The sequence below is a fragment of the Macaca fascicularis genome, chromosome 2 (genome assembly GCF_037993035.2).
Source record: "Macaca fascicularis isolate 582-1 chromosome 2, T2T-MFA8v1.1".
Lineage (NCBI taxonomy): Eukaryota > Metazoa > Chordata > Mammalia > Primates > Cercopithecidae > Macaca > Macaca fascicularis.
In genome coordinates this window covers 109,346,703-109,405,583 of record NC_088376.1, presented here as the reverse complement: position 1 = coordinate 109,405,583, position 58,881 = coordinate 109,346,703, and the positions used below count along the sequence as shown (strand labels likewise).

Below are 58,881 nucleotides of genomic sequence, written 5' to 3'. Positions count from 1 at the left end.
CCATCATATTCCCCCTCACCTGGCGAAGGTCCACTGCTGGTATTGCATCCAGCCTGGCTTCAGGACGTTGGGAAGAAGGCCCTTGTCTGGTCTCAGGGTCCATCTGTGCCATGGCTTCACCTCCTGCATTAACTCCTGAAACATTTGCTTCCACACTTCTGTGTCCCGAGTCATCTCTGCTGTTACGGTGTGCCAGGGTGGGTTGAGCTCTCCTGGGCCCTGGCAGGTCTGTAGTGGGAGATGAGGTTTCTCACTTCACAGGGCAAGGGCTCAGACCTGCCCTCCCTTTGAGGACCTGGATTGGGCCCATGGATCATGTCTCTGCCCCAGGGACAAAGGTCAGTTGGCTCCAAGTTCAGAGGATGGCACTAGGCTCCACAAGGAATTTCAAAAGGCACAGAACTTGTGATTTTATTCATCAAAATGTTGCCAAGGGAGAGCTCTAAACTCCAAATCAGGAGGAGTGCACTTCACTTCAGTGTGGCTCTGCTGTCTACCTGCCTGTGACCAGGAACACATCTTTTCACTTCCAGCACCCCTGTACACGGTGGAGAGAGGCTGCAGGTGTTCTCTCCAGCTCTAACACTGGAAAATCCTTCTCCGTCAGGCTGCTGTGCTCATGCTGGGGAGGAGAGGCACAGGGAAGAAGGATGCAGTGGTCCTGGGACCTCAACGGGATTCGGATTCCCGTGTCCTTGCTCCAGGCTCTTTACATTCCGGCAGACACCCAAGGCTGCCCACCCATGAGAAACCAAAGCTGACGCAATCACTGTTTGCCCAGGTGACAGGTACAAGGGCGCAGGTCGGTGAGAGGCCACTAGCCCTAGGCAAACCCAGAGTCACTGCCCTCCTCCCTGAGGCGGTTCCCCATCCTCTACTTCCTGCAAGAGAGGATGAGGAGGAGGAAGAGGGGAGATTAGGGAGTGGGTACCGGAGTGGGCAACACCCCAGGAAGGTACACAAGACTCTGGTGTCCGCATCCCAAGACCTGTCCACAAACTGCGTGTGTCTTCCTCGGAGCCAGGCACTGGCCTATGTCCCTGGCCACCTCCCAAGAGGAGGAGAGGAAGGAAGGGAGCAGACCAGGGAGGAAAAAGGAAAGGAGGCTGGGGATGCAGGGGGACGAGGGGATCTTCTGGGGCACTTGGAAACAAAGCCACCTCCTTCCTCCTCTCCAGCCCAGCTGCCCGCAGCTCTTGCCCTTGGGTTCAGCTCCTTGGCAGGTCCAAGTCCTGGGCCTCCCCTCTTTCCAAGACAGTTTTGTTTCTCAGCATTAAAGCTATCCCTCAGTTCCAGGGGGATTGGTTCCATGGCCCCCCACAGGTCCCTTGGATGCTCAGGTCCCTTATATAAAATTACATAGTATTTGCATATAATCTATGTACATCCTTCCGTATCCTTTAATTGATCTCTAGATTGCTTATAATACCTAATATAATGTAAATGCTATGTAAATAGCTGTTATACTGTATTGATTTTAAACTGCGAACTAAAAATAAGATCCTAAGCCCCCAAACCAACTGAATGGACTCGCTTTTGGCCAAGGGGACCCCTGAGAAACCTGAAAAACTAAATTCCCAGCTAGATAGGAGGGGGAGTTGGAAACACCTTATCATACTCCCTCCCTTTGAGCTTAGGGACAACTGACCAGCATTGAGGTTAAAACAGAGATCATAAGACTGACAAACTAGACTGCTTGTCGCAATAAGATAACCACTTTATAAACAAGACCTAAGGCCATGCACGGTAAAAGTTATGCCCTACAAACCATAATATCTCATTAAAGGGAGTTTTATTAACCTGGTGTAATGGGGCTACTTTCCAACCTGACTGTGGTATACATCACATGACAGAGAGCAGACTCCCTTGACTTCAGCATTCCTTTTGCTGACTTCATCTGCACACAACGCTTAAGTCATTGCTACACCCCGAAAGAGATGTCCAACTTTGAATGTGACTATATTTGGAAAAAGGGTTTCTGCAGATGTAATTAAGTGAAGGATCTAGAGATGAGGTCAGTTTCATGAAATTTAAAGTTTCTTTTCATGGCAGGACATAACACAATGACAGGAAGATAGATACAAGGCAGAACTTTTTGTTAGTTATAACTCCAGACAAGAGAAGGCTGCCAGCCAGGCCCACACAGGGTGCCTGGGGACAGGGTAAGAGCCAGCTGGAGCTGTGAGGGGCAGTTTGTGGGTGGGAAGTTGGGTAGTTGCGTGGGGCTAGCTAGGTTTCATGGGCTCCCTGTGGATTGGCTCATTTAAATAATTCTGAGCGCTCCAGGGCATAGGGATTGCCCCTAGTTGTCTAGTACTATTACGGACAAAATTGGTTCCCCCTAAATGGGGTCTTTTCCTGTTTAGTGCTGCAAAGCCAATATGCAAAATCAAAAGTGAATCTTAAGCAGCACAAGTTTTATTCAATGGCCATGGAATTGAGAAGTGGGAGCTTGGCTCACAAATCAACTTCTCAACTAGTGAGGGAAGAAGGATTTCTCTAATGAAGGGGTTAAACATTAGAAACGAGGGGAGGAATAGTCATGTCTTTTCTGGAGATGGGTGGCGAACTTCTTGGAACTGGAGTGCTGCTTTCCTTTTTGTCCTTTTATGGCCTCTTTTGATCATGGTCATGGTGATTGTCAACCATCATGGTGCTTGTAGGAGGGTCTTTTAGCATGGAAATGAGATTATAATAAAGCCTGAGATCTTTCTGAAGTCATTTGGTTGTCTATCTTCGTTCTAACCAGTCTTAGCTGGTCTGGTTACAAAGGGACATTTGTATCACAGGTGTCCTCTTTTTCAAAGATAAGCAGAGATAAAATGGGGTAGAAATTCAGCTGTGTCACAGAGGCATTACACTAAGTAACAGTTCTTGGCCTTGGGATTATTAGGGCAGGTGCACAGTGATCAGGAGTGGCCAGATAAAAAAAGTGGTTGGAGTGTGGACTGACTCCTCTTTAGCCAGGGCCTCAAACATCATTAAAAAACAAAACTAAGCTATATTACAAGACTGTCCTGGATTTGGGGTAGGCCCTAAACCCAGTGACAGGTATCTCTATAAGGGAAAGGCAGAGTGACATTTGAGACACAGAGACCTAGGAGAAGGTCATACGGAGACAGAGCAGAGAATAGAGTTAAGCTGGCACAAGCCCAGGAACACCTGAAGCCCACAGAAGCTGGAAGAGGCAAAAAAGGATTCTCCCTAGACCAGCCTTTATAGGAGGCACGGCCCTGCTCATGCTTTGATTTTGGTCTTCTAGCCTCCAGAATTATGAGAGAATTCATTTGTATTGTTTTTAAGGTGTCCAACTTGTGATATTATGCGTGGAAGCCTTAAGAAATGATACACTGGTGTTTAACCCCCCTTGACTTCCCAGCTGTCCCGAGGGTTGGAGCCACCTGCCTGCTCTCTACAACAGGTAGAAGAATAGAAAGCAACTTCAGCACATACTTGCACTAGTGTGGGCCTTCCTTTTCCTACCTGCCACCACTTCCTTGGGTTCAGGTCCTCACTATCTGACTGGACAATTTTTATTTATATCCTCGAGTATTGTCTGTCAAAAATCATCCTTTACAGAGCTGCCAAAGAGCTTTTAAAAATTCAAATGCCACCCCCTGGCCAAGCTGGCCTCCTTGCTCTTCCTTGCACAGAATAAGCTGGAGCATGGCTCATTCTGTCAGTTCCTCTGGGCTTCCTCTTGAATTATTAGGGAGGCCTTCCTTAAATTCCCTCAATAAAGCAGCAAACCTCTCCCTCTCCTCCCACACTCTCTTTCCTTCTCACTATTCTATTTTTCCACATTCGCTTATTTTTTAATCATCTCCTGACATAGTCTTGCTTTCTAGGAAACTGCCAGTCCTGAGATAGAAAAGCAGGGAATTTTTGTTCATCTGAGCAGTGCCTGGATATTCAGTAATTATTTGAATGAATGTTGAATGAATTCTGTCCCAAATTCTGTTAACTCTATAGAACTATCCCAGTCTGGGGTTCCAGGGGTGGGAGGAGGGAGAATGGGGATGGTCTTGCAATTGCTCTTATTACAGTTTTTATGAGGGCAAGTACAGTTTTCTGGATCTATGCATTCTCTGGGGAATCATCCATTTCCTCTCTGATAACTTACTTCTTTTTCTGTTGAAGCTTTCTGCTGTGTCATCATCTAAGACCTAATGACACTTAAATAATCCCCTTTTAGTTTCCCAACTGTAGGAGCCTTTGGATCAAGGTAAGCCTCTTTTCCCTTTCAAATGTGGCCAGCCTACCCTCTGTGATCTTATTCTCCAAGGAAATTGCTCTCTCAGTCAAGTTTAATGAAAATGCTTTCCGCTATTTTTCTTTCCTTTTACACTGTCCCTGTGCTGAATGCAAGATCAAAAGTTTTACAAGCCAGTTTAGTTCTTCCTTGAAGCTGAGATGCGATTCCTAAGAACAGATTTTTCCAGGGCTGGGACTTTTAAATGTTTCCTTTGAATGACTGGTTTTATGATTCAACTGAGAATTTTTAACTGCAACCCAATGAGATGATTTGCCCTCCATATTCTAAAAGTTCTCATTTCTGATGATCTGTTCATTGGCTGAAATACACCACTCCCCTGAGATAAAATTCACAGCCTGCGCCAGGACTTACGTAAATGAACAATCCAGAATCAATATGAGACCATGTGACTTTGGAAGTCTGTGGATGGCCACAGGAAATCCCTCCTTGCTCAGCAGTCAGGGCAGCTCAGGCAGTGGCACCTACTGAACCTAGACCAGATATCCAGGTGTGCTCCCAGGCTGCAGAGGTTCCTGACTCGCAGAGCTCCTGGGGCCTGCTCTTGCCACGGAAATGGAAAACCTCCAAAGTGGGCAGTGGCCCTCGCTGCTCCTGGTCTTTCTGTCTTCTGGAACTTTTTTGTCACTTGTGTGCTTCAAATTTGTTTTTTTTTTCATAATTCTATTGTCAATGCCATAAAAAGGCATACATATAAATGATGATTATTTTTATTAAACAGTTTTGGTCTACACAGCCTCCTCCCAGCCCTGTGGCAGGAAACATGAAGCGCCTTCAAAGGGGTGTTAGAAGAGCCTGCTGACCAAATACCAAATGTTTATAAGCATGTGGGGCAACAGGGACAAATATAGCTGCCGCTCTTAGAAATTAGTACAGCCACTTTGGGAAAGAGTTTAGGATTAAAGATACACATGCCCTGTTCAGCAATTCTACTTGTATGTATACTATCCAGATAAACACTTGCACATATAATATACTGATATGTATTAGAATACTTATAGAAATACAATTTTAAAATTGAAACAACTGGAACACCCCTCTCTCCTCTCAGTGAACAGATAAAAACTTTTGTTAGAGTCATCCAGTGGAATTCTATGCAGCAGTGAAAATGAATGAACTAGAGTAGGGTTTGGTGAATTTTGGCCCACAAACAAATCTGGCCCATCACCAGTTTCTGTGTGGCTCGAGAACTAAGAATAACTTATAAAGATGGATATTTGCAGTAGATAAGAAATCGTCACTTTGATGTTATTTTCCCCAAAAGAACTTCATTATTCTAGGTCTGTATTACAAAAAATTGATTTAATTATGATTATATGTAATAATATTATAATATTACATTTTGAATTTCATCAACAAAGTTTTGTAGAAATTTGTCTTCCTTCTTATACCTAGATGAGTACCTACATAATATCTTTGATTTGCCTCTTGGTCCACAAAGCCTAAAATATTTATTATCTGGCTCTTTACAGAAAGAGGTTTGCCATTCCTTATACTAGAGCTACATATATCAACATGGGCTTATCTCACAGTCACGGCATTGAGTAAAGAATTCAAGCTGCTGGAGCTTCTACACAGCAAAATACCTCTTATATGAGGAACAAAACCACAACGCCATCGCTTAGGAAGTCATGCACTTGTAGTTAAGAACATAAGGAAATTTATAAACATAAAGGCGGGTGGATGAGAGGTCCTATGGCTGTGCTGGGGTTGTGAGCCACCCTGGCTATGGCAGTATTTCCAGTTCAGGCTTGAGAGAGCGAGTGCTACCTACCCTTCTAAATGCCGCAAAGAGTATCACTGAGCAAAGGATGCCATGATCAGCACAGGGAACAGAGAACACACTGGACTCAAAGGAGAGAAAGTGAATTTGTAACTTTGGGTTCCTTTAAACCTGGTTTTCTTGTGATCCCCGCTCTCTTACTGTTGAAGCTGTGGCCAACCTGTTCCTGAGACCAGCCTGCCTGAGTAACTCTGCCTGGCCTTCCTGTGGGGCAGAAGAGAGTATGTCTCATGTCCTTGGACCAGGTGACCCATGATCAGTGGCTCCCAGGCCAAGTTCCAGGTGTACGTTCAAGGCTGGGGTTTGAGAGCGGGATGCTAACCAGCCTCGCTGCTCCTGCCACCAGCCCAGGGACACAGGGCACCAACCAGAACCTCCATTTCTCATCCCACTGGCCTTGGTCCCCAAGGTGCTGCAGTAATTGAGCTGCTCTTTAAATTAGGACACATTCCTCTGGGGCCAAGGCTGTTCTTCTTTCCCAGAGGGAGTGCTCCTAGGACAGGAGAGGAGTTAATGAAGAAACTCTGCATTGTATCCTCGTGCTGAGGGAGTGCAACCGGGAAGGACAAGCTTGGAAGGGTTCAGACTGTTTGGAGCTGCAGTCAGCACACCTGTTAGCAGAGGGCTCTCACGGGTTTGGTAAGGCTGGCGCTGGCCAGGAATTTGCTGGGCAGGCAACAGGCCACTGTCTGTAAGCCGACAAAGGAGCAGCGGATCGGGAACCAATGGCATGGGCATACAGTGGGGACAGGAGGCCTTCTGAGCGCCTGAGCCACTGGAGGCGTGCCGGAAGTGCTACAGCTCAGCACGGGACCCTCGGGGCCACAGGGCAGGCGGGAGCTTGGAGAGGAAGTCTGGGCGCCAGCACGGACAGCAGGCCTGCAGCATACACAGGCTGCTCGGAGACTCCGAGGTCTGTGTTGAGAGGGCTGCAGAAAAGGTCATCACCACACCCAGGCTGCAGGGGCAGCGGACCGCAGTCCTCACATCCTGACCGCCCTCCCGCGGCCCTCACTGGAAATGGCAGGAGCGCCCCTTCCTCCTGCAATGTCCCTCCGGCGCCCTCTAACGAGCAAGCTTGCTGAGCTCACTGAAGGAGAGAGATGCTTGGAGAAGTCCACGTCAGCGCATGTACTATATTGAAGGGTGATTCGGAGCTGGGAGACAATGCATACAAAGCATACAAACTTTATTACAAATTCATGATATAACCGCACCAATGGGGGCTTGGGAAGAGAAGGAACTGGCCTAAATAACTTTGGAAGATAATGTTTTGCCTGGAAATTATTAGGCTAAAGATGAAAGGCACTGTGAACAATGTACTCTAATTGATTATTTATTTATTTATTTATTTATTTATTTATTTATTTATTTATTTATTTTTGAGACAGTGTCTTGCTCTGTCTCCTAGGCTGGAGTGCAATGGCGCGATCTTGGCTCACTGCAACCTCTGACTTCCTGGTTCAAGCGATTCTCCTGCCTCAGCCTCCCAAGTAGCTGGGATTACAGGCACATGCCACCATGACCAGCTAATTTTTATATTTTTAGTAGAGATGGGGTTTCACCATGTTGGCCAGGATGGTTTCGATCTCCTGACCTCATGATCTGCCCGCCTTGGCCTCCCAAAATGCTGGGATTACAGGCGTGAGGCACTGTGCCTGGCCGATAAATTTATTTTATATAAGGGTACGCAGGTAAAAGATTCTGAAACAGCTTCACAGGTGTACTGGGAATGAGCAAATAAGTAAATGCATGATAGAAGGTGGGCCAGGTTGTTCACACTATGGGAGAGGAAAGTTACAGATTAACAAGAAAGGAAGGCTGGAATGATTCCTGGAGACTGGATTAGAGTTGGAAACATCAGTACGAAGCTCAGTATATACACAGATGGATAGGTACAGAAATAATGTGTATATGTGTATATATAATAATTTAGTATGTATGCATATATTACCTGGCTCAGTCTGCTGAGAGGGCCTAGAGGCAATGACACCCCAGTGCTCACGTCTTGGTTTCTAAATACCATTCTGCAATAAAAGGAACAAAGGATCCTTGGAGAAATGACTGATAAAATACAAGAGCCTGGAGCATCTTGTAGTACCAGAAAGGAAGGAAGTACTCAAAAACAAAAAGGATGGGAATACATCAGAGGGACACAGGAACCAACCTGAAGGAGCTCCCAATGGCCAATGCTGGAATGATGTGAACAACAAAATAACTAACATAGTATTATATTGTACTATAACCCAAAGTATTAAATATAAGTGAGACTCTTCTGATATAAATGATTTAGTAAATCGTTTATATCAAATGATATACAAATGAGTACAAAGACAAATCTTTTTTAAACAGAATTTCAAATAGCATGTTAGACAGTCCTCCCTCCAGGGAATGAGGCTTAGTTCAGCCTCTGCCACCCTCTTTCTGGGCAGGCTAGAATCACTTCCAAAGAACTGAGTATGGAAAGGGGAAAAGAGTAACTAGTAGAGAAACCTGGTAGATACCACCTTTAACCCAGTAATGAAGGTGAGCATCAGCAGTGTGGATGTAAGGCACCCTCTAATAGGATGTGATAAGAAGGGTGCTCGTCATCTGTCGTATGCTTCCCCCAAACCTATAATCCCAGTCTGATAATGAGAAAAACATCAGACAGACTTAGACTGGGGGACATTCTACAGGATTCCTGACCAGTACTCCTCAAAACTGTTGAGGTCCTTAAAATTAAGGGGAAACTCAAAAACTGTCACAGCAGAGGAGGCCGGGACAAATGACAAGTAAATGCAATGTGGTGTCCTGGATGGGATCCTGGAACAGAAAAGAGGACATTAATAGAAAAGTTGATGGAATCCAAATAAGGTCTGGCATTTAGTTAATAGTAACATACCAATGTCAGTTTCTTAGTTTTGACAAATGTACCATAGTAATGTAAGATGGTAACAATGGGGGAAACTGGATGAGAAGTGGATGGGAAATCTCTGAACAATCTTTGCAACTTTACTATAAAACTATACCAAAATAAAAAGTTTATTTTAAAACATGGGTGTATTGGGCAGGTAAGTTCTCCTTTGTGAGCCCCAGTTTTCTTACTTGTAAAATGAGGTAAATACTCTGGGTCCTGCCAGGCCAGGATGAAGAAATGTCTTTGTGGTCAACAGATGCACGGTGCATGTTGAGGTACAGGGGCTGGATAGTGCAGAGGCCAAGCTTGCACCTTTACAAGGTACCTTGGTCTACTTATGTGGCTGAGCTGGACTTCTCTTGGCCCCACAGTTTTCTTTACCCCTCTCTGTGGAGAGTGGTAGTTCTGGTGTCTATCTTACCAAAGTCTTCCCAGTTGCAATTCATTCTACCGCTTTTGTTCCCTCCTCTGGGAAGATATGAGTTCCCTAATGCAGCCTGGAGCCCACCTCATCCTCACGGATGGACAAGAGACTTCTGAGAAACAAACTCGCCCATTCAAACCCGAAGAATGGACTCAGAGACACGGAGAATAGTGAAAGTGTGACTTTTAATGGCGGTCTTGCAAGATCGGATGTGTGGCATGCAGGCACACCCAGCAAAGTTTCAACAAGCAACTTATCCCCTAGTGGCAGGTCCGTCCCCTGGTTCCCAATAGGCTGAGTACTATGGGGCTACAATCTTCCTGGATGTTGCCTATTGATTGTTAGTCAGGGGCTTTAGGTGTTTTGTTTTTTGGTTGGTTTGTTTTTATGGTTGTCTTGCTGCATTTTATTGCAACCCACAATGCATTACAATCCTTGTTAGCTTAGGGGCTCTTTAAGTATTTGACTTATGACCTAAGTAGTGGGGCAGGCTGATAAGAACAGACAAAGCAAGCTATTTTGCAGACTAGTAAACTTTTACCTTAGACTAAACTTCTTTGGTTCGGGTGAGGACAACTAAGGGTGGGGGAAGGGAGAGGAAGGCGGAGGCCAACAAGCAGAAGCCGGCTATCCAAGCAGGAGCCTAGTACATCCTGTTCCTTCTGTAGTTTGCTGACCTAAGGTGATTCAAGGCACTTTATCTTGGAAATGGACCACTGTATGCATTATTTCCTTCAGACCTGTCTGGGCCTTGGTCTCCAAAACCAGAAAATGGCAGCAACAATGAATGCACCACAAACTGCTGCACTTTGGCGGTGAACACTGACCCCAAAGCTTTGAGTACAGTCTGTCTCACCCCACACCCCTACCCACCTATAGGGCTTCCTCTTTCCCAGGCAGGAGCTGTTGGCACTCCCAGAGGGAGGGAAGGTGGGGAGCTCTTCTCAGGGGCCAGGAAGTTCTGGAAAACTTCCCCTCAGCAGAGCTCCCCACCTTCCCTACCCCTGGGAGTGCCAGCAGTACCTGCATTCCCGCCTATTCTGGCTCTCCAGCAGGGAGCTCTGCCTCACTTCCCAGTGGACGGTGTCATGGCCTTCACAGCTGGCCTGAGTGAGCACAGCGGGCACTGAGGGGAACAAAGTGTGGGGGCCCACCAGCAGCCCTTATCATCACCTGCCAGCCACCTGCGTCAGGCTGGGCCGGCTGCACCCTGGGCTTTCTGCTACTGGCTTCCCGGATCCCTGGAACTCCAGCTGGGCCCCTGGGCTGTGGTCTGACTTGATCCAGAATTTAATGAGCAGAAGGAATGGAAGAAGGCTTATTCCCCCTGGTCCTGGCAGGTGCTCCCAGAGCCAGAGGAGCTGGCTGTGTCCTGAGAGCAGCAGGGTCCCAGAGAGGGTCTGGAAGCAGTGGGGCTGGCCAGGGAGGAGACATCACCCCAGGGCCAGGCCTGTACATCCTTCTTTCTTTCCCAGCAGCCCCCAAGGATGTGAAAGAATTGACCTCTCTGCTCCGAGGTGGTGGGTAGGGGCATGGGGTGAGACAGACTGTACACCTTCAGGTATCACACCTGCTGGGAATGTTTGACTTCATTTTTCATCTGTTTCTTTATTCCTCCTCCGGGCACTTTTAATGTTCTTGCTTCATCAAGTTTAGCTAATTTTGATTGACAACAATACGCTGTGGCCCCCAGATCGTAAGGGCTCAGTTCCAGTGTGGGAGGAGGGTGGATACTGGCAGAACATTCCAGGCCCTTCTTGGCACTGCCTTCCCAGCAGGGACATGCAGTTTTTTAGTGGAGCAAGAGTAGGGGTGTGGTGAGGAGAGCACAGCCCCTAAGGCCTGAGGCTGCCTGGAGGGAACCGCAGTTTCATCTTGCCCTGAGCCTCAGTCTCCTGATCTGTGAGATGGGGATGATGGTCACAGGACCTTCCTCACGGAGGTGGCTGAGGATCAAGCAGTGTTCAGAGCAGCACCCTATGGGGGCAAGTGTTCAGAAGATGTTCCCCAAAGTCTGCCAAGCAACTTCGTTCTTTCTTTTCTCCCTAGTTTTTACCCTTTACTGTCCAGAGCCCAGGCCCCAGCTCAAACACCTATGCCACTATGACTTGGGTAATCAGGACTATTGTCCATTTACAAATTTCCATCCTCTTCCCTTCTCCGACCCCTCCCTTCCCTCTTCAGCCATTTGTTTGTTTGTTTGTTTGTTTTTAGGGTTGTCTTGCTGCATTTTATTGCAACCCACAATGCATTGCAATCCTAGTTAGCTTAGGGGCTCTTTAAGTATTTGCCTTGTGACCTAAGTAGCTGGGCAGGCTGATAGGAACAGACAAAGCAAGCTATTTTGCAGACTAGTAAACTTTTACCTTAGACTAAACTTCTTTGGTTCGGGTGAGGGCAACCAAGGGTGGGGGAAGGGGGTGGAAGGGGAAGGCTGACAAGCAGGGTTGACATTTGAGGTAGGAGGCCATATTTCAAGAAACCTTTGCTCTGCAGCCTCCAGGGGGCCTCCCAAGGGTATCTCTGGTACATCCCAAACAAGGACAGCACCTTTGGGGAGTGCCAAGGTTATTCATGAAGCCGAAGTCATTTGTATGCCTTCCTGCTGGGGGCTTTTAAAAATAAACTTTTGGCCAGGGTGTAGTGGCTCACATCTATAATCCCAGCACATTGGGAGGCAGAGGCAGGAAGATTGCTTGAGGCCGGGAGTTTGAGGCTACCCAGGCCAACATAGCAAGACCCCTGTCCCCGTTTTTTTTTTTTTTAACTAAATAAAATAAAATAAACTTTATATTGACACCCAACATACATATAGAAACGTGTACAGTTAATATTTGTGTAGCTACATGAGTTATCCCAAAATGAACACTTTTGTGTAATCACCACCCAGATCAAGAAATAGAAACATTTCCACCCCCAGGCCCCACTCTTGCTCCCATTAATCACTTTCCTGCCCCTCTTCCTCGAGGTTAACACTCCCCTATCTTGTGGCCTCACGGGCACTGGTTTTTACTGTTCTTGAGCTTCACATAAATGCAGGCAGGTGGTAGGTGCTCTTCTGTGTCCAACCTCTTATGCTCAATATTATGTGTGTGACATTCAACCATATTGTCATGGGCAGCAGCAGTTAGCTCATTCTCACTGCTTAGATGATAGTATTACAATTGATTTATCCATCTACCACTCACAGACATTTGGGATATGTATGGACGATGCTCTTATCAACATTCTTGTTTGTGTTTTTGGTGCACACATGTATGCCTTTCTGCTGGGCGTACACCTAGGAGAGGAGAGGCTGGGTTCCAGGCAGTGCTGTGCTGGCGTTGGCTCATGGGAGCTGGCTGTTATGTGGTCAGGGATTTGCAAAATTTTCCCTCATTCTGATCTTCCTTTCCCTTGCATTCCTGTAGCTCTTGAGGTTATTTCAGCCTATTGTATCTGTATGGTAGGAATGTTATACAACAGTGGAATATCACTCATCTCCTCCCAACTCCAAATTCAGTGGCACCCATCCATGTTGGCAGCTTGAAGTCATTCAAGGAGTTTTTACACCACAGAAATTGACAAATGCTACATATTAGAGCTTCATAGGTTTATTGTTTTGTTGATTGTCTAAAGTTAGACTTAAGAAAGTGATTCCTCCCTTCCTTCCTCCCCTTTCCTTTCCTTTCCTTTCCTTTCCTTTCCTTTCCTTTCCTTTCCTTTCCTTTCCTTTCCTTTCCTTTCCTTCTTCTTTCTTTTTTGACAGGGTCTCACGTTATTGTCCAGGCTGGAGTGCAATGATATAATCACAGCTCACTACAGCCTCGACCTCCCAGGCTCAGGTGATCCTCCCACCTCAGCCTTCCAGGTAGCTGGAACTACAGGTGCTTGCCACCAAGCCAGGCCAACCTTTCTTTCTTTCTTCTATAGGACCACTTGCTCAGCGGTGATCCAGGCAGGGCAGTGAGTTGCAGGAAGGAAGAGGTCACAAGGGTGCAGGTGCTGAGCTTCCTGGAGGGGGGCTGTACTCAAATGGCCCTGAGAGTTGGAGTGGCCAAGGAGAGACATCAGGCACCAGGGCAGGGACAGCCTGTGAGTGCTGTGGGCATGGAGTGTGGCTGGGCCATGATGCCCATCAGCAGTGGAGGAGTGTGCAGGCTGGGGCACTTCCATTGGCAGGTGTGTCCCTGCTGTCGAGGGCTCCTGGCTTTTATGTGTCAGCCCCCATGGCCCACCTGGAGGGGAAACTGCATGGCTGTCTCTGGGGCAGATGCTTAGTTTGAGGAAGCTGTGCTTCCTTCTCGAGACTTCTCTCCTAGGTTTAATTCTCACGTCTTGTATTTAACTGCTCAGATCTAGTCTCAATACATTCTTTTGTGCACTGACAATGGTGGGTAATGCAGAGTGACCCGTAAAATAACAAATCAACATTGTCCAAAGCTGCACACAAACCTTTTTGAAGCCCGTGAATGTGCCATTGTCTTTTTTGTAGCTGGGACACACATTTCCTGCTCTTACTCTCATGGAAAGGCCATGATGCGGTCAACAATCGACCACAAACAGGTTTTAATTTGATATTCCCAGAGCCAGGCCCAGCACCAGACAGGGACCATGCAGAGAAAACTTCAGCCCCTCTCTGGGTCCACGAGCAAGGAAGGAACCAATGTGCATGAAGTAAGGCAGGAGAGCAGCAGGTCCCCGCAGTCAAGGGCATGACAATCCATCGCCACAGGCACAATGGGCATGGTGCGGAAAGGTCAGAGTGGGGCTTCAAGGGTGGTTAGGAAGGTTGAGGAGTCCAAACTCTGGAAATGTGAGAACAATCCAGGGACGATACAGAGCATTCTACAAACCCCAGGAGCTGGACACAGCAATTTGTGTGAATGCGCATCTGCATTGTCCTTGGGAGAAAATGTGCCCAGGGTCCAAAAATTAGTTTTAAATAAAGTTCAAGGCCTCTACCTTTGGCTTCTATAGCAGCAATACCATTCTGAGTGGCAGTGAGTCAGGGAGCTGACTTCTCCACGATCCACCTGGATGTCCGGGGTCTGCTAGTCTCACCATGATTAGAATGGAGCTTCTGATCCACCTCCTCCTCAATCTGCTTTATTCCCAGTCTTCCCCATCTCAGTTAATGCAACTCCCTCCTTTTAGTTTCTCAGGCCAAACACCTTGGTGCCATCATCCACCTCTTTCCTTCACACCCCACATCCCCTTGTAATGTAAGCAAATCCCATGACCTCCTCTTTTAAAATACGTCAAGAATCCAGCCATCTCACTGTTTCTCCACTGCCACATCCTAATCAAAACCACTTCTGGCTGGGCGTGGTGGCTCACGCCTGTAATCCCAGCACTTTGGGAGGCCAAGATAGGTGGATCACTTGAGGTCAGAAGTTCGAGACCAGCCTAGAAACCAGCCATAGGGGAAACCCCGTCTCTACTAAAAACACAAACATTAGCCAGCGGTGGTGGCATGTGCCTATAGTCCCAGCTACTCAGGAGGCTGAGGCAGGAGAATCACTTGAATCCGGGAGGCAGAGGTTGCAGTGAGTCGAGATTGTGCCACTGCACTCCAAACTGGGCGACAGAGTGAGACTCTGTCTCAAACAAACAAACAGACAAACAAACAGAAAAGCCACTTCATCTCTCTCCCAGGTCACTGATGGAGCCTTCCCAATCATCTTTCTGCTCCCCACTTGTTCCCCCTCTCAGTCCATTGTCAGCCTTCTGCCTTGGCTCCTACATCCTCAGAGTAAAAGCAGATGGTCTTCTAGGTACCCATAGGACCCCACAATTCCTGGGCCCTATAATCTCTCCCTCAATCACTTGGTTCTGGCCAAACCCACTTTGTGGAGGTTGCTGGAAGATGCCAGGGTGGGAGACAGGGGGCTACGGGGTTTCCCTGCATGTCACAGGGTCAGGCTGCCCCTCCTCCAGAGCTACCACAGGTGGGAGGCAGATTCCCTACCACAGGGCCTTGGGGACATGCTTCTTCTGTTATTATGGTCCGTGGACATTGTCATCTCCTATGGTGGTAACTGCCTATTCCCTTTTCTGTTGCCCTTGGGGGCAGAACTAACTCAGTTTGGTGACCCAGTACCTAACAAGGACCTGGTCCAGGGTAAATGCTCCGTGAGGATGGTTTTAGTTGAGGGGAACCCCTCTAAGTGCAAGGAGTCAGGAAACTGGATTCTACCTGGTCACACCATGTCAGGTCTGAGCAGGCCACATGCCCCCTCTGGGCTTAGAGACCTCATTTGTAAAATGGCATAAAAAATGTTATTTTCTGAGAGTGTCTGATTTTCTTGGTCAAATTGTTTCATGGTAGTAACCTCAAGCCAGAATATTTCCAAATATCCTGGAAATTGCTCGCTTTTGTGACTCTTTCCTCCATTTCCAAATAGCCATCAGGTCCTGCTTCATCTACCAGGTCCCCAGGCCCACCCACTAGTTCCTCATTCTGCCAGTCATCTTCTGCTCTCTGTCCTCCCCTTGGTCCTCTAGCATCCACGTTGCATCCTGCGGCTGCTTCCTCATCCAGCTGCACTGTCCAGGAAAATGGGGAGTGATGATTAAGAGCAGGGTGGACCTGGCCTCACCCCTTGGTCCCTGGCACTCTCTAGGGCCCCTGCCCATGCCTGCTGATAGCACTGTGGAGAGCAAAGTGTGTCACCTGCCCTTTGTCAACAACATAGCAACCCTCAGCTTCTGGGGAAGTGACCAAGTGGCTATATGGGTTCTGGGAAAGCTTCCCTTGTAGACCAGGGACCCTTGGAGGGGAAGAGATAAGATGTGTGGAGTAAAGCCAGGACTGAGAATTGGGATGCAGCTGGGTGACTGGTGAGTGGAAATTCAAGGAGGCTGCCCAGGCTGCTGAGAGGGGCCATTAGGACAAGTCTCAGGGCAGTGGGGCGGGAAGAGGGCATGATGGTGAGAGAGACGGAGAACTGGAGAGAGAGGATGAGACCTGGAGACTGAGAAAGAGGGGGACGTCATAAAAGAGAGAGGAGTGAAAGAGCTACAAAGAGTTACAGATAACAGGACAGAATGTGGGCATAAGGAGTGTGGGTGTGGAGAGGAGCCCAAGGAATCACAAAGACAGATGTCTGGAAAAGGGCTGGGGCGCGCTGCTGGGTTCAGCTTCAGGAGGGAGGCTGGGGAAAGTGGCTCCCCATTGGCCCTCTGTCTTCCCTGTAGGGTGGACTTGCCTTTGCCAACACCTTCTGTTGGATTGTGATTCATCTGGAGCCTGTGGAAAGGGACCTCCTTGCAGATCCCCAGGACTCTGCATAGGGTCTGGCTCACAGCGGGGCCCAGAAATGCCTGGAAATAATAACAATAACAGTTAATGTTGACTGAGTTTTCACAGTGTGGTTTGGCCTTGTACTGAAATTTTACATCCATTCACTTATTAATTCACACATCCATTCCTTCATTCAAAAAATATTGATTGAGCAGCCCCCATGTGCTGGCACTGTTCTAAGCATCTTTATGTTACTTCATTAAGTTCTCACAGTTTTATGAGGGAGATGCTTTTAGTATTCCTATTTTCACATGGGGACGCTGAAGCTGAGACAGGCTGAATGATGTGGCTAGATCTGGGGAGTGGGGAAGAGGTAGAGCTGGTTTCAAACTCCCCTGCCTGCGATGTTTAACTACTCTCATCACTGACCCTGCCTTTCAGGAACCAGACGACCCAGTGAATCAAAGAAGGGACAAGGAAGTCAGCTAGAATGCAGATGCCGCCTTGCGATGTGCCCAGAAGGGCCAGGCTTCATCTGGGCTTAGAAGAGCTGAGGGAGGAGGAGCACTGGGCTCCCTCACGGAGGCAAGTGGAGGGAAATGGTGACTCTGAAGAATATTGAAAGAACTATCAGCCAATAAGAAAAAGCCTTACCAAACAATCAAAAAATGGACAAAAGACATTCCCAAACAGAGTGGCTGAAATGAAAAAGACAGACAATGCCAAGTGTTGCCAAGGGTGTCAAGCAGCTGGAACTCTCATATACATTGGTGGGAATATGAATTGTTATGATTAACTTTGGAAAACTGGCAGAATTTTCTAAAGCAGAACATAGGCATATGCTGTAAAACTCCATTCCTAAGTACATGACCGACAGAAAAGAATACATATGTTCACTTCAGCACCATTGTAATAACCCCAAGTTAGAAACGATCAAAATATCTATCACCAATAGAATATACACGTAACTGTGGTACTACACTCATATACATAAAGACTATATAGAAGTGAGCATGTAAGAGCTATTTCTTTATGGAACAACATTGGAGAGGCTAATAAACAAATTTTTAAACAAAAAGCCTCAGGCACCTTCTATACAATTCCATTTATAAAAACTTCATACACAGTCATAATGAATACATTGTGCTAGATGTCAGGATAGTGATTACCCCTGTGATAGTGATTGGAAAGAGGCATGTACAGAGTTTTTGCGGGCTAGTGATCTTCTCTTTATTTGAGAGCTATTTGAGAGCTATTTTATAGCTCTCAAATATAGTTCAAATTTTAAAAATTCATCCAACTCTACATTTATGATTTGTGCATCTGCTGTTATACATGCATATGTATGCTACACTTTAATAAAAAGTGTATTTTAAAAAGACAAATATTGCCATTTACAGACTGCATGAGAAATTTAAGTTTGGCTTGGTATTTGAAAATAAATTGGTAAGATTCATCACCAAAGAGAAAAATCAAATGATTATCTCAGTTGATGCTGAAATTCAGCATCCATTTATGTTTATAACTAAATATCTAAAGGTACTTCCTTAACCTACAAAGGTTGCTATACAATCTACATATCTATAAAAAAACCAACAGAAAATGGATAACATATTTAATGGGGAGAATGTTGAAAGCTTGCATCTGAGATCAGGAACAAGACCCAGATGCTGTTATCTCCATATCTATTCAACATTGTACGGAAAGTCCCATCCAGTGCAAAATCAATGGAAAGAAAATATAAAGCTCTCATTATTATGTTAGTGGAAATTCCCAAGTAATTAGATTTTATAAGTGAATTTAGCAAGCTTGCCAGACAGAAGGATAAATACAAAAATAGATTGTATTTCTAATACTAGCAATTATTACTAAATTAAATAAAAATTAGAAACTGAATTAAAGGATGATCTCACAAGCAGAATGTTGAATGAAGGAAATCAGATACAAAAGAACACATATTGTATGTTTCCATTTATATAAAATTCAGAAGTAGGCAGATCTAAGGTGTAGTGTAGAAATTAGAATAGTAGCTAGATTTAGGGGTTGGGAGAGGGTGTGGAGTTGAGTGGAGGCATAAGGGGGTTTTGAATGTTGGCAGTTTTCTTTGACCTGGGTGGTGGTTACATGAGTGTTCTTTGGGATAATTTGCTCAATTGTACATTTATGTTTTAATATTTCTCTTATCAGAGTTTGTTTTTAAGTTAAAAAAGATTACTTGGCCAACTTGAGTTGGGTCGTCTCTAATGGTCAATTGGCTGCAGCCAGATCAAAGGAGCCACGTGGTTCACATGGTAATACCTTGCAGGGCCATAGAGTTGGAAAGTAGATGAAGACAGTGTGTGTGTTTGTGTGTGTGTTTGTGTGTATGTGTGTGTGTGTAGGGGGAGAGCAAATAAAAGTCATCGACATCTCATAGGGAGTTTTCCCCAAGAACAACAGAGATGACCCTCTCCTTTTTCTCTCTTGGTAACAAACGGGCCTCATGGAATGTATTGGAGAGTATTTCCTCTTCTCGGTTTTGGAAGAGGTTGTGTGGAATTGGTGATAATTATTTAAACGTTTAGTAGAATTCGACAGTGAAACCATTTGAGTCTGAAGATGTCTTTTTTGAGAGTTTTAAAATCATGAACTCTGTTTCTTAATTCGGATGATCTGTTTCATATTGTGAGTTGTGATAGTTTGTTTTTTTTGGAGAAATTGGTCAATTTCATATCAGTTGTCAAATGTATGTGTGTAGAGACCTTATAGTAGTCCTTGAGTTATCCTTCCATTTTCTTTAGGATCTGTCGTGATAGCTTCCGCTTTATTTCTTTTGCTTGCTTTAGGTTTATTTTGCTCTCCCTTTTCTGGTTCCCTGAGGTGGCAGTTTAGATTACTGATATGAGGCTTTTCCTCCTCTAATGTTATCATTTGGTGCTACAAGTTTCCCTCTGAGTACTGCTTTAGCAACATCCCACACATTTTGATATGTTGTATTTTCAGTCTCATTAGGTTCAGTGTATTTAAAAAAAATGTTTACTTGAGGTTTTCTCTTTGACCCACTGATGATTTAGAAGTGTGATATTTAGTTTCTAACGGTTTGAAGATTTCTCTGCTATCTTTTTGCTAGTGATTTCTAGTTTGATTTCATTGTGATCAAAGAATAAATTTTTATGATTTAATTTTTAAAAAGTTGTTGAGGTTTGTTTTATGTCCCAGCAAATGGTCTATCTTGGTAAGTATTCTGTGGGGACTTGAAAAGAATGCGTATTCTGCCGTTGTTGGGTAAAGGGCTCTATAAATGTTGATTTAGTGCTGCCGGTTGACGGTGGTGTTGAATTCTTCTACACCCTTGTTGATTTGCTCGCTGTTTGTTCTATCAGTTGTTGGCAGAGGAGTTTGAAGTCTTCAACTATAATTGTGAAATCTATTTCTCTTTCTAGTTGTATCAGATTTTTCTTCACATATTTTGCAGCTCTGCTTTTTGGTGGGTACATTTAGGATTGTTATGACTTCTAGGTGTATTGACTCTTTCATTATTACATGTTTCTTTCTGCCCCTAATAATTTTCTTTGCCCTGAATTCAACTTTATCTAATATTAATGTAGCTCTTCCTGCTTTCTTTTTGCATGGTTTATGTTTTTCTATCATTTTACTTTCACTCTACCTACATTGTTATTGTTTTTAATGAGTTTCTTGTGGGCAGTTTAGAGCTGGGTTATGTTTTTTAATCCACTTTTCCAATCCATTCTTTTAATTGGAGTATTTAGATTATTTACTTACATAATTATTGATATGTTAGTGTTAAGCCTGCCATTTCATTTTATTTTTTCTCTCTGTTTTTAGATTTTACTGTTTTCTTTTTCTTACTGTCCTGTGGTTTACTTAAACATTTTTTAGAATTCCATTTTGATATACCTATAGTAACTTTGAGTATATATCTTTGTATAGGTTACTTAGTGGTTACTGTAGGTATTACTTAGTACACACATGATTTATTACAGTCTACTGGAGTGGTATGCTGAATAATGGACCCCAAAGATGTCCATGTCCTAATTCCTGGAACCTGTAAATATGTTAGCTTAAATGGCAAAAGAAACTTTGCGGATGTTATTAAGATCTTGAGATGGGGACATTCTCTGAATGGCCACAATGTAATCATGACAGTTCTTACAGGCAGGAGGCAGGTAGGTCAGAGTGTGAGATGGAGATGTGATGAGAGCCACAGAGGTGAGAATGATGTGCAGCCCAGATCCAAGGAATGGGGTCAGCTCTAGAAGCCGAAAAAAATAAGGAAATGGATTCCCCCCGGAGCCTCCAGAGGGAAAACAGCCCTGCATTCTTTAGTTCACTGCTGATTTTGAAACTCTGATCTTTAGCATTGTAAGATAATACATTTGTGTTGTTTTAAGCCACTACATCTATAATCTTTAGCGTTTTAATCTGTACTTAGTGGGAGGAATAGAGAGCGATGTGCCTACTCCATCTTGATCCAGAACTGGAAGTTGGACATGCTGTTTTGAGGTGCTGGTGGGACTTCTAGGCTGAGCTGTTCTGTTCACAGTTGAGTACACATCGCCAGAGTAGAGCAGAATAAAGTAGTTTTCAGCACAGAGAAGGTATTAATCCAAAAGAGGAAGGAGAATGAGGTTCTTCAGGAGCAGATTATGGGAGAAGAGAGGAAGGGCAAGAAAAGATTCCTTGGAACCATGGTTAGCTCTGTGGTTCTGAAAGCTTCCCTTGGGGATGGGTGCATTTGGAGAAATGAGGGTCAGGAGAGCAGTCAGAAGCTGAGGCAGGATTCCAGGGTCATCTCCGGACCATGGAACAGAAAGTAACAGGCAGGCACAAGAGGCAGGATGGAGGAAGAACTGAGTGCACCTGGGCACAGATGACATGTAGTGACTGAAAGAGAAAGGAGAATCAGTAAGGAAACACAAGTATTGACCTAGAGACATGGAGAGTCTGACCTCTGCCTTGCCAGATGGAGTGAGGAGAAGGCCACCCAGAGGGGTTCCAGAGAGGGACGAAAAAGACAAGAGGAAGAAACAGAAAGGATTGGTTCAAGCAGAGAGAAGTTCTTTGATTGCTGAGTTTCCTTTACAAATGGGGCAACATTTGGCAACAACATTATTGGTTCAGAGGCATTGCTGTCCTGGACCCCAGCCCCATACCCACAGCTTCCCCCTAATTCCTCAAACAACACACGTTCTGGAGAGGTCAGCTTTTACTCAAGAGGGCTGACCAGGTGGCTGAACTTCAAGAGGATCTCTTGAGCCTGGGAGTTCGAGGCTGCAGTGAGCTACACTGTGCCACTGCACTGCAGCCTGGGCAATGGAGCAAGACCCTGTCTCTCTCTCTCTCTCTCTCTCTCTCACACACACACACACACACACACACACACACACACACACAAGTCTTTTCCAAAATCGATTTTCTGGAAATTAACACCCTCTGGAGGAAGACTGCTCAGGATGAAGTTTTGCTAGGTTGATCACAAAAAAGGGGTGTCTTGCCCCCGTCTCTGCTCCTTCTCTGTCCTTCAACAGGACCCCACAGGAGGCTAAGGATGAATGGACAGGATGCCCCAGAGAGGACCCTGGATGAGAACTCTCTGTAGCTTGCCTGCCACATGGCCTTAGGAGGGTATAATTTCAGTAAAAACACACACTATAAATGCCACAGCTCATGGTAGGCACCTCCTAAAGTCATACAAGTTTGTGCTAGCTTTACTTCTGGTTTTAGCTGAATAAGAGTAGAGGGAAGAATAGGGAGGGTAGAATCTAGAGCTGGGAGGGAGAGGGGAGGGAAGAGTAAGAAGGGAGGGGTGTCACTGGAAAAGACTCATGCCCAGAAAGAGCGACAGAGGGAGGCCCTGGGCTGCTAAGGACCCTCTGGAGGCTCCAACAAGCCTCAGACTACAAACATAATTGGCCAGGATGACAGTATCTATGGCCTTGAAAGGGATGTGTGTTAAAAATTTGGGAAATTGTCCCCATGGCCCACAGCCCCTATATTTCTTTTTGCTCTTTTTGTCATCATTGGCACTGCCTTGATTCTCTCCCAGTGCCCTTGCTGCTTATCCTTGGAAGCTGATGGGGCATAGAAGGGGAGGCCTTTCAGTAGGAGAAGTAGGTCCCAGCTTCCCTGCAGGCAGGTGCTAGGTGCTGGGGGTGATGGAGATATCTCTTCAGCCTCTCCATCCTCAAGACACACACAGGTGGGTACTGCACAGGGCGAGGAAGGGGCACTGGGTGGCCCATTCCCTGCTCCTTTCTCCATGTGCCTTTACGCAGGGCTTGTCCTCTGCTCCCCACAGTCACCTGGTCAACAGCCCTGAGGGAGGCTGTCTGCTGGACCAAGCCTAGAGGTGGGTCCTGGGGATGCAGAACTGGTCAACCATAGTCCCTTCCCTCCTGGAGCTCAGAGTGAGGGCATGAGTGCAGGGACAGGTGTCAGTAGTTACAAGTACTATGTTAGAGGAAGCTCAGCCAGGGTCAGATCCCCTCCCTATGGCAGGCATCTATAACACCTATAGACATAGGTGTTTAAGAGAGAGAGGGAAATAGAGACAGGGAGATAGAGAGGGAGAAGGTAAGCCAAGGAGAGAGAGAGAGACAGAGAAAGAGAGGAGGCAGGGATTAGGAGAGAGACACAGATGGAGAGTAGGCCAGCCAGATTGTGAACACTCTAGAAAAGGCAGGCAGCTGGGGGCAGTGTGTGCTGCCCTGCCATTTTGGAGAACAGACTCTGCCACTCTCTCTTCCACTCTCAAAGCTCCCTGCAGCCTCTGTTAACATTCTCTGCAAGTAGGATTGTGACTCTCTGGGTTCATGCAGCCCCTCTCGCTGACCAGGCATTGCTGGAGGCTGGGCTCCTTCCTGCTCAACCCTGAACCTCTGTGCCCAGCTGAGGTTTTCGCACACAAAGGGGGCTCATGAGTATCTGCAAATATCAAGGACAACTTGCCTGTACCGAGCACTGCACAAGAATCTCAACATCGGGTTTTAATTCTATCCACCTCATACGGTGGATATTATTTGCATCTCTTTTTTACATATGGAGAAACTGAGGCTTAGATAGGTTGAAAGACTGACCTAGGTCCAGGGAGCTGTTTAGGGTGGAACTGGTTCAAACCTAGCCAGCCAATCCCATCTCTGAGCTTCTAACCACACCTCTCCCCATGCCTTCCCGTCTGCCCAGCTGTCAGGTGAATAAAGGAATGAGGAATAAAGGAATGAAGGATGAGGAAGTTCGCTACCAGAGCAGTAGTGAGGCTTGAGGACTGGTCAGAGAGCTGGGCATCTCTAGCCTGGAAGAGCTGGGGATAAGCAGCCTCACCCAGAGAAATGGAGGAAAATCAAGCCTCTTCACTCCTCCACTCACCCATCTCAGGCTCCTACTGAGTGAAGGATCCAGCTGATCTTGTCCTTGCAGGACACAGACAGCAGACACAGAGGCCTCCAGCACAGTGAAGCCTGTGGAGCAGCCCCCTCCAGAATGCAGCCCTGTAGGAGGAAGCACCATGGGTCAGCAACTTAGGTGCTTCATGCTTGGGCTTTCCCTGGGACAGGGCCTCATTCCTTCTGGGAAGAAATTTGCATGACTCGCCTTGGGCCACCCACATGCTCCCTCTGGGCCAGCACCTTCCCAGAAGGCTGTCCCCCGGGGCCTGACCTGCTGTACATTCTCAATGGATGTGGTGATTAGGTGCTCAGTTCAGACGTCTACCAGGAACTTGGGGTGCTATCCTGGCCAGGAGAATTGAAAGCTCAGAAGTAGGGTGGGACTGGAAGCTTGAGCTGTTTCCACTGCTCCTTGGCCACTGGGGAGCATGCTCAGCAGGTCTTTGAAGCCGCCAACCCCGGGAGGGCTGTCCCTGTGAGGAGAGGGCCCAGAGGGCAGAGGGTCCTGCAGAGGAGAAGGGTCAGGTGAGGGGAGGGAAGAGGAAGAGGAAGAAGAGGGCTCATCCAAGCAGACAGAAGCTCCTTGTCTCTGTGGGACCTTTGTAAATTGGGCAATATTTGGCAACAATACATGTTGGCTAATGAAGCCACTGTTTTCCTGCCTGGTGCCCTTCAGCAGATCTTCCCTCCTAATGGAAGCTTCCAGGAGCCCACAAGCGTTCCCAGACTCTCAGGGCCTTTGGCTGTCTTCAAAGGGGCCAATGTGGGGCCAAATGTGAGGGCCTTTCTCTCGAGATCATTGTGTTGGGATTTTGTGGGGACTTGGGTGGGTAGAGACACAGGCAGCTCTCCATCCCTCTCTTTCTCCTTCTTGCCCATTCTCTGCCCCTCTCTTCAGGGTGACCAGCAAATAAATGATCATTACTAAGGCACCAAGGCCCTAAGGAGTCACCAGATGGGGTCCTGGGTGGATTTCTGGCTCTACTCTCCACTGCCTGTGAGACCATGAACAAAGTGCCTTGCCCAAGTCCACTCAGCTGGAAACAGGTGTAACAAGCACCTTATGATATTTCCAGAGCATCGGAAGACGGCTGATGTGTGGAAGGGGCCAGGCAGGGCCTGCTTCATGGAAGGGTTCAATTCTTTCAGGGTTCCCTTTCTGCTGAGATCCCTGGGCCTCAGTCTCTGCATCCTGAGCTCTCAGAGGGTTCTTGGCCTGTAAAGGAGAAAGCCCCTGGCCGTGGGCCTAATGGGAGACTCAGGGATAGCAGTTGTATCTTATTCAGTGTGTGACCTCAGGCGACACTCAGAGTACCTGTTTTTAGAATGGAAACAGTGACTGTCTTAACTCACAGAGCTGTTGTTAAAGCCACACGAGACAAAGTCACTGACAGCACTATTTGAATTTTAAAATGCCGTCCAAATATTAAAGATTATTATCCTATTTCTCTGCTAGGGATGGCACAGCCACCCACACACAAACACACCTACATGAATGTGGACATTGCATGACACCAAACAGTGATGAACTTAGGCAGCTGTGTGCTGGTCGACCGGCCCTCCAGGGGCGTGGAGGGAGGAAGCCCTGATTTAGAGCATTTGCTAATTCCATGGCATAAATACATGCCTGGAATCTATTATGCCTGACATCAAGCTGCCATCAGTTAACCCACCCCAAATCCCTAAATATCTAATTAAGTGGCTCTCAAGTCAGCAATCTCACACCACTGGCAGGGAAAAGAAATGGCCGGAGTTCTCCCGTCTGCCAGGCTATTGTCCAACTGTGAATAGATGTCTCAGGAAGGCCTCTTCTGCCTTATCCCACCTGGAGCCAGTTCTACCCAGATCTCACACTTCCTTCCCAACACTCTTCTTGGGGTTTGAAGCTAGAGGCTCAGTGAGGGCAGGGTGTGAGGCTTGCAGGGAGCAGTTAGGTTGGCCAAAGACTATTGCCTGCTGGTGGGGCTTGGGCCTGCAATTCTGTAAAGGCTCCTTGGGGGAGTTTTGAGGGTGTGGGTAGAGCAGGGTTAGGGGGAAGGGAGGCAGCCTCCCACACCTGCCTGTTGAACACTAACTCTTGCCACTGCATGGCGGTTCCCACAGCAGCTACCTTCTTTGTGCTCCTTAAACTCATGCTACCGTCTCAGCATTTGGAAACCTGCATTCTGCTTCCCTGCAGGCTTTTCGAGATCTGACCCAACTCCTGGCACATTGGAGATGTCCCATAGACCAGTGGTGAATGAATGGATAAATTAATGAGTCCATGTACACAGGCTTTGGCATGGCCTGGCTTAGCCAGCCCTGACCCTCACTGTCCTTCAGACCCAACACATTACAAACAGGATCCTTTGTCCCTTTCTTAGCCTGTTCCTCCTCTTCATTTATTCATTCCTTCAACCGATATTGATCTTCAAGTGCCTATAACATGCACAGAGCTAGCTGGCCAAAGGATTTGAGGGTGCCTCTGTGGCTCTTTGGTGGGTTTGGTGGAAAGTGGTAAGAAATATAAAAGAAGGTGCAGGGTTGGAGGGACTATGTGAGTTGCATTTTCAATATTAAATTTAGGTGGCTTCAGGACCTGCAAGAGTAGCTATCCAGAGGCAGATGAACACATGATGCGGAACTCAGGATAGAGGAGGAGGATTTTGTTAATCCTTCTTCCAACAAGAGTTCCAAGCCATGGTTGGCTGCAATGGCTTATGCCTGTAATCCCAGCACTTTGGGAGGCAGAGGTGGGAGGATCGCTTGAGCCCAGGAGGTCAAGGCTGCAGTGAGCTGTGATTGTACCACCACCGCATACCAGCCTAGGTGACAGAGGGAGACCCTGTCTGTAAAAAAAAAAAAAAAGAGAAGAATTCCTGGCCAGAAAGCCAGAGTGACCTTTTGTTGTCCCTGGTGCTCAGGTAATTGGTCACTGGGTTCATGGCTCCCACCCCTTTACTTGTTTGGTTGTTTACTTTACAGAATGCTCTACCTGTAGAAATCCCACCTTCCTTCAGGTACCCAGGCCAAATCTTCCTTGAGTTCTTCTGGAGCCCTCATGATGGGTGCTGGTCATTCCTCCTCTGGGCCCTCACACTCTCTTGGTTTATGCTGCTTGGCCTCTTCTTAGGGAGCCTCTGTGATAGAAGTGCATTCCTGTGCCCGTCCCTCCCCCATGGTCCTGTGAGCTCTTGAGGGCAAGGACACACCCCTCTTCTCTGTCTCTCATGGCATCTACCAGTTCTGGCATGAATGAATGAATGAATGAATGCTGTTAATAGATCAGTTAAACTTCATTGTTTTGGGGGCAGATTGATCCCCTACATCAGCCTGCTCTGCAGATGGCCTTGGGGGGCTGCTCTGCCTGTGTCCAGATGCGCACACTCCTGCCCTGGGGCTGGGCTGTTCCAACAGGCGCAGCAGGAAAACAGTCTGCCCTGCTGCCTACTCATCCTGCCTTCAGGGCCCTCCTTAAGCTGAGCCTCTTGGTGGTGCCCCCAGGTTCTCTGTGTTCTTGCCAACACTGTAACATACTTAAGAGGGTCCAGGGCCCTCTGACCTCCCAGTCATCCTTTTTTAAATTTGCACTCAGAAAAAGAGACATGGGTTATGATGTTTCTTAATTCTTTTATAGTGATGAAAAGGCAAAGTCTAGTTGCCAATTTAGGTACAAAGACGCTTCAGCACTCCTGGGAATTAGTCAATTTTGCATTTCTTCAGTATTTTTGAAAGAACTTACTGCAATTATTGATGAAGGCAACTTTTAATGGTGCAATATCATGTTTCCAAACAATGAGAGACCTTGGATCTGTCACCACAAAACCCAGCTGGTGATTCTAGCACCAAATCTCAGACCCCAGTCTCATGGCAGGCAAGCAGGATGCCTGATTAGCCTCCACCCTGTGCCTTGGCAGGATCATGCCCAGAGATGGAGGGGCTCCCCAGCCTCCTTAATGGCCTCTCCACCTTGGGCTGCGCCTGCTTCTCCATGGCTGGATGCCCACTGCATGCTCACTCTTGGCAGAGCTGGCTCCCTGGGGCATTGCCCATCTGCTCCAGGAAATGCTTTTTAGTACCAAGTAATCTACACAGAGTCAAGACCGGCTTATCAGAATAAGCAGAGTTCAGAGTTACATATTGGCCAGACTCACCTGCCAAGAAAGGTGTTCAGGTGACTTATTATTTCCCTCACTGTTGGTACCTTTTTTCTTCACTTAGTTATCTCTTTTTTTTTTTTTTTTTTGGTGGGGGTTACAGAGTCTTACTCTGTTGCCCAGGCTGGAGTGCAGTGACACGATCATGGCTCACTGCCACCTCCATCTCCCAGGCTCAAATGGTCCTCCCACCTTAGCCTCCCAAGTAGCTGGGACCACAGGTACACACCACCATGCCGGGCTAATTTTTGTATTTTTTGTAGAAATGGGGGTTTCCCTATGTTGCCCAGGCTAGTCTTGAACTCCTGGGCTCAAGCAATCCTCCCATCTTGGCCTCCTAAAATGCTGGAATTACAGGCATGAGCCACTGTGCCCTGCCTAGTTACTCTCGGGCTAAGTTCACATCCATACACACAGGATGTTCTTTCTGAGGCCCCCAATGTGTCCCACAGGCACCATGCTGTGTGTGACACTGCCCCAGAGATGGATGTTTAGTTTGCTTCCAACTGATTAATAGCATGCAGTGGTGTGCTGGAGACATTTGTACCTGGGCTGTTGTGTGTCATGGGACTGTGTTTATGAGATGTATTCTTAAAAGCAGTATTCTAGCTTTTGAATTTTAAAATCTGATGTTTATGGCAATTGTTAAAATGAGGTTACTGTTTCCTACTGAATACTATCAACACCAAAAAAGAAGGAGGAGGTGGAGGAAAAAAAAGCAGCAAAGAGTAGGGCATCCTAGCCATAGGGCATCTTTCTTGTTGGCAAATAAGAACTTGGAGCCAGCCTTGGGTGGTGGCCATTCCCCTCTGAGTCCCTGTCTGTTTTCTGGGAGCTGTACTGTGGGTCTCAGCAGGGCAGGGAGACCCCCCTGGGCAGCTTGCCTGGGACTCTGGGCAGCCTCTATTTTCTCTGTCAGCTGTCCCTAGGCTGCTGCTGGGGGCGGTTGGGTCATCTTTTCAACTCAGGGCTCACTGCAGAGCCAAGGTGAAAGCAAACCCACCTGCCCTAACTGGCTCCTAGGCACCTTCAAGGTCATCTGCTGAAGACGGCAGTCTCACAGGTCAAGGCAATCTTCCAGTAAAGACCCTCTGCTCTGTGTCCTGCCCTCTAGAAGGCACTGAGACCAGAGCCGGGACAAGGCTCAGGGGGCTGCGACTCCTAGGGACTTGCAGACTAGTGAGAGAGAAAGAACATCGCAGTAGCCAGGCAGAACCAGGACAGGTGAGGCGCAGGCTGGCTTTCCTCTCCTGGCACGGTGTGGAGTCCTGCCCCGCCTCAGGGTTTTCCGGAGCCTGGATCATCAAGGAACAAGTAGACCTGGCCGCGGGGAGTGGGGAGGGAAGGGGTGTCTATTGGGCAACAGGGCGGGGCAAAGCCCTGAATAAAGGGGCGCAGGGCAGGCGCAGGTGGCAGAGCCTTCGTTTGCCAACGAAGCCTCCGGACTTCAAACATGAAGCTTGTCTTCCTCGCCCTACTGTTCCTCGGGACCCTCGGTGAGTGCAGGTGCCTGTGGGCGCGCGCCGCCTGATGGGCGTCTCCTGCGCCCTGTCTGCTAGGCGCTTTGGTCCCTGTGTCCGGTTGGCTGGGCGCGGGGTCTCTGAGCCCCGCGGTCCCTGCGTCTGTAGCTGGGAGGCGGCCCAGACGCCGGGCCAGCCTCTTTCTCACCTGGGGAGGAACAGGAGCTGGGCTCCTCTAAACTGGGTCGGGACACGCCTAGCTCTCCGCAGAGCTTCTCAAAAGGCCTCCCAGGCAACTGCCGCTTTGTGTCCCCGCTATGGATTTGGTCCCCATCATATTGTGATACGCGTTTTACCTGGGAGGAAAATTAGGCTCAGAGAGGGTGAATGACTAGCTCAAGGACCCTAGTTCAGATCCTAGCTCCTGCTGTGAGACCCCAGCAAGACAGAGCCTTTATGAGACTTAGTTTCTTCACTTAAAGAAACGGCCTAACCATGGGTCCACAGGGTTGTGAGCAGGAGATGGGGCATTCATGCATCTTCCGTGGCAGAGGGGTGGGGAGGGGTGCGGAGGGGTGCAGTGCTCCTGATGGAACCCTGTGTCAGAGAGTTTGAGAGGGAAATGTGAGCCGAACAGAAGGGAAGAGTAGAAGGAAGGAAACAATTGTTAGTTCCGTAACCAGGAAGGAAACAATTGTTAGTTCCATAACCAAAGTAATTTCTTGGGTGCTCAGAGGGCACTCTCCAGCGCTGCACATTAGTGAGTGCAGAGCTCCCTGCAGTGCCGGGAGGGGAAGGTCCCAGGCCTCAGCAGAAAGGGCTGTGATGGGCATCAGGACTTAGGCAGTGGGAGGGGGCATAGTGAAAGCCCAGGTGTCACACCTCCCCAGCCCAGTGCAGCCTCCACCTGTCTTATGGCATCTACCTAAGGCGGGGAGCTTCCTGGATGGAAGTGATGGCGGTGGATAGAGAGCAGCAGTGGGAGCCGGAACCCATCCATGTGCCTGCCCTTCTGGTCTCCTGCTCCAAATTCCTTCCCATGGGTGTTCGTCATCCTTCTCGTCTCTAAGACAGATTGGGACTGGCCAGGACCCGACTGTTCTCTTCCCCTCAAGCTCCCTGGCAAGTGGCCTGTTGCACAGGGTTAGGGCCACCTGGGAGGGGCAGGAGAGGAAGGAAGCCTTGCCTTCTTGGAAGGGGTCATGGGCTGTGGTCCAGGATTCTGGCTCGGAGTTGCACCGCTGGGTTTCATATTCACTTAGATCTTTGGTTGTTTGGGTGCCTACTGAGGTCTGAAGTTTGAATCCTGTAGTCAATTGGGATAGTGGCCTGCACCCCAAAGTGCCATTGAAACCCTTGTCCTCCCTGAGGAAAGGGTGGCAGTTGCCCTATGGGATTCCTGCCCTGCTCCCCATGGGTGTCCAGGCTGACAGAAGTTGGGTGGGTGGGGCCAGCTGGATCTAAGCCATGTGAGCAGTGGGTGGAGGAGTCTGTCTGCTTAGCCCCCGGAGCCATGGGCTGGGAGGCACTCATGAGGTTTCCCATAAGTCTGAGCAGTCTGCCTGGGCCCTATCATGAGCTGTGTGGGTAGGTGGGGAGAGTAACTCCTGTCCTGGCCCCTGCCTTCAAGGCCAGAGCACTGCATGTCTGCCCAGAATGTGAGCTTTAGTCAGAGTCCAGCCAGGTCCGGTGAGCAGCAGTATTCACCTGACACTGAATACAAGTTCCGGGTTGAGGATATTGGAGGGGCCAGACCCAGACCCGCTTCAGGGAGTCACACAGCTCCAGAGCTGGGAGGTAAGAGCGTGGAGACTTCACCTGGTGTTTGCGGGGCTAGGGACTGGGAATTCTGGTAGGGCGCTCAGTGGTCCTTTAGTCACCCTGGTTCAGCTCCTCTTAGGGGAAGAAATGAACCCTGCCCACAGGTTCCCATTATTGCTCAGCCCCCACCTCCAGCTTGAGGCATGGTCTTCAATTTTACTCTCTCCCTTCATCCCCAGAACCCACCCATTACTAAGGTGATTTCTGATACCACCTCCCTATCCCTGCCCCCTTCTCTGTTCTCAGTGCTGTCCCCCCTCTCCACTCAGACCAGTCCTTCCCTGGTGCCTTCCTTGGCTACTGCTTCTCTGCCTGTTCTCGGGTCCCAGGTCTCAGTTCACTCTACCCCTGCCCTAGGGAGAGCTCCAGTCTCCAGCCTTTCCCATGGGTCACAGCTTCACTGCATCCTGAATAAGACCTCCCTGGATCAGCATTGGAGACTTTCCATGATCTGACCCAGACCCTTTTCTAACCCCATCTCCAACCTGTCTCTCACTTTGCCAACCTAAATAGGTAGGCTAGCCCAGTGGTAAGAGTAGGGGAGTTTAGTGCCTGACTGCTTAGGTTCAAGTCCTAGATCCAACACTTACTTATTAGCTATGGGAACTTCCACAAGCCACATAACTAGTTAAAGCCACAGTTCCCTCCCCTGGAGAACGGCGATGTTGGCAGAACTCACAATACAGACATGTATGTCTTCATTAGTTGCTATTTGTTCTCTTTTAACACATTCACCATTCTTAGCTTCCTTCTTTTGGATTTTTGCCTCTCCAGTGAGAAGTAAAATCTGGTCCTATCCGCTTACACATTCCTTGTGTGACACACAGTGCTGTGTATACAGCAGGTATCAAGTTAAAGCTTACTGGGTCACAAATGGCTGCATCTGATTGGGTTAATTCTCAGTATAGGATAGTTCCATAAGGGCTTCCAAGGCAAGATTATATCCCCTGGGATTTCCCCGGGATGAGGGTGGGTGAAGGGGAGCAGCTGGGTGTCCCCAAACCCCTGCAGACTCAGCTTGGGAGTTATAGGCCTCTTGCCCACCCAAGGGCCGTGGGTGGCTCTCACCATAAGGGGATGGCTCAGAAATAGGAGGCAGCAGAGGCTGAACATTCTACCCCATAGCACATCCAAAGGGCAGAGGGCTTTTACAACTGTGTGTTTGTTTTGTTTTTTTTTTTTTGTTTGTTTGTTTTTGTTTTTGGTAACAGCTTTACTGAGGTATATTTTATATATCATAAAAAAACCCACCTATTTGCGTACAATTCAATGAGTTTTAGTAACCTTACTGAGTGGTGCAACCATCACCATAAATCCGTTTTAGAACACTTTTATCCCCTACAGTAAAGGTCCCTCATGTCTGTTTATAGTTAATCCTCATTTCTACCCCAGCATCAGACAACCACTAATCTATTTTCTTGTCTCTATAAATTTGCCTTTTCTGGACATTTCATACAAATGGAATCATACAGTATGTGGTCTCTTGTGTCTGGCTTCTTTCACTGAGCATAAGTGAGGCTTGTTCATGTTGTGGGGCATGTTAGTAGTTCTTTTCACTGCTGAGTAGTATTCCATTGAATGGATGTACATTCACCAGTTATTGGACATTTAGGTTGTTTCCAGTTTTCTACTGTTCTGAATAACACTACTATGAATATTCATGCACAAGCCTTTATGTACGATAGGTTTTTATAATATTTCTTTTGGCTATATGCCTAGAAGTGCAATTGCTGGGTCCTATTGGAACTTTGTGCTTTACATTTTGAGAAGCTGCCAACCTGTTTTACAAAGTGGCTGCACCATTTTACATTCTCAGCAATGTATGAGGGTTTCCACTCCTCCACATTCTCACCGATACGTGTCATTGTCTGTTTAACTATTATAACCTGCTTAGAGGGTGTGAAATGATATTTTCTTGCATTTTCAATTTGCATTTTTTGACTAATGATATTGAGCACCTTTTCATGTGCTTATTGTCTGTTCATATATCTTCTTTGGTAAAATGTCTGTTCTTATCATTTACCCATCAAGTATTAAATCCTTTTTGATGTTATACTATCTAGCATTATGTCCTTAATTTCATTTTTAGATTATTCTATGCTGTATGCAAAAATATGATCAATTTTTATATATTGATCTTATATCCTGTACTTGTTTGTTAATTCTAATAGTACTTTATAGATTCTTCAGTATTTTCTACATAGAAGATCATGTTATCTGAAAATAAAGTCAGTTTTACTTCTTTCTTTCCAATATGGGTATCTTTCATTTCTTTTCTTGCCTTATTGCTGTGACTAGAATCTCTAATACTGTTAAATAGAAGAGGTGAGAGTGGACACTCTCTCATCACTCCTGATCTTAGGTGGAAAGCAGTCAGTCTTTCATTATTTTAGTATAATGTTCATTGCAGGTTTTTTGTAGATGCCTTTTATCAGGCAACCAGGGGAGTGAATTCAATGCATCTTCCTCCCTAATAGCATGGATTTGAGCAACAAAAGCAGGCTCAACAGGAGAACCAGTCTTTCTGTACAGAGTGAATGGTGGTAGCTCAGGCACACCAACCAACCGATTTGTCCCCATTGACATTGACTTACCATTTACCTCAGCTACTAACCAAGTCAGGTATATTTTCCCTTGTTCTGTTGGCATTCCTTGGGAAGACATTTACGGACAAAACAGTCTAGAGAGACCTGGATTCTCAGCTGGGCTCCGCACTGCTGAGTGGTGAGTCACTCAGCCTCCTTAGGAGCCAATTTCCACATCAGTAAAACAGGAGCAATGCCTTCTTTCCTGCCTGTCTTCCAGGTTCAAAGTTGCCAAAGCTGGTAGAAGAATTCCATAACTGATTTGAGGGATCACCATCATTTTTTAAGTAGTAGGAAACATGTCAAAGTCATAGGAATAAAAATAATCTAGAGGCACTTTCTCCTTTAATTTATTGAGAACCACAGACCTCTAGCCAATGCAGAGATCTTGTTAGTCCATCAAGATGCCTCCACTTGTGGCGAATGGCTGGACGTAGCCATGAAATGGAGAGGGAAGGAGGGCAGCTGAGAGAGAGGGAGGAGTCTGGAAAACTCGTATCAGAGGGTGCAGTGGTCACTGCCTCAGTCAGTGGTTGAATCCTTACTTCTTGTCCCCTCTCTCCCAGGACTGTGTCTGGCTGCCCGTAGGAGGAGTGTTCGATGGTGCGCTGTATCCAAACCCGAGGCCACAAAATGCTCCCAATGGCAAAGGAATCTGAGAAGAGTGCGTGGCCCTCCTGTCAGCTGCATAAAGAGAGCCTCCCCCACCAACTGTATCCAGGCCATTGCGGTGAGTCAGTGCCGGGTGTTGGCTGAGACCAAGCTGAATGGAAGGGAGAGAGAAATGGAAAAACATAGAACATGGGATTTCCTTACTTCTTCTGCTTCACCTTTTGGGCAACTAAGTTGGGAGCTGTCCTCTCTCACAGGGAACCGTGCTATTTTCAGAGCAGAAAGAAAGGAGACCACGTGTGAGGAACCTGGGGCCTCCACATAAACTGTTAATAACAACTGTTCCAAAATGAAATGTAAGCACTTGTGTTTGATGAATACATAGGATCGGCAAAAAGCAAGGTTACCCAGAGAGGGAAATCCTCCAAAAGAGTCATGACCTCTAAACCCTGTGAGAAAGAAGCTTGTCCTGGTCACATTGCCACATCACATGGCTGGGGCAGGGCCTGCCAGGGTGCTGGGGGTTAGAAAGACTTTTGTCCAAGACACTTTCAGAGAGAGAGAAAAGGGTATCATGACTTGTATATGATTTATGATTCCTTTTATTTTTTGAGATGTAAGATCTACTGAAATAATTTTTACTCATTCATTCAACAAATATATTCTGTGTACCTGCTGTGTGCCATAATCATGTGTACTCAACTCCAGCAGAGTGGATAATGTATGTAAAAGTTCCCAAGGCAACTTCATAGGATTATCTTATAAATACAATGGAGTTATTAGAATACTACTTAGGGAAAAATCTAGTTTAATCAATGTTTTAGGCTATTATTTTACAACTATTACCTGCATACAAACAGTACCAGCGGCTGGGTGCAGTGGCTCACGCCTGTAATTTCAGCACTTTGGGAGGCCGAGGTGGGAGGATCAACTGAGGTCAGTAGTTCAAAACCAGCCTGGCCAACATGGCAAAACCCCGTCTCTACTGAAAATACAACAATTAGCTGGGTGTGGTGGCACATGCCTGTAATCCCAGCTACTTACAAGGCTGAGGCAGGAGAATCACTTGAACCCGGGAGGGGGAGGTTGCAGTGAGCCAAGATCATGCCATTGCAGTCCAGCCTGGGTGACAAGAGCGAGACTCCATCTCAAAAAACAAAAACAAAAACAAAAAACCAGCACCACATCTCTTGCTTGTTTAAAATGCAGATTCCTAGGCTCTATTCTAACCTACTCAATCTGAATATATGTGAAAGAAGCCACAAAATCTGCCTTTTAAAATAAGATCTGTCTACGGCCATACCACCATGAATGCATCCGATCTCGTCTGATCTCAGAAAATAAGATCCCTATTTGAAAGCGGTGCTACATACCATTCATGCAAATAAAATTGAGATAGATTAAATGGTTAAAAATAAAACTTGTATTATTGAAAAACTAGGGGGCAGGTTAACTAGCAGAACTGTAGAGGAAATAGAAGTCTCTTAAACAATGAACTAAATCATGAAACAAACAGACATTCTAAAATACGGAAAATGCAATTCATAGCCCATAGAAAATATTTAAATAAAAAATTTAGAAAGCACCAGAATGGATGAATATGCACCAGCTCTGACACATGATTACTATTTACACTCTATAAAAGAATAACTCAAGGCCGGGCGCGGTGGCTCATGCCTGTAATCCTAGCACTTTGGGAGGCCAAGGTAGGTGGATCACGAGGTCAGGAGATCAAGACCATCCTGGCTAAGATGGTGAAAACCTGTCTCTACTAAAAATACAAAAAATAAAAAATAAAAAAAATAAAACGTTAGCCGGGTGTGGTGGCACACTCCTGTAGTCCCAGCTACTCGGGAGGCTGAGGCAAGAGAATCGCTTTAACTTGGGAGGTGGAGGTTGTGGTGAGCTGAGATGGTGCCACTGCACTTCAGCCTGGGTGACTCCGTCTTAAAAAAAATAAATAAAAGAATAACTCAAATTGGAAAAAATGTAAAATCATAGAAGAAAAATGATATGAACAGAGTTACTAGTAAGAGGGAATTCATGATTAATAAAAAATACTTGTGAGATGTTCCCTTTACTAATCAGACCTGAGCAATTTGTTAGTACTCAAATTTTCTATAGTAATAACAGCTAACGAATGATAGCCTGCCCTGCTGGTGATTCGAGTGAAGCTGGTCCTCACGGGCAGTGCCATTCTGAGTTGGTATTATAAGTCTTCTGGAAGCAGAACGGCAACGGCAGCCGGAGTCACGGGGAGAAACGTGCTCCTCATCTGGGGGATTCCACCCTCAGGTGCCTACCCAAGGACACAAGTGGTCACAAGGAAAAATACTGAGGACAAAGATATTCATGAAAATACAATCTTCATAGGCAACAGTTAGAAATAAACCCAAGTGCTAAACATTGGGGGAAATTATTCAATACACGATAGAATACCCACATTATGAGAAAACATTATGCTGTCAACAAAATCAGTAAAGGCTCTGCAGAAGTTAGAAAATGTATCCAGTTTTAGATGAATAAGCAGTCCACAAAATCTGATGTATTCCGGGGGTCCCCACCACCTGGCTGCGGACTCGTACTGGTTGATGGCCTGTTAGGAACTAGGCCTCAGAGCAGGAGGTGAGTGGCCGGCTAGTGAGCCTGACTGCCTGAGCTCCACCTCCTGTCAGATCAGCAGCGGCATTAGATTCTCATAGGAGTGTGAACCCTATTGAGAACTGAGCATGCGAGGGATCTGGGTTGCACTACCTGTGAGAATCCAATGCCTGATGATCTGAGGTGGAACAGTTTCATCCCAAAACCATTCCCCATCTGTCTGTGGAAAAATTACGTTCCCTGAAACTGGTCCTTGGTGGCAAAAAAGTTGGGGACTGCGGATCTATCCCACATTGCAAACCAAAGAAATACGTAATCATGTGGGAAGCAATGTGCAGAAATGGAGGAACATGGTTTCTTATGATACTTTTAGGATATCTTAATAACCATATTTTCTATCCAATAAAACAGAACTTAAATGAATATAGAGCAAAAATAGAAAGCATCTAGAACAAACAACTTCCAATATAGATGACTGTGAAGGGTGTGATCAGGAGAGTGACACAGGCAGGCAGAGGAGAAAGAGGGCAGGCGCTGGACTCAGGAGTCAGAGAGCTGGTGCTCACTGTCCCGAAACAGGAGTCCTTGGCTCTCACCATCTCTCATAGGAAGTGAGTGGATGTGATGGAAAGCGGACCCCTTTGACGACCCTTCCAGCCGTGGAGACTTTCTGAGGTCCTGAAGTCCCACTTGCTGGGTTTGGGTGAGTTTTCTGCTGAAGCCGGTCTGGCCTCTTTACTTTCAGGCAAACAGGGCCGATGCTATGACCCTTGATGGTGGTTTGATGTATGAAGCAGGCCTGGCCCCCTACAAACTGCGACCTGTAGCAGCGGAAGTCTACGGGACCGAAGAAAGTGAGTTCTGCCTGGGGACCCAGATGCCATGGTGGGCCCAGCCTGTGCCCTGAGCTCTGTGGATTGGGGGTTGGGGAACATGTGGAGGTGGAGTCTTGGTCACATCACACATGCAGGGAATGGAGTCGCTGGGCTCTGGGCCAGATGAAGGCCATTTCTCCTGATGCTGACCCATGACAGGAGGACACACGTGAACTGTGAGGAAACTGCAGCATAGCGTTCCCCCTTCCCACTGGAGAGTTTTCAGGGTGAGTTGTTTTTGTCCCTCTTGTCCAGGCTAAGAGCTTTCAATTCCATCTGCCCCTTTGCAGAGCCACGAACCCACTATTATGCCGTGGCTGTGGTGAAGAAGGGCGGCCGCTTTCAGCTGAACGAACTGCAAGGTCTGAAGTCCTGCCACACAGGCCTTAACAGGACCGCTGGGTGGATTGTCCCTATAGGGATGCTTCGTCCATTCTTGAACTGGACGGGTCCACCTGAGGCCATTGAGGCAGGTAAGATGGTTGGGGTATAGTGAGTGACCTCAGGCAGGGGGCTCTACTCCAGTTGTAAGCACAGACCACACAGATCATGCAGGTGAAAGTGTGGGATGAATCAAGGTGGGGGTGAGACTGGCCGGCTTGTAACATCCTGCCGGCAGGATCTGTTACTCCAGCAGCCCTTGGGAGGCACAGCTGAGTCTGCTGTCGGCAGAGGTGCATGTCTCGAGCTCCCAGCCCCAGGACAGAGGCTCTCCTGCAGGGGTGGAGGAAGGAGCCCTGCCCACGGGGACCTCAGGATGGGAGGTGTAACCCGCTGTGGCCTGGGCTGGCTCACACTCTGTGGTCCACTTCTCTGTGTTTAACAGCTGTGGCCAGGTTCTTCTCAGCCAGCTGTGTTCCCGGTGCAGATAAAGGACAGTTCCCCAACCTGTGTCGCCTGTGTGTGGGGACAGGGGAAAACAAATGTGCCTTCTCCTCCCAGGAACCGTACTTCGGCTACTCTGGTGCCTTCAAGTGAGTGACCCTGTCCCCTTCTCTTCAGTGGCCAAGTGTTCCGTGGCTTCAGGCCAGGAGTCTTTTTCTCTGGCCCCACATAAAGCCCAGCCTGCTCTCGGGGACCAGAGAGGAGGTCTGGTTCTCCTACTGCTGTGTGTCCAACAAGAGTGCAGGCCTGCCCAGTGTGTGTTCCCCTCCAGCCTTCCGGGCCCACCCTTGCCCCCCACCTCTCACCAGCCCCCCGGGCAGTCACTGTGGCTGTGGGCCCTCCTGTCACCTCAGAGAGCCCTGAATCCAACTTGGCTCCCGTGTTGTCCTGGGTTCCTCATACTAATTTCTGCCCCCTCCCTAACCACAGCAGGACTGAAGGCTTCTTGTCATGAGATGTGCAGTCCTGGCTCCTGGTTGGGCAGGACCGCTGTAGTGTCCAGGCTGATGTCCTTCTACCCACCTGGGCCTCTCCCCACAGCTGAAGGACAGTGAGCAATGCCTGATTCGCCCGCATCCTCTGCCCCCACACAGAAGCTGAGCTCCCCCTTTTCCCATTCTGTCTGCTGGCGCTAGGTGTTTTTGCAGAGGGGGGCCTCTGCGCTTCCGCACTGGCCAGGGCACACCTGCACGCTCAGTCCTGAGGGAAAGAGTCAGATGAACAGGGATGCTAAGCCTTTACCCTCTTGGGTAGAGGCTTCAAAACTCTCTTGTATATAGAAAAAAAGTTTTGTCCTCTTAGCCCTCAAAGCAGAAGATGGGGGCCTCTGGACAGCACCTGAGCCCTTCTTCAGAATCCACCTGGAGGGAGCCCCTACCTTCCCAGCTGGGATGCCCCAAAGCCTCAGAGCCCTGCCCCACAGGGAGTGGAAACCCACAGGTGCTGAGTGCCAGGGTTGCTGTTCCACAGGCAGGGGCCGGGAAGGGGCTGCCCGTGCTTACCCCTGATGCTTTCTCTTTTCACAGGTGTCTGAGAGACGGCGCTGGAGACGTGGCTTTTATCAGAGAGAGCACAGTGTTTGGTAAGAGCAGGGTGATGAGCTGTGGGTACTGCCCCCTTTTATCTTACCTGATCATGACTCTGACCTTTGAGCTAATTAGATTCCAAAGTTCATGGCAGACCATTTTCAAGATTCCTACAGGGCACAGTTCTGATTTTATGAGCTGTCATATTTTAAATGATCAGGTTTCTTTAAACCTCCTGTACCCACTGCCTTTCTCTTCCCCTCATAGACACCCACGCCAAGGTGCTTGGCAATGCATCCTCCAAGACGTATGTGCTTGTGCAGAATAGATCGTGCTGGTTTGTGTTTCTGGTTTCTGAGTTCATAGAGGTTTTAGCGAGCATTAGAAACCCTGCTGCTTGGGTTTTCTGCTCAGCATTTTGTTTTAGAGGTTTATCAGTATTGTTGTATACGCGTCTAGCTCAAGGGTCCTAATAGTTGAGGAATATTCCGTGGAATAAGTCCACATTTTACTTCTCTGTCACCATAGTGATGGACAGAGGTTGTGCTCTCTTTTCCTCTACCACATGTAGCCACATGACTGATACCTTCACATGTGTTCCTTACTGTCCTGCTGGACAGTGTCCCTCCTGGACCTATACTAAAGCACAACTGATGTAGAGGGTGAACACACTGCACCCAGGACCAGTGGACATAAGCCCACTACATTCCATGCAAGACCAATAGAGACAGAGACAGAGCTACCATATTCCAACAAGGACCACCAGAGAAAGCAACAGATACCCATGTTCACTCAGGACCATCAGAGACACACCCCACATCCACCCAGGACCACCAGAGAAAGAGACAACACCCACATTCACCCAGGACCGTCAGAGACAGACCCTGCATTCATCAGAGGCCACCAGAACCAGGCCTCCACATGCACCCAGGGCCACCAGAGACAGACCCCACATGCACCCAGTATTGTTAGGCTGCTGTCTAGAAGGACAGTCTGCAAGTGTTCTAATTTTCCCACAACTTCACTTAGAAGTATTTTTTGACTTTCATAGTTTTGTCCGAATGATGGTTGTAATGCAATAGATAGTTCGTTGTTGATTTTAATTTTCATTTCTCTAACATCTGGTGAGTTTGATCATCTCAACCTATTTGCTAGCAGTTTGGGCTTCCCTTTCTTATTTTGTGACATTTGACTACTTTTTAAATTGAGTTTCACATCTTGTTTCTGCATGATTTTGATTCAAGGACAGAAGTTCCTTCTATCTAGGTATCAAACCATTGCTGATTTTAAACTTCAGTAAAATCTTTTCTCAGTCAAAAATCTGACAACGGTAGTCTTTGTTGATCAAAAATCCTTGATATTGATAAGGTCAAATCCACAAGCCTCGCCCTGTTGGTTTGTAGTTTTGAGGTCTTTCAAAGATGCCCTTCTTCACACCCAAATCATAATTATTTCCTACAATAAGATTTGAAGATCCCCTTCCTCATCTATGTATATGTGCTCTACCTAGAAAATCAGATATGGATTTGGCTTTTGCATTTTATCCCCTTTACAGTGAGGCGATTTTCCTTACAATAAAAACTATACAAAATTATCTTTTTTCTACTGATATGTGAGGCCAATTCTACACCAAGTTTGTATATATCTGAGTGGACCAGTTTCTGAGCTATTTTGTTTCACTGGTGTATTTGCATTTTTTCTGCTTTTGATATTGTGACTTACATGGGTCTTACTATCTGGTGGAGAGAACAGAGAGAGAGAGAGAGAGAGAGAGAGAGAGAGAAAGCCAGTGAGAGGAAGAGAGAGAGAATGAGAGACCTCCTTCTCCCCTCTCACTTTATTATTCCTTTTCAAATATACTGAGCTAAAACTTCAGAATTATTTTGTTGAATTTCTGGAAATTTTGATTGGAATTGTATTGAATTTGAATTGTTCCATGAAAAATCAGCATATTTATAACATTAAGTTGTCCAGTCCATGGTGATGCTAAATTTCCCCCATTTGATCACACTTCTTTTTAGCTTCTTTGATAGAACTAAATTTTTCCTTTATGAGTCTGATGTGTCTTTGTGGGAGGCTAATTATAAGCTACTTAATGGTTTTAGTTGCTATTGTAACATCTTACAGTTCATATTGGTTTCTATTTGGTTATTGTTAATGAGGATAACATCAGATTTTTGTAGGTTGCTCTTATAACTTGTTACTCCTCTGAACTCCCTTGTTAGTTGTATTAGTTTCTGTTGGTTTTGTTGTTTTCTTTGTAGATAATTATATCATCTTTTTAAATAAGAGTTTGTCTTTTTCCTTCCAGTGTTTATATCTCCCATTTCTTTTGTAAATTGTGTGATCCAGTTGTCTAGAATTGTGTTGGCATTGTACTAGTGGGCATCCTTGCCTTGTTCCTGATTTTGCGGTGAATGTCTAAATTTTCTTCTTTTAGTAAGATTTTTGCTGTAGATATTTTGATTAATGGCATTTATCAAGTCAATAACTTATGGCCCGGCGTGGTGTCTCACCCCGTAATCCCAGCACTTTGGGAGACTGAGGTGGGTGGATCACATGGGGTCAGGAGTTCGAGACCAGCCTGGCCAACATGGTGAAACTTCATCTTTACTAAAAATACAAAAATTAACTAGGCATGAGGGTGTGGGCTTGTAATCCCAGCTACTCGGGAGGCTGAGGCAGGAGAATCTCTTGACTCCAGGAGATGGAGGCTGCAGTGAGCTGAGATTGTACCACTGCATTCCAGGCTGGGCAACAGAGTGATACTCAGTCTTCAAACAAACAAATAAACAAACTAACAAAAAGGTTACCGGTTCTACCTATCACTATTTTTCTGAGACTGAAGAAAAGCATACACACACACACAAATAGATGTTGAACACATAAATAGTCCTTCTGCGTCTATTGAGATGAAGATGATCTCATGGTTTTCTTCCATTAAATGAAGATTACTTTAGTTTTTTTTTTTTTTTTTGATGTTCAGCCATTCTTTTGTTAATAGAATAAACTGATAAGCCTTCATCCCAATCTGTTAGTTTTTTAAGTACTCTGTGAGACTGAGTTAGCTACTACGTTATTTATAAGTTTTGCATTTATGTTCGTAAGTAAAATAAACCTTTAATTCTTCCCTCCTGTACTTTCTCTAATTTTGACATCAAGGTTGTACTAATCTCACAAAATGACTCGGACAAGTTTTTTTTTAATCACTTTACACATTCTGAAGCAATTTATATATGATCTTCCACATTTGCCTGAACTCACTCATGAAACCATTCTTTCCCTTCTTTTGATATACTCAGTGTTGGGAAGTGACTCACCTTCCTGCCTTATTTCCTGCCTTATCAACATTTTTGTCATTTTTATTCTTCCCAGAGATGTGGGTAAGGGAGTAACCCTTGGTGGCCCCCTGGGCTTGTCTCTACAAAGTGACTTTTCCAGGCAGAGATGCTGCAGAAACAGACGGGTCTGGTTTGGCTTTTCTGACCTGCAGGGGAACCGCAGGGCGCCCTGAGTGATTTAGGAAGAGGATCACACTTCGGCTGCCCCCTGAGGCTTTTGGGGCACTACCTTTACCTTTCTGAGTGTTCTGGAGCAAATCCCTGCCTTTCTGACCCTCAGTTTTGTGAGTTGTGCAAGATGTCTCCCCAAACTCAAAATTCCGTGGGGAGAAGGAGAACTACAGTTCGTGGGTACTGCTGGAGTTGGCTCATCTAGGCTCCCTCCCACCTCCCCTTCCCTGCAGAGGACCTGTCAGACCCCGCTGAAAGGGACAATTATGAGCTGCTCTGCCCAGACAATACTCGGAAGCCAGTGGACAAGTTCAAGGAGTGCCACCTGGCGCGGGTCCCTTCTCATGCCGTTGTGGCACGAAGTGTGAACGGCAAGGAGGACGCCATCTGGGAGCTTCTCCGCCAGGCACAGGTATCTTCACCCACAGTCCTCCCCACTTGCTTGGATTTGGGGGGCGGGGGGCAAGGTTCCTTACTTCCCTGACTTCTGCCACTCTAGAAGTCCTGTAGCCTTGCTGCAGGATAGCACACTAATGCAATGGGCTGCTTCCCCAGGCTGTACTCTGGACAGCAGAAGCAATGAAACTCCTGCCACACCGACTGACAGTGTCTTATGATGGGAGCAGAAGCAGGGGGTGGTCGATGCAATCTTCTCAGAGCCCTAAGGTGCTTGAACCTCAGCAACTCTTCAAAGAATGAGCCATAGGTGCTGGGTCTCCGGGACGGCACGAGTCCCTCTGCAGGAGGGTCGCAACTGAGGCTCCTGCTCTCAGTTAGAATGATCCCAAAGCTCCAGATACTCTTTTTTAACATCTTTTTTGTTTCCTCCATATTTACCATTGACACCATAATTCTATTTTTTCTTAATTAGGAGAAGTTTGGAAAGGACAAGTCACCAGAGTTCCAGCTCTTTGGCTCCCCGAGAGGGCAGAAGGATCTGCTGTTCAAGGACTCCGCCATCGGGTTTTCGAGGGTCCCCCTGAGGATCGATTCTGGGCTGTACCTTGGCTCTGGCTACTTGACTGCCATCCAGAACTTGAGGAAAAGTGCGTGAGCCCAGGAGGGTCCTGAGGGCCGCCTGGCGCGGTCTTCTACTTCCCAGCAGGTGGCCCTACTTCGTGGTGGTCACTGCTTTTCCCAGCCACTGTGGGGTCATCGTGGAGGTTTGATGCAGGTGTGGGTGTCTTCTGTGAATGAGGTCAGGTGTCTCTAAGAGAATAGTCTGGCCACCCGATCAGTGCACACCAGGCTCCCCAGGCTTGGCAGAAAAATCAATTTGCCTCCTATTAAGTGAGAAACATGAACATGAACCAAGAGAGCCAGGACCCCTTCTGGATGAATCCGGAGGCCTGGTGGAACACCCCCACTTCCCAGGCCCAGGCCTTGAACTTAGTTGGGGACACCATGGTGGGGGAACTCAGCTATGGCTCCTCCTCTGATAGGGGGCTGGGAGTGGGAGTCTGGGGGAACCCAGAGGCTGCACTGTAGTTATTGGTGGTGATTGCAGGTATTAGGGGAAGTCAGGGCTGGGCTCAAGGTCCCCTAGGCCATCTCTTGGCGCTTTCACTGGTCTCTGGGTCATGGAGCTTTTATCCTTAGAGACAGACACAATAGGCACCTCCTGACACTAAAGATTAATGGATAGATTAGAATCCAGGGAACTTCTCCAAAGGAACAGAAACAGGAAACACAGGGAGCTCTGTGGGCCTGAAGAAGGCGCTTGGAACTGAGAAGTGGAGGAGGAGAGGGCATGGGTCCACACGTCCCCACATCTACTGTAGCTCCTGTCCCAGGGAGGGTCTGGGCAGGACCCTGGCTCTGGGGAGGTTGGACAACCTGGCAAGGTTCAGGTTGCCCGGCCAACCTGCGGTCTTCCCTCTGGCAGGTGAGGAGGAGGTGGCTGCCCGGCGTGCGCGAGTCGTGTGGTGTGCAGTGGGCCAGCAGGAGCTGGAAAAGTGTGACCAGTGGAGTGCCCTGAGCGAAGGCAATGTGAACTGCTCCTTGGCCTCCACTGCGGACGACTGCATCGCCCTGGTGCTGGTAGGGGTCTCCGTCCCAGGGGTGGGCGGCTGGCCCTGTGGAAGACCCAGGGCCTGAGCATCTGCTTAAAGTGAAGTCAGCAGTCAAAGAGGTCACATGGGCCCGAATGAGGCAGAGACACCTGGAGGGTGTGCTCAGGGACATGCACCGTTTTAGGTTCAAAAAGCAGTTTACTGTGGGTTTCCCACTCCTCTGATTACAAGAACAACTCAGGATTATTGTAAGGAATTTGGAAAATATGGAAAGGTATGATGTAAAAACAACAACAAACCCCCCAAACCACCTGTGATCTCACACAGAGGGACAGACATGGTTAAAGTCTGGCTAATTCTCCATTCCAGTATTTCTCTGTGTGTCTACAGATATGCATGCAACAATAATGAAGTGTTTCAGTGATGTCGTTTTTAAGCCCTTTTCACTAAACAGCATATAATGGACATTCTTCCACATGAATGTTTACTCTTAGAAAACATTAATTTTTCTTTTTTTTAAAGAGAAAGATTCTTGATCTGTCACCCAGGCTGGAGGGCAGTGGTACTACCACAGTTCACTGCAGCCTGGAACTCTTGGGCTCAAGTGATCCTCCCATCTCAGCCTCCCAAGTAGCTGGAGCTACAGGCATACGCCACCATGCCTGCATTATTATTATTATTATCATTATTTTTGCAGCAACAGAGTCTCGCTTTGTTGCCCAGGCTTGTGTTGTCTTGAACTCCTGGGCTCAAGCAATCTTCCTGCTTCGGCCCCTCAACGTGCTGGGATTACAGGTGTGAGTCATAGCACTCAGACGAAAACATTTTTTAAACATGCTTCCAGGGTATCTTTTATGTGAATACGGCTCAGTTTAGTCATGCTCCCATTCCTCTTTGTCCCTTACTTTGCTATTATCAATAACCCTGTGGTGAGCATTCTTGAGTAGAGATCTTTGTCCACATCTTTATTTTTAATATAGTTGTAAAAAATATTACTGGGCCAAAGAGGTCATTTCATACTCCTAATGAGTCCATGACCCTGTGTTGCAGTCTGGACTTGTTCATTCTGGTGGTGGGCCAATATGATGGCTTCAGCTTATGTGTTGGACAACTTCTGTGTAGCGCTTGGAGTGCAATGAGTTCAGATTAGATGAAGCCAGCTGTTCCCATCAGTGTCCTCAGTGAGTGAGACTGCTCCAGGAGGGTGTCCCCAAAGTGCCAGGGGGCACAGAAAAGGTTTTGCTCAGAGGACAGAGGATTAGTGCAAGCTGTGCCTGGTCTTTCCAGTTGAATTGATAGCCCAGAAAGCAGGCAGGGCTGCGAGAGAATTAGAGGTGCACATGGTGTTCCCTCTGGGTGCTCAGTTCGAACAGTCCATCTCTTTCTGCTGTTTCACTGGTCACCTGACAGAAAACCATTCTCTCAGAGAGCTGTACAGACAGGCAGGATGAGATGCAGCCTCCCTGTGGTGCTGGAGATCTGCTCTGTCTTTGCAGAAAGGAGAAGCTGATGCCATGAGTTTGGATGGAGGATATGTGTACACTGCAGGCAAATGTGGTTTGGTGCCTGTCCTGGCAGAAAACTACAGTAAGTGGAGTTAGCATTCTCTGGTGTATTCCCTCTGGGTCATGGGAGTGGGGCAATGAGTAATCCCATTCGATGAATGCAGGTGAAACGTTATCATGGACAGATACATTCAAAAGGGAGAATCCGGGAAAGAAGAAGGGAAAGGGGCCGTGTCATCCACAAAGGCCTATTGTGTTCAGAACTAACAAGGGACAGATTGGTTTTATCTTCTTAATTTTCAGAAGATCTTAGTGAATGATAACATACAAACAGAGAAGTGCACATAAATGTACAACTCATTACACTTCACACACTATACAGTCCGTGCACTCGGGCCCAGATCAAACATGCGCAAGTTTCAGAAGCCCCCTGTGTCCTCCTGTCCCCCGCCCCCTTACTCCTACAAGGGAAGCCTCTCTCCTGACTTCTGAGGGTGCAGGTCTAAGTTGGTCTATGTTTTAAACTTCACGTTAAAGGAGTTGCACAGCATGTGTGTGTGTGTTTTTTTTGTCTGGTTTCTCTTGCTCATCTTTATGCATTTCATCCACCTAAGCGTGTAGTTGCAGACTGTTCAGTCTCGTCACTGTGTGAGTCTACTGTGATTATTCAGTCATTTGAGTGTGAACGGGCATTTGAGTAGTTTCCAGTTGGTGGCTGTTGTGAATAGTGCTACTGTGCATCTCTGTGCCATGTCTTCTGGTGAATATATAGACGCATTTCTCCTGCATGGAACTGCTGGGACGGTCTCTTTGGACTTGATTCTGCATCATTGAGATTTAAAAGTTTGTGGCTTCTCACTACATCTGAATGGATAATGATGTCTTGCTTGTCTTTATTCTTTCAGAACCCCAACAAAGCAGTGGCCCTGATCCTAACTGTGTGGATAGGCCTGTGGAAGGTGAGTTGGCATTAGCCACTTTCAGGGTCAAGGATAAGTTTTGTTGCTGGAAGAGGAAGTGGTGGGAACTGTAAAAAATAGAAAGAATTGCAGCCCTAGAAGCTGTAGGGCTTCTAGGAGCCATAATTTTAAGGGTGCAAATAATTCACAGAGGAGTAGTTTCAATGAATGTTTATATTGACCTTCACACTTGGCAAAGAACATCCATATAGTCCCTCATTGTGTCCTGGTCATGGACTAGGGAGTGCTACCTCCCCCCTCATGGGGATGAGGAAACAGTGGCACCGACAGACCCCAAGTGCCCAGGATCTCACTCACAGCCACAGGTAATACTGTGGTAGATCCTGGTCTTGACCCAGGGTCCCTCGTGTCAGATCCAGTGCTCTCTGCACTACTCCCCCTGCCCACTAGAGCTGGTGCTTGCTCAGTTTCAGAAGAGACTTGCCCTTGGTGGGTGTCTGTCAGATGCATTCTCTCAGGAGGACAATGGCAACCATGTTGAGTTCAACCGGTACAGGACTGGTTCAGACTCACCTCAGGCCGGTCCCTGGAGAAATGCGCCCCTGCACCCACACAGCAGTTACTCGGCTGGATGTGGGTGCTCTTGCCTGATGCACACTGTGGTTGGTGATTTATGTACTGTTGGGGTCACTCTTGTTGTTTATAGTGTTTGTTGCTTTAGAAGCTACCACCGAGAGACGCGTTGCTGGTTTGTAACTCAGGGACATTGTGTGGCTGGTTGAAGACAGTCCCCTGTAATCACTAAAATAATCAGCTTTTCTTACTGTTTTATTTCATAGCTCAAATCAATCTCGCCTTAACGTAAGGCAGCAGCTTATGCTTTCTCGGTCTACCTGAAAAGTCCAGTTCTTTGTGGGAATCATTGCCTGGTGATGCTTCGTGGGCTGTTTTGGCCTGGGCTGCAGACAGCTCCGCTGGAATCCATATGCCGGGCCTCCTGGAGGTTAAGGCTTGTTTTTCTGTCATCTGTTATGCCAGGATATCTTGCCGTGGCGGTGGTTAGGAATTCAGACGCTGGCCTTACGTGGAACTCTCTGAAAGGCAAGAAGTCCTGCCACACCGCTGTGGACAGGACTGCAGGCTGGAACATCCCCATAGGCCTGCTCTTCAACCAGACGGGCTCCTGCAAATTTGGTAAGGAGTCCCAGAGACGCGGTGGGTGGGCCACCCTGGGGGGTAGGCACATTGTGCTGTGGAACCTTAGCAAAGGGAGGGGAGGGATTTGCAGGCTGATAGTGGCCTGCAGGCCTCTTCTGACATAAGGAAATTCCCCCTGTGGCTGCCCCCTGGAGGTGTGGGTGCACTCGGGGTTTCCCTGCACAGCACTTCCCATGCCCCACTCACCCTACCCCAAGATTAAAGATCGGAATATCTGCCTATTTCGCTGCACCCTAAGAATATAAATGCAAGTTCCAAGATGTACAAATGCTTTTTAGCTCTTGGAGCTCCAGACCTAAATTCCTCTTAAACTCTGGCTTCTTAGCTTGGGGAAGGGTGTCTGCCTGCCTCATGAAAGGTGACTCCTGTTACTAAGCAAAACTGACTGCTTACTCTACACAGCAAAGGAGCCTGAATAAGACCTCAAGAGTCCGGCTCCACCTGCTTCTGGAGTTTTCTCTCCCCACCACACCCCGCACTCATCTTAGTCAGCATAAGCCATGCCTTGCCTGCTGCAGGCCCTGTGGCATGGTGTGTAGCACATCCTCAATGAGACTCCCCTCTTGTATGGGCGTCTCCTAGAGCAGGGGCTCCACTGCATGGGCTTTGATCCTGGCTGGGGCAGGCTTTCACATGGCTCTGCTCCTCACCAGCTCCACGGTAGCCTCTGAGCTGTAGGGAAACTGCCAGGATGGGGTGGGAACCCCCAACTTTTCCCGAGGTTGACACATAGTGTGGTTCTTCCAGCAGCACGGGTTGTGGGAGTCTGATAATGGGTGACATTTGCTCAGTGGGGCAGAGCTTTCTTGTCACCTTTGTTTATTCTTTCTTGGGTTAAATCATACAATGAGTGAATTCAGATCAGGTTCAGCTGCAAGGAACAGAAAACTCCCGAAATAGGAGAGGCTTAAACAAGACAGAAGTTAATTTCTGTGTCATGTAGTCCAGAGGTGGTTTGCCTAGGGCCGGTATTAAGACAATGTGGTGTCTGGAACCTGGGCTTTCATCATCGGGCTACTCTGCCATTTGTATGGCTTCTGTGCTCAAGGTTACCTCATGGCCTACATTGCATCTGTAAATCCAGTCCCTGCTTCTGCATTCCATGTGCAGGATGAAAAAAGAGAAGAGAGGGCAAAAGGCATGTACCAATTGTCTTTCAAGGATGTTTCTAAGAAGCTGGCACCCAACTCTCCTGCTGACATTTCACTGGCCAGTAGCTACCCATATACCCATAAGAGCCCCAGGGAGTCTGATAAGTCTAGTCTTTATACCAAAGGGCCAGGCACCCAGATACAAAGCAGGGTTTCCATTACTGATGAAAACAAAATCAGGTCCTGGACTAGGCAACTCACAGGCTCTGATGCACACGGCCACCGTGGTCATGAGCTGAGTCCCCAGCAAGAGGCTGTGATGATGGGACCCTCCAGGCAGCCACAGCTGTCATCCCCAGACTTAGTTGGGAGTCCATCAGTGCCTACAGTCTGAATGAAGCTTTTCTGCTGGGTCCTATGTTGGTGACAACATGTCGCTTTGTGATGGTGAGTGTGTTCTATCCAGACTGCTGTCTTGGGGAGTCTAATGGATGGAAACCAACCTGCATCAGCTGTTAGGTAAAGGCTGCTTGTGTGGACTCAGGTTGGAAGAGCTGACTCCCTGCGTTCCTTCTCTCCAGATGAATACTTCAGTCAAAGCTGTGCCCCTGGGGCTGACCCGAGATCTAATCTCTGTGCTCTGTGTATTGGCAATGAGCAGGGTGAGGATAAGTGCGTGCCCAACAACAATGAGAGATACTACGGCTACACTGGGGCTTTCCGGTGAGTCTGTGACTGAGCTCCATCAGGATGGGGCCTCATCTCATCCCTCAGCATGTCGGCATTGCAGTTCTAAGGGGCCAGATGTGACCTGTCACAGCTGAGTGGGGGCTCATGGGTGGCCCCAGTGAGAGCAGTCCCCACCACACCCACCGCCCGGGAGAGTGGAGGCTGGCACCAGGGCTGTCTCACCTCAGCTCCACAGTGCTTCTCCCTGTGGCTTTGAGCCAAGATCAACAGCAGTAGCCTCAATAGCCTCGTCCTGAAAATCCAGTGGGTAGAGTGTGGTGTCCTAAGTGCTTTCTACAGTTCCATTTGTGGGGGAGAATTCTCTTTCTTATCGCCGCCCCCTCTCTTCTCACCTAGGTCACCATTATGTCGTAGGTTTCCCCTTTTCTCTGACTTTGGCCTTGGAAATGGCAAAGAGATAGCAGAATTGCAGTGTTATTCTCCAGTAACGAAGTGAAAAATAAGCCAAAAAACAAGTTTTCAGAATTCACAAATTATAACCACTTTGTGATTTGTAACCACACCCCACGTTTCACAGTGCCATTCATCCGGGTGTTGCTTCTCAGTGGCACAATTTACCGGTGTGAAGGACGCAGAGAGGATCTTCCCGGGTTGCTTTTCCTCCACTTGCCGAGAGTACATTTCACCACCAGATGGCGTCACGTGTCTGAGGGTGTCTCTGAACTTTTTAATATAAATTCAACTGCCTTGTTCCAGTGATGAAATGACATAAAAGTGGCTTTTGCTGTACTCTGAGTGGCTCATAAAAAACCCAAAGCAAAAAAAACTTTTGTGAATGTATAAAAATATCTTTAAGGGACTAAGGATTTGCAAATGGAAATGTGATTCTACTCAGAAATGCTGAACACACGTCTCATAAGAGCCCAAAAGAATCCTGTGCTCCTCTTTTTTTTTTCAGACCTGCAGCAAGGTATTAGTTCACTGGAAACACCCACATTTTAATATTCCTGTTTATACTGGAAGAAAATTCCTTGTCTTCTGTTTATATTCTATCTAGAATCTAGATTGGGGAAATTTATAGCAAAATAATTAAACGCTGAAACCAGCGTCTTACCCCTTTATTTCTATGATCCTTATAATGCTGGTTCTTAATTTTTAACTTTCTGCTGACTCTGTACTATAGAAGAAGATCTAGCCTCTCACACTGCCCCCGGCACCTCTTCCACCCCACAACCACAAACTTCAGCTCTTCAGCACCCAACATGCTAATGTCATATTCAGTACTTATGACTGTGTAAGCGTTATTCTCATGTTATATTTCCCTTATTGTACAAACTTTTGTTTACTCTGGAGTTCATAGGTGTCTTTTCTCATCTGCTTAATTTTCTGCACTTGAAAAAAACAACAACACTACTTCATCCCAAAACTCTCTGCCAGTAATGTAAATCTTCTAACAATATGCACATACACACACACATGCACACGCGCGCGCACACACACACACACACACATACACACACACACAGTGGGTGCTATCGCAGTTTCATCATTTACTTGGAACTGCTGCTCCGGAATGTGTCCATCTTCCTGCTGCAGTTTGGATTGGTTGCTCTTCAGGCCACCTGCACTTCTGTGGTCCTGGGGGTCCTGTTGACCATTATTCTGGTGCTTCACTTTGTCTTCATGTTAGATTGCCTGTTTCCTGGATTGTATATCTTTAGCTTTCTTGGTTTTGTAATGTCTTTTATGTAGGGTTTTAAAAGGAGGACAGGTACACCTGTGTTCAATCTGCCATTGTAAACAGTAAATTCCTAGAAATAGTTGTCTTTTAGATGTGTACTTCTGTATTTCAGTTTTTGGAATGCATATTACAAATATTTATGAAAGCCCTACTAGTTTCTCTTCTGTAATTATGTGCATATTTTCTGGAACATTTTAGGTGCCTGGCTGAGAATGCTGGAGACGTTGCGTTTGTGAAAGATGTCACTGTCTTGCAGAACACTGATGGTAGGTGAAGGTGTTTCCTTTTCTCCTTCAGAGCAGAGTCTTTGGCATCACAACACATCTTAGTGTTCAGGTTTGCCTTTGGGAGGGTTTTATAACATTTTCCAGATTTTTGATTAAAAGAACTCCAAAATTCTTTATCTCAATAGACAACATGATAACATCTGTAGGTGTCATATGGATTTTGAAACCAAATTCATACACACACTCTCTCACACACACACACACGCACATACACTCACACACACACAGATACTAGCCATGCTCAGTAGCAAATGTCTCCCTAGCTCCGTCTAGTCAACCACAGAAACACACCGTCTGCCCTCATGCATGAGATCATGCATGCCTGTTGGAAACTGTGGATGATGCTGCAAAACTGGGTGAACACATGCAAATGAAGGCTCCCTTTATGAAAAAGGAAGTAGAGGCCTTCATTCATCCCCATGTGAGCCTTGGTCTGGAGACTCCTTGGGAGTTAGTGGGAACAAAATTACAGGTGGTTGCAGATGACGGAAGATAATCTTCCAGTCAATGTTTGAACAATCACTGTTCTGGTCCTCAGCCATTTGCTACCTTCCAATCTATATCTGTCTCCTTAGCCCCACTTCAGCATTCCCACCCCCTAGTCTCAGCAGGTGACTTGCTATTTTGTTCCCTGAGAAAGAACTGCCTCCACTTTCGGCCTCCCTCCTTCAGCAATCACTGCAGTCATAGTCACTTCTCCCTTCTGCTTTTGCCCCTTCTAGTGTCTCTTGGGATGAAGATTAAAACCAGGCATGTAAATTTGAAAGTATTTCAGTATCAAATAGAGGAATTCAAGAGAATGAATAAAGTGCTTTCTTAAAGGGAGAGGGCAGAGAGACAAGCAGGAGCCCGAACAATGAGCCTGTATCTGCACAAAATAGACATGCATACAATTACATTTAGAATTTACAAGCCATTCACTAAAGTAATCTCCAGGGATCAGATTGATGTCAAATTTAATTTTAACTTTCTCTGGTACTTTACAACTGTATTTTGTTAGAATTGACTATATATATTTGATAAACCTACAAAAGTTCCTTTCCTTTCTGTGGTTACACTAATAGCATTTGAATATGTAAGGGAAGAGAAACCAATTTCTCCTTGAATGTAAAACCATCTATTCTTTTTCTGGAACTCACTGAAAAATATGGCATAGGTGGAGGGTTTTCTTCTTTAAAAAAATAAGAACTCGTAACAGCTTTATTGAGGTAGAATTCATATACTAAAAATATCCACCCATGCAAAGTGTACAATACAGTGATCTCCGGCACATTCACAGAGTTGTGCAGCCATCAACACAGTCCAACTCTAGAACGCTTGCATCATCCCATAAAGAAACCCCTGCGCATATTATCAGTCATTGCCCCATCCTTCTTCAGCACTGCGGACCATCAATCCACTTTCTGTCTCCATAGGTTGGCCTATTCTGGACATTTCATATACATGGAGTAATATAATATATGGTGGGTTTTTTTTGAGATGAGGTCTTGCTGTGTTGCCCAGGCTGGTCGTGAACTGCTAGCTTCAAGTGATTCTCCCAGCTTGGCCTCCAAAGGGCTGGGATTACAGGCATGAGCCACTCTGCCCAGACTATTACGTGGTCTTTTGTGACTGGCTTCTTTCACTTAGCATCGTCTTCAAGGTTCATGCATGTTGCAGCATGTACTAGAACTTCACTCCCTTTTATTGCTGAATAACATTCCATTGCATGGACACAGCACTCATATTTGGTATATTTGAAGTTTGTACAGCTTGTGTAGGACAAAGCTCATTTTCTCTTCCTCACATCACCACAACCCCAGTGTGTGCATTTGAGAGGTCAGTGGGATGGCCACACCCATCCAGAAGAGACTTGGTGGCTGAGCAGGGGAGCCGTGGATGATGCCACCTTCTTTTTCTCCCCAGGAAAGAACACTGACGCATGGGCTAAGGATTTGAAGCTGAACGACTTTGAGCTGCTGTGCCTCGATGGCACGCGGAAGCCTGTCACTGAGGCTAGGAGCTGCCATCTCGCCATGGCCCCGAATCATGCCGTGGTGTCTCGGACAGATAAGGTGGAACGCCTGAAACAGGTGCTGTTCGACCAACAGGTATGGACCACAGGGCTTCTAGTGCTTTCTTAGCTGTGTGGGCTCTTGTTAGGTGGGGAGATCACAGAGCTAGGTGCACCAGCCCACTCGAGCCTCTCTAGTCCCTCTGCTTGAAGCTCATGGTGACAGTATTGGCTTCATGCCGTGGGGTTGCCCGGAGTGTCAACAAGAACAACAGAGGCTTTTGACTGGGCTTTCTGGGACTCGCTCGATTTCGGCTAAGTCTCTGTGCCCTGGCCTTGTTGCCCTCACTGCCTGGCTCAGAGACTGTCTTTTGCCCTCCTGTTGTTCTTCTGGCAAATGAGGGAACTGCTGAGCCGTCCTCCCACACTCCTTGGTATAGTGCTTTACTCAGGTGGTGTTTCCTGAACCTGGGCCGTCTGAACAATGCTCTAGGCCAGGCCCCTAAAACAGCAAACCCAAAATGTGCCCTATAGATTCAGGGCTACCTAAAAGTGATTTGAAGAAAATCCCCAAATTTTCTTAAAATCTGGGATTTTATTAGAACTTCTATTTGTATCATATAACATCATGTCTCTATGTGTGCTTTTAAAGAAAACAACCCAGGAATAATAAGACTGGCCACCATAACCGGCCTTTATGGAGCCCTTACTGTGCATACACACTGGTGCTGGTGAGAGAGCTGCCATGACTGAGGGGTTTGGGTCTCAGTCTCCCCACATGGGAGCCTGGGACAGAGCAGGAAATGTGTGAGGGAGGCAGGGTGACCGGCCTGCACACTGAGCTGGTTAGTGGCCGAGCCTGGGTTTTCCTAGCAGCCTGCCTCTCTAGAAGAGCTGCATATTAGAATGTCCTAAGCAATTGACTTGTGAGGGCAGATCTCAAAACCCCTCTGCTGTCACCTTGTCACCCATAAGAAGTCGTATGGGAAAAGGTCGCAGGTTAAGAAGGAAGGAAAGATGGCAGATAGTAGGAGGTAGGACCAGAAGTGGTGTGAGGCCTGGATGCTGCCCAGGGTGGGCCTGCCAGCAGGAGTGTGGGGTGGGGGACTCCATTAAGGAGGTGGAATGACTCCGGAACTCAGCTCTTTCTGCCCCATGGTTTTCTCAGGGCTGTTCTTGGGTAGGAGAAATACCCCTTTGCCTCCTTTAACCCATGAATTCCTCTTTTCCTTAGCTACTCACTGTCTGCCCTTTTGTTGCAGGCTAAATTTGGGAAAAATGGATCTGACTGCCCGGGCACATTTTGCTTATTCCAGTCTAAAACCAAAAACCTTCTGTTCAATGACAACACTGAGTGTCTGGCCAGACTCCATGGCAAAACAACATATGAAAAATATTTGGGACCACAGTATGTCACAGCCATTACTAATCTGAAAAAGTGCTCAAGCTCCCGTAAGTAGACCCTAGTTAGCATCCCCGAGAAACCACCACTGGTGAAGGTCAAGGTCTGAGGGCCAAACAGCATTCTAGGAACTAACACAGGTGTAAAAATGTTAAGGAAAGATAATATCTCTTTATAATTCAGGACATTCTAATCTCATTGATAAAAGAATTAGAGAATAAAATAGAGCAGTATGTAATATATTTTTATAAAGTTTATAGTACTGATAGTGACTGCTCTGTCATGAAGTCTTTGGAAAATGATAATCCATTTTATTCAGTAAAGTGAAAAGTGTATGTATACATATGCATTGAGAAGTGACAAAACTGACCAGGTGTGATAGCTCACACCTGTCATCCCAGCATCTTGGGAAGCAGAGGTGGGACAGAGGTGGGAGGATGGTTTGAGCCCAGGAGTTTGAGACCAGCCTGGCCAACACAGGGAGACTTTGTCTCTACAAAAATAATTTTAAAAATTAGCCTGGTGTGGTGTCAAGCACCTGTAGTCCCAGCTACTTGAGAGGCTGAAATAGGAGGATTGCTTGAGCCCAGAAGGTTGAAGCTGCAATGAGCTATAATTGTTCCACTGCACTACAGCCTAGGTGACACCGAGAGACCCTGCCTCAAAAAAAAAAAAAAACAAAACCTGATCTAGACAGTTACCACAGATGCCAACTATTGAGAAAACAAAATCTCAAAAAAATTCAAGTGTAGGAAAACATATCTTAACCAGGGAAATATATTGATACTAATTTAATCCCTTAAAATATTTAGAAGACATCGCGGAGTATTGTAAGGCTCCCGGTTATAATTGTGGGATTTCAGTGTGCACAGCTGCCTGTGCACTGCAATCATCCTGATTCCTATTCCTGGTCCCTCACCCAGAGTCAGAGGCATTGGGGATGCTGTTGGTCCAGGCATGGGAGCAGGGCCAGGAATGTCTTTATTGGTGGTTTTCAATGAGAGACAATTTTTCCCCTGAGGGAACATTTGGCAATGCTGAGAAGCACTTTTGATTCTTACAACGTAGAGGGTGCTGCTGGTACCAAATATATTATAGAGGCCAGGGATGCTACTAAACAAAGCACAGCCAGCCCCCTGAAACAAAGAGTTATTATCAGGCCCCAAATGTCAATAGTGCCAAGGTTGAGAAACCCTTTTCTGTATTGACCAACAACTCAGGTCACTGTGATGCAGGTCATGACCACCCTCTGAGAAATATGGCTACAGGGCTCTTCTTGTGAGCAGCCAGTTCAGGACTGCATAGACCACGTGCTTCTTGAGGGCAGGCCTGTCTATTCATGCTGAGTCCCCAGCACTTAGTACAGCAGAGTAGGTGCTCAGTAAGGATCTGTGAATGAATGAGTGAATCTGCAGATGAGCATGATTGCATGATTGCAAACAGGTTCACATTCCAGGAGAAGCTAGAGGACCACCAATGTCTTGTGAACTTGAGAATGTGACAGTCAATTCAATTAGAGACAATTGCAGGGCGGTTGTGTCTCTCAGGCCAGAGCAGGGAAACACCGTGGCTGGTGAGGGCTAGACTCTGGCTCCCTTGAACACCGTAGTCACTAGGAGTAGGGGAACGGGAATATGAGTGTGGCAAGCACTGACTCACAGTGATGGAAGAAGGGCAGAGAAAACTCTTAGTATCCTCTTTGATTTATGGGTTTAAATAACTGGTTTATTGATTTTAAAAAAAGAAGAAATCAGTTTCTGAATCTCTTGCTCTATTGTGTACCACAGCCCTCCTGGAAGCCTGTGCATTCCTCCAGAAGTAAAACCCAAGAAGATGGCCCAGCCTCCCCAAGGAAGCCTCAGCCATTCACTGCCTCCAGCCCTTCTCCCCGGGTGTGCTGGGGCCTTGGCCTCCCTGGCTGAAGGTGGGGATTGCCCATCCATCTGCTCACAATTCCCTGCTGTCGTCTTAGCAAGAAATAAAATGAGAAATATTGTTGATATTCTCTCCTTATAAAGTGTCACTCATCTTTTCTAGAATTTTACACTGAAATCACATGCCTGACAAAATACCTGTACAGTTGGACCTTCCCTTCCAAGTTTTTCAGGTCCAGCCCCTCCTCTTTCTTGCAGTCTTGGGTATGATGCCCAAGGGTCTGGAATTTAAGGCCAAGCCAAGCACTGGTTTTCCCAAGGGGATCTGGTTGGTTATTCACATAGCTGTCTCAGTGCACGTGCATGTGTGTGCCTGGGAGTGTGTGTGTGTGTGTGCCCAAGGCAGGGCAGGAAGAGCAGGCATAGGAATTACAACTGAAATGTAGGTTCAGTTGCTCATCACTTGCAGAGTCTAATTAACAAGAGCTCGGTTTGGTATAAAGAAGGTGACTTTTATTCCAAAGCTACCTTAGGGGAAGAAGTACAGGCTTCTTCCCCTAGTACAGAACGGAGTGCCATTCTTTCACTCCTGTTTCACCTTTGCAGCAGAAAGCAGAGGCTTTTAAATGGGGGGTGAGGCATGCAGG

General features: G+C 47.0%; 2 protein-coding genes across 3 annotated transcripts in view; one reads left to right on the top strand and one right to left on the bottom strand.

The window, feature by feature from the left end:
• RTP3 (receptor transporter protein 3) overlaps positions 1 to 259 on the bottom strand; it is a 3,616-nt gene extending 3,357 nt beyond the window's left edge. Inside the window, exon 1 of the mRNA XM_005546909.5 lies at positions 20 to 259. Coding sequence (XP_005546966.3) covers positions 20 to 174 — 155 coding nt within the window. The 5' untranslated portion in view covers positions 175 to 259. The remainder of the gene's footprint in view (positions 1 to 19) is intronic.
• A 29,277-nt stretch (positions 260 to 29,536) lies between these two features.
• LTF (lactotransferrin) lies at positions 29,537 to 58,377 on the top strand. 2 transcript variants are annotated; one of them, XM_005546908.5, is made up of 17 exons: positions 29,537 to 29,621; positions 34,558 to 34,721; positions 37,950 to 38,058; positions 38,370 to 38,552; positions 38,906 to 39,053; positions 39,990 to 40,045; positions 43,735 to 43,913; positions 44,373 to 44,547; positions 45,387 to 45,541; positions 47,010 to 47,100; positions 47,924 to 47,977; positions 48,977 to 49,132; positions 50,829 to 50,970; positions 52,877 to 52,944; positions 54,871 to 55,055; positions 56,221 to 56,410; positions 58,148 to 58,377. In XM_005546908.5, exons 1-17 carry the CDS (start codon positions 29,579 to 29,581, stop codon positions 58,180 to 58,182), a joined length of 2,133 nt encoding a protein of 710 aa, XP_005546965.1. In that variant the 5' UTR covers positions 29,537 to 29,578; the 3' UTR covers positions 58,183 to 58,377. The 2 variants fall into 2 exon arrangements, with proteins under 2 accessions (XP_005546965.1, XP_065396568.1); XM_065540496.2 differs by lacking the exon at positions 29,537 to 29,621 and adding an exon at positions 31,139 to 31,382.
• The last annotated feature ends 504 nt before the right edge of the window (positions 58,378 to 58,881 follow it).

What these genes read in the sequence shown, in the direction of transcription:
- LTF (XM_065540496.2), top strand. Translation starts at nt 31,229, where the DNA reads ATGTCTGCCCAGAATGTGAGCTTTAGTCAGAGTCCAGCCAGGTCCGGT. An exon ending in ACCTGAGGCCATTGAGGCAG is followed by an intron (nt 38,553 to 38,905) that starts GTAAGATGGTTG and finishes TGTGTTTAACAG; the next exon opens with CTGTGGCCAGGTTCTTCTCA. An exon ending in GAAAAAGTGCTCAAGCTCCC is followed by an intron (nt 56,411 to 58,147) that starts GTAAGTAGACCC and finishes TGTGTACCACAG; the next exon opens with CCCTCCTGGAAGCCTGTGCA.